Source organism: Diospyros lotus, chromosome 13 (genome assembly GCF_014633365.1).
Source record: "Diospyros lotus cultivar Yz01 chromosome 13, ASM1463336v1, whole genome shotgun sequence".
Taxonomy (NCBI): domain Eukaryota; kingdom Viridiplantae; phylum Streptophyta; class Magnoliopsida; order Ericales; family Ebenaceae; genus Diospyros; species Diospyros lotus.
Window position 1 is genome coordinate 7,004,370 of NC_068350.1, and position 60,948 is coordinate 7,065,317.

The 60,948-nt window shown below is 35.7% G+C and overlaps 6 protein-coding genes across 12 annotated transcripts in view; 5 read left to right on the forward strand and 1 right to left on the reverse strand.

The window, feature by feature from the left end:
- LOC127788872 (protein IQ-DOMAIN 2-like) overlaps positions 1-9,117 on the forward strand; it is a 13,976-nt gene extending 4,859 nt beyond the window's left edge. The window contains exons 4-6 of the mRNA XM_052317525.1: positions 4,130-4,351; positions 4,810-4,929; positions 8,031-9,117. Coding sequence (XP_052173485.1) covers positions 4,130-4,351; positions 4,810-4,929; positions 8,031-8,738 — 1,050 coding nt within the window. The 3' untranslated portion in view covers positions 8,739-9,117. The remainder of the gene's footprint in view (positions 1-4,129; positions 4,352-4,809; positions 4,930-8,030) is intronic.
- A 944-nt stretch (positions 9,118-10,061) lies between these two features.
- LOC127788875 (mitochondrial import inner membrane translocase subunit TIM14-1-like) lies at positions 10,062-17,703 on the forward strand. Its single transcript, XM_052317530.1, has 3 exons — positions 10,062-10,187; positions 11,247-11,419; positions 17,245-17,703. Exons 1-3 carry the CDS (start codon positions 10,185-10,187, stop codon positions 17,399-17,401), a joined length of 333 nt encoding a protein of 110 aa, XP_052173490.1. The 5' UTR covers positions 10,062-10,184; the 3' UTR covers positions 17,402-17,703.
- An 888-nt stretch (positions 17,704-18,591) lies between these two features.
- LOC127788873 (ribonuclease MRP protein subunit POP4) lies at positions 18,592-30,282 on the forward strand. 4 transcript variants are annotated; one of them, XM_052317527.1, is made up of 10 exons: positions 18,592-18,756; positions 22,191-22,458; positions 24,065-24,100; positions 24,226-24,302; positions 24,385-24,686; positions 25,768-25,836; positions 25,963-26,021; positions 26,948-27,049; positions 28,927-29,049; positions 29,757-30,281. In XM_052317527.1, the coding sequence occupies exons 2-9, from the start codon at positions 22,239-22,241 to the stop codon at positions 29,022-29,024; spliced, it is 963 nt and encodes a 320-aa protein (XP_052173487.1). In that variant the 5' UTR covers positions 18,592-18,756; positions 22,191-22,238; the 3' UTR covers positions 29,025-29,049; positions 29,757-30,281. The 4 variants fall into 4 exon arrangements, with proteins under 4 accessions (XP_052173487.1, XP_052173488.1, XP_052173486.1 ...); XM_052317528.1 differs by lacking the exon at positions 18,592-18,756 and adding an exon at positions 19,132-19,633 and having other exon boundaries at positions 25,783-25,836; positions 29,757-30,282; XM_052317526.1 differs by lacking the exon at positions 18,592-18,756 and adding an exon at positions 19,155-19,633.
- A 6,008-nt stretch (positions 30,283-36,290) lies between these two features.
- LOC127788876 (interactor of constitutive active ROPs 2, chloroplastic) lies at positions 36,291-44,844 on the forward strand. 4 transcript variants are annotated; one of them, XM_052317535.1, is made up of 5 exons: positions 36,291-36,563; positions 36,661-36,807; positions 40,153-40,252; positions 41,487-41,667; positions 42,830-44,844. In XM_052317535.1, exons 3-5 carry the CDS (start codon positions 40,233-40,235, stop codon positions 44,486-44,488), a joined length of 1,860 nt encoding a protein of 619 aa, XP_052173495.1. In that variant the 5' UTR covers positions 36,291-36,563; positions 36,661-36,807; positions 40,153-40,232; the 3' UTR covers positions 44,489-44,844. The 4 variants fall into 4 exon arrangements, with proteins under 4 accessions (XP_052173495.1, XP_052173493.1, XP_052173494.1 ...); XM_052317533.1 differs by lacking the exon at positions 36,661-36,807 and having other exon boundaries at positions 36,291-36,517; positions 42,830-44,500; positions 44,579-44,844; XM_052317534.1 differs by lacking the exon at positions 36,661-36,807.
- A 5,510-nt stretch (positions 44,845-50,354) lies between these two features.
- LOC127789219 (40S ribosomal protein S23-like) lies at positions 50,355-52,257 on the forward strand. The gene is made up of 4 exons (XM_052318043.1): positions 50,355-50,499; positions 51,526-51,681; positions 51,782-51,908; positions 51,987-52,257. Exons 1-4 carry the CDS (start codon positions 50,495-50,497, stop codon positions 52,125-52,127), a joined length of 429 nt encoding a protein of 142 aa, XP_052174003.1. The 5' UTR covers positions 50,355-50,494; the 3' UTR covers positions 52,128-52,257.
- A 653-nt stretch (positions 52,258-52,910) lies between these two features.
- Positions 52,911-58,957, reverse strand: LOC127788810 (uncharacterized). The gene is made up of 8 exons (XM_052317439.1): positions 58,843-58,957; positions 57,406-57,606; positions 57,044-57,307; positions 56,131-56,171; positions 55,930-56,031; positions 55,326-55,479; positions 54,596-55,230; positions 52,911-54,355 (listed from the first exon to the last, which is right to left on the reverse strand). Exons 1-8 carry the CDS (start codon positions 58,955-58,957, stop codon positions 53,495-53,497), a joined length of 2,373 nt encoding a protein of 790 aa, XP_052173399.1. The 3' UTR covers positions 52,911-53,494.
- Positions 58,958-60,948: the final 1,991 nt, after the last annotated feature.

Genomic DNA, 60,948 nt, shown 5'->3' on the forward strand with positions numbered 1-60,948 from the left:
TTCGTACTAATCAAAGTAGCAAATCATGAGCTAGTCCATAATCGACTAATTGTAGTCCCCATTCGAAGAAGTCTAAGGACTAGGAATTATTTAATATTCTTGTACCAAAGAATCCTGCTCACATATTCTTAATAACTTAAGAATATGATCTTTAACAAATATCTAGGGTCTCATTTATAAGAACAGGAGAGCATAAATGAAGAAATGACTTTTTTATTAATAATAACAAGAATACATCATATGGCCTTATGATGTCATCTAACTCTGGCATTAGGGCATATCACTAATACTAAAACATTTGAAAAAGACTGCCAAGAAAGTGGATATGGGTTAGCCATCATGGCCAAGGAGTCCATTTTGAGTTCCTCTGAGAGTTTGGAGTTTCCATCTTGGATAAAGCCATTGTTAGATGAATTTCCTGATATCATATCAAATGAGCTCCCTTGTGACCTACCACCTAGGAGGGATATCTAGCATGCCATTGATTTAGTTCCTAGTTCTCAATTACCTAATTTGCCCTATTATAGGATGAACCCAAAAGAGCATGCTGAATTGAATAGGTGAGTGGAAGACCTTTTGACTACAAGATTTGTTCGGCATAACCTTAGCCCTTGTGTCGTGCTTGCCCTTTTAAACCCAAAGAAAGATGAATCTTGGAGAATGCGTGTGGATAGTAGAGCCATTAATACATCATCAAGTATAGATTTCCCTATCTGAGATTGGAAAATATGTTAGATATGTTGGTTGGTTCTAATTAGTTCTTCAAGGACTTGTTTAGTGGATATCATCATATTCGCATTCGACTTGGAGATGAGTGAAAAACTACCTTTAAGACCCAAGATGGACTTTATATGACTGGTTACTTATGTTCTTTAGCCTATCCAATTCTCCTTGGTACCTTCATGGGAGTTATGACACAAGTACTCAAATTCTTGGTTGTCTACTTTGATGACATCTTGATCTTTAGCAAGTCCCAAGATGAACACCTAGGCCACCTCAAACAAGTTTTTCCTAGCTCTTAGGGTTGCCAAATTGTGTGTTAACCTTAAGAAGTGCTCCTTTCTACAACTTCAGGTGCTCTTCTTAGGCTTCATTATATCTACCTAGGGTGTAGTTGTTGGCCATAAGAAAATTCGAGTTATTAGAGAATGGCTTGAACCTAGGATAATGTCAGAGAGTCATAGTTTCCATGGCCTTGCAACTTTTTATAGGAAATTCATAAAGGGATTTAGTACTATCATGGCTCCAATTACAGATTGTTTGAAGAAATGAGAGTTTTGTGGCCTAGTTTAGCCAATAAAGCCTTTAAGGAAATCAAAGAGAGAATGGCCATAGCACCTATCTTATGGCCCAAATTTTATTAAAGTTTTTGAGGTTGCTTGTGATGCATCTAGCATTGGTATTGGAGGTGTTCTTAGCCAAGAGGGTCGCCTAATAGCATTCTCTAGTAAGAAACTCAATGAAGCTAAACAAAAATATTTCACTTATGACAAAGAGTTTTATGCTGTTTTCCAATCTCTTCGCTATTGGGGGCACAATCTATTGCCACAAGAATTTGTTCTATATTCTGATCATTGGGCGTTAAGATACTTATAGTTTCAAAATAAGTTGAACTCTAGGCATGCTAAGTGGGTAAAATTCTTTAGTGAGTACACCTTTGTCCTTAGGCATTGTTCTGGGTAGATAACAAAGTAGCTAATGTCCTTAGCCAGGTAGTTTGTCTTCTTCAGGTGATGAGTATAAAGGTTATTGGTTTTGATAAGGTAAAAGACACTTACCTAATTATCTTGATTTTGGCTCTACTTACCTCGAGGTTAGCCAAGGTAATCGTTGCCTCCTTATTGATTTTGTCATTTATGATGGTTATCTTTTTAAAGGAACTAAGTTGTGCACTCTGCGAACTTCATTTATGGGCTTTCTCATATGAGAAATGCATGTAGGGGGATTAGTTGGTCATTTTGGAAGAGATAAGATTGTTGCACTTGTTGAGGATAGATTTTACTGATCATCTTTGAAAAAGGGATGTCTCTAGGATTGTTTCACAATGTCACACATGTCAATTGGCTAAAACTCGGAAGAATAACATGGGTTTGTAAACTCCTCTTCCTATCATACCCCTTGGCAACATGTGAGTATGGATTTCATTTTAGGTTTTCCCAAGACTATTAGGGGACATGATTCAATTCTAGTAGTAGTGGATAGGTTTTTTGAGATTGCACATTTTCTTCCTTGTAGTAAGACCACAGATGCTTCCTGTATTGCTAAATTGTTCTTTAGAGAAGTTGTTAAGTTGCATGGTTTGCCTTCTTCCATTGTATCTGATAGAGATGTCAAATTTGTTATTATTTTTCAAAGACACTATGAATATTATTTGGGACAAGTTTGAACTTCACTTTTGCCTTTCATCCCCAAATAATGGACAAACTAAAGTTGTGAATTGTAGTTTGGGAGACTTGCTTAGGTGTCTTGTAGGAGAGAAGCCTGATAACTGGGATTTGGTTTTTGCCAGCTGCTAAATTTGCCTATGGCAACTCTGTTATAGATCCACTAATAAAAGCCCTTTTAAGATTACTCATGGTTACTCTCCTCGCACCCCCCATTGTTCTTGTACCCTTACCCTCGGATGCCCAAATTTCTAAGCTTGCTAAAAATTTTGCCCAAGCACATCCATGACCTACATGCTGAGATTAGAGGAAAATTGCAATGAGTAATGTACTAATGTTAACTATGAACTTGCTGCTGATTCACATCATAGGGCTCAAGAATTTAACAAAGGTGACTATGTCATGGTTCATATTCGCCTTGAGTGCTTCCCTAAACATTCCTTCAAGAAACTACATGCTCGAATTAGTAGCCCCTTTCCTATCATTCAAAAACTTGGACTTAATGCTTATTTACTCGACTTACCTAATAATATAAATATTGGTCATGTTTTTAGTATGGAAGATTTAACTCCTTATTGAGGCATATTTTTCCCTCCACTCTTCCCTACTAATGTTCTTGCAGATCACTAGGTTCCTTGTATCCCACGCACACATGTGATTGATGTTGTGCTTGACAATGAGATTGTGGCTTCTTCTCGTGGTGGTGGTTATTGCCGTTTTCTTGTCAAATGGAAAGATCGACTAGATTTAGATAACACTTGGATTATTGAAGAGGATTTTCGAGTTTTAGATCCTTAGCTCTTTGAGTGGTATTTATAGTCCAACTCATTGAAGCCAAGTTCTTTTCTACTAGGGGAGAATGATGAAGATCATAGCGACAAATATTTTGAGAAATAATATTTTAGGCGTAAAAGTGGAAATTAATATTGTTTTATTAGTTTCTTTATTTTAGTTTGTTTTCTAGTTTCTTTTAATTTCTTTTATTTCCTAGAATCCTAATTAGATTGTGATTACCTTTATAATCTTAATTAGATTATATCAAGGAATCCTAATTAGAATAGGTTTTTTATCTATTAGTTGTCTATAAATAATCCTTCAGTGAAGTATTAAAGAACAAACTTTGATGAATAATATTAAATATTTTGGTTTGGGTTATGCATCACACTTGGTTTGTTGGGAGTCTTGAGACTTGAATACATTATTGCTATTGTTCTTGTTAACATTATCACAATCATTTTCATTTTTAGCATTCTCTTAAAGGAGTGGTATGTTTGGTAAAATGCCCACAACCAATTAAAAATTCTTAAAAAAGCTTATAGTTAGTCTTGAGACTTGAAACACTATTACTTTTATTCTTGTTATCATTATCACAATCATTTTCATTTTTAGCACTCTCTTAAAGGAGAGATATGTTTTGTAAAATGCCTACAACCAATTAATAATTCTTTTAAAAAAGCTTATAGCTATTGAAGATAATAAGAACTATTCATGTGATGGTTCTGTTGGATTTCATATACAGGTCCATATATTCATCATAATTTTGTTTGCTACAGTTTTGACTGTTTGAAGATGGAAAACGTTAATTTCTTCTTGATCATATTCACACTTTCCAACTAAAAGATTGTCACTATGTGTTTCAGCATCTCTTTCTAGTTTTCTCGTTATTCTTCCTGTAACTTCTGCATTGGATTAATTATGTGAGAAGATGGATATTGAATCATATGCTGTGTGGTCATTTTCTTCAGGCAAGAAGGGCATCAAAGGCTTTGAGAGGGCTTGTCAGGCTGAAATCGCTGGTACAAGGACCCCCCATAAAACGCCAAACCACAAATGCCTTAAAATGCATGCAAACTCTAGCTCGTGTGCAATCTCAAATCCAATCCCGGAGGATTAGAATGTCAGAGGAGAATCAGGCACTCCAGAAACAGCTCCTACAAAAACGTGCAAAGGAACTTGCAAATTTGCGGGTTAACTTTCTCCTTTAACCCCACTTGTTACTAGTTGTTCTGGTTATCTGGCATCAGATTTTTCATCAAATTTATAATAGGCCATTTTTTAAGATGCAGTAGTCATTCCAAAAATAAATATGATGCCATTGAAATGATTCATGCAAATATTAAGCCAACCACACTACTTGACACCTTTTTACTAGTTTTGCGAGCCAAGTAGTTCCTAGGAAGTCTATTTGGGTTAAATGTGCATGCCACCTTAATGATGGTTCAGATTCTTATGAATTGAAGTTTTGATAGGCTCTCATATTAGAAGTTCAGTTGCCCCGAAGTTTCCTTTTTATGATGTGAAGAGAGGTCCATTCATCTGGGAAACATCAAACTGAAGTGCTCTTAGATTCAGAAACAAATTGTTCTTTTCCTAGCTTTTATTTTGTTTATTTCATCTGAACTCGTTGTTTTGAATGTTGTGACAGATGGGAGAGGAATGGGACGACACTCTACAGTCCAAAGAACGGATTGAAGCAAACTTATTAAGCAAGTTTGAGGCAGCCATGAGAAGAGAGAGAGCACTTGCGTATTCTTTCTCTCATCAGGTACACCTACCGTCATCTCTGTCCCGACACAGGAACAAAAGGAAAAGCACAGGAACTTAGAAGGAAACAGAAGCTTAATAAGAAATAAAATTGAATTTCTTGTTTAGCCTTATGGTTAAGTGAATTGACAAAAAGCTTAATAAGTGGGGGCTTGATCTGTAGCCAGTTGCAACACATATTGTGCTTATGAGGATAGTAGTATACACAAAATCTGCATGACTTTGATAGCCATGTAGACCTGTCAGTCTTAGCATGAATTTTAGGATATAATTAAAATAAGGCTATTCATAATAAAATCAGAATGAGTCTTACTGAAAATAAAATGTGTGAGACACCCAGGGCCCTACCTTCCATGAGGCCCATGAGGCAATTGCCTCAGGGCCCATGGAAATTTCACAATTTAGGGGCCCATAAATTGAAAATGGCCCATGGAAATTTCACAACTAGGGGCCCATGGAAATTTCACAACTCAGGGCCCCATGCTTTTTCCGCCCGCCCACCCCCTTCTCGCGACCCTTCTCCCTCTCTCTTTCGTTTGTTGCCCTAGCCCTACCTCTTTGGCTCCGTTGCGCCTCGCCCTCGCCCCCCTTCTCACGACCCTTCTCCCTCTCTCTCTTTCGCTCGCTGCCCTAGCCCTACCTCTTTGGCTCCATCGTGCCTCGCCCTCGCCCTTGCTCTCGCCCCTCGCTGCTGCTCCGTCGCCGATAGCTCGCTGCCTCTCTCTCTTCTTGTTGCTCCTCGCCCTCACTTTCTCGCCTCTCGTTGCTCGATCAGCGATGGCTCGTCCTCAGCAACTTGCCTCGCCCTCGTGGCCGGTGGCTCGTTGCTCGGGCGCTCGCCCAGCAAGCATCGTCTCTCGCTGCTCTGCTCGGTCGCCGGCTCGCCATCGCCCTCCGTCGCTCGCCCTTGTGGGTTGTGGGCGGTGGCTCGCTACCTCTTGATTGCCAATTGGGTCATCAGATTAGATCTACTTCTCAGATGCTCTAACTCCAGATCTGCTTCAACTTTCAGCGGTTAGTTGCTTCTTCATTTCGTTTTGTTTATAGTAGTATCTTTCGTTTCGTTTCGTTTATGGTAATTTTTAATTGATAATTTAAAAAAAATTAATTTTATTCTAATGGTATAAATATTTATTTATTTTTTATATTTTATTATACAATTCGGGGCCCATTTTCACGTCTTGTCTCAGGGCCCCAAAAACTCAGGTCTGGCACTAGAGACACAATTAAGATAGTTTGATCATGTGAGAAGAAAATCAATAGAATTTGCTGAGAGCAGAGTGGATGGAATGGAAGAAGTCTTTAGCAAAATGGGTAGAGGAGGTCCAAGACAAATTTTGTGGGGAACTCTTACGAGCTGTTTAGTTGTGGAAAATATTTTCCAATTTTCTATAAAATCTCTATTTTGCATTTTCCTCCGAAAATTTTAAGAATGCATTCAAATGTTAGAAGCACAGAGAACTAATATCTAATCTAGAAAATTGGAACATATGATCAAGAGAGATAGTGGTTTTTCTTTTGCATAACTTGTCTTAGAGGAGTGGAGTTGGGAAAATTTTTGTAGAGAACTACATATTCCAAATCTCCGAATTAGTAAGGAAAATTTAGAAAGCTCATTTTAGGAGTTTTCCAAGTTCAATTCAATTTTGGAGAACCATGTTCTCCATATCTCCATTTTCTATTTAGAAATTTTTTGTATCTAAACAAGTTTTTTAGTTTCCCATTTTTTATGGAGTAATTTTCTGAATAACTGGTGCTGATTTCCACATCTAAACAGGCCTTTAGTCTTAGGTATGGTATGAATTATAAGTGTCTTGGGATGATTGGTGAGCTAGGTGGGATTAAGACTTAATATTTTGTTTATCTGCCAGTCTTAGCATGCAAATCTTTTGCTAGCAGGAGATGTTTGACAATTATTACTATCATATAACTTGTTTCTGTGCTTTGTGGACGAACGAGTCTCTTGCTTAGATCAATGCATGTTCCTTGGCACTCTCAATCCCTTTAGGATTAATTAGACTAAGTGCTTTAGATAGAATAGTCATTACAAGTTAAGCTGGTTGAGAAAAAGGCCATTGGCCTATAAGAGATGGACATTGCTTGTCACAGACCCTTGGTAAAGGTGAAATCGTCAAGTGCAAACCTGAAATTTGGAATCTGCATCCTGGAATCATTTTCTCTAAATCTGAAAATCTAGAACATTTGAGCTCATATGTGCTATAAAGATCTAGAACATCACAGGCCCTACTTCTCAGGTGTCAAAGTTGCAGGGGTCAATCAACGCCTCATTTATTCAAAAAGAAAAGGTGGTTAATTGACATTTTTAGTGGACTTCAAATATTGTTGAAAAAGATAGACCAAATTCAGGATATTCTCAAAAAATAAAGAAATATTGCTTAACCTGACATGTGTACTTGATCTAGAACGCTAGTTTGCAGAAATTATGACATTGCAAAACATTTGCAGCCTTTTGATATTTATGATGTAGAAATTTGCATGCTGTTTCTTGGATGGGCTGGTGTTTGTAGGGAAAGAGCAACTACTTTGGTGGCTAGTGCCTAACTGAAGAAACAAAAAGGAAAAAAAAAATGATTCCTATTTCATTCACAACTTATTTAGTTTTTATCTTTTAAAATGCCGAAACTTTCTTAAGACCCTTGGCGAAGCAAAATAAGCATTGCATCGAGTGCGCGAAGCTTTTTATGCATGCAGAGTCACAAAATTCTCTAGTCAGAGTGGTTCTCTTAACACGATGCTATGTATTTGTTTATTGGAAGTGTTCGTCTGAAGTTGAGTTTTTTTTTTCTTTACCTGACAGCCTCTTTGGTCTTCTTTGATTCGAGGTTACTAACATAATACATGAGATAAATACTCGGACAACTTACAAAATTGAATTGTAATTGTGCTAGCGAGCCATCTGCATGCAACGGCCGAATGAAAATATCTGTAATTGTGCGAGTGAGCATATTCGGTCATCTTTGATTTGAGGTTACTAACATGATGTGTGTGTGTGTGTGTGTGTATTTCCTTTCTCAATGCCTCATTACCGACTAGTTTAAAGAATTTCAGCATTCTGATATGGTTTTCTGATTTTGGAAACAGCAAACCTGGAAGAAGTCTACAAGATCTGCGCCTCTAATGTTCATGGACCCAAACAATCCTCAATGGGGTTGGAGTTGGTTAGACCGGTGGATGGCAGCCCGTCCATGGGAGACCCCAAGTTCAACTGAGAAGGAGCTCAACAATGACCAATCATCCACAAAGAGTGCCAGCCTCGATCAATCCGGTGGGGAAATCACCAAGGCCTATGCTCGATATCAACTCGGTTCTGATAAACCTTCGCCAACTACCACCAAAAAGCCTGCCCGTCCTTCTAGCCACCGGTCTCCTTCAACTCCCTCCCCAAAGGGAGCTCCTTCAATGCTAACCAGGAAACTGAAGCCGGCCAGCCCCCGAGGGAGTGCCTTCGGCGCAGACGATGATGCAAAGAGCATGTTAAGCGTGCAGTCAGAGAGGAGCCGGAGGCATAGCATTGCTGGCTCGTCAGTGAGGGATTACGAGAGCCTGGGGAGCTCGCTATCGGTTCCAAGTTACATGGCACCAACCCAGTCAGCGAAAGCTAAACTGCGGATGCAGAGTTCCCTGGGGTTGGAAAATGGGACTCCTGACAAGGAACCGGCGGAGCCTGCAAAGAAACGGCTGTCGTTCTCGGCTTCGCCAAGGCGGCATTCAGGTCCGCCTAAGGTTGACACCAGTACTGTCATTGCGGAGCATACTGCGGCGAATGGATCGGTGTCGGCCGCCACTTAGTTGCTTCTGATCAAGAAGCAGAGAAGAAAATAAGCCACCTGGGTTTCAGAAGAAGAAGATAGATACATACATACACCATTTGGTTGGTGAATTTGCCTCTGGGCTATGTTAAATTATTTTCAGTTCATTCATTGCTTTTAGACTGTTTGGATTGAGGGGTGAAAATCATTCAATCTCTGGGTGAGTCTTTACCATGCGATTGATTGCTTCATATATGTATATCTTTCTTTCTCTGTGTCTCTCTCATTGTTGTATTGTGAATGATGGATTCTATAGGAGAGTGAACACGGTTCTGTTTCTCTTTGTTGCTTTCTTTGCAATGTAATAAAGCCATTCGTTATACCGTCCTCTTTATACTAAATTTTATTTCATTTATTTATTTTGATTATGGTCATGCAATTGCAATGTACAAAATTAATACATAAAGCAAATAATATAGCTCATTCTCTCTCTCTTTTTATTTATTATATTATGGGATATCCGAGCCTCTGACTAATTCTTAAGATCGAGTGATATTTTTTCCTGATATATTCTTTAAATAAATCTAGATGTGAACTCAGCCTATACATATTTGAGTTGGGCATTTGGTTGATCTCTTCCAGCTGCATGGAAACCTCAGGAATCAACCCTCCAATACTTCATAAAAAACCTGCTTGTTTGTTTTATCATTGCGCCATGATCGTGGGGGTAAATCATTCTTTTTTTTTATTATATAAATTATTTTTTTTATTATAAAAATAAAACTTGATAACAACAGTAAACATATACGAGTGATCTATTAATTATATATCAAACTCATATACAATAAAAAAAGATTTAGGGTGATTTTCCAATCATTTAGTTGGAATTTGTTCTAAATTTTAAGAATTAAATCCAAAAAAATAAAAAAAATTACATAATATGTGATTCACTTGACATCACATGAGAAGTTAAAGTTAAAGAAAATGCTATTGGTATACTCATTTTGTACATCTTAGACTACAAAAGAGAGTATTATGACAAAAATACCCCTCATGAGGTGCATAGAGACGCGTGAGGTGCATGTAAGGCGCAGGGTATTTTGGTCATAATACCCCCTTATGTAACCCAAGATGTATAAAATGGGTGTATACCTAGCATGATTCTAAAGTTAAATAGCTATAAAATTTGAAATTAATTAATTATATAATGATACATATCTTACTATTTTTATTTAACATGATATCAATTTTAAAATTTTACAGAAAAATAAATTTAATATAATTGAATTATTATGATTTATTACCAATATATTTTCTCTGCCCATTTTAGTCATTTCCTTACTTTTTTTTTTTATTTTTAAATGTTCAGGGAAAGAGGTGACGGCGGCGGAGATCACCAAATGTCGGCGGCCCAAAATTGTTAAACATAAACATCGAGAAGAGCCTAGCGATTGTCCCATGTTCATCGCTCCCTAACGTAGCAGATATGGTGAGCTCATCGTCCGAATTTAGTCTTTTTATGCTTTTGTGTAGAAAATCTTAGGGTTTCTGAATTGCTATTTCTTGATAACCGAAAGTTTATTCTGCGTTGTTTATCCATTGGGGAATTTAGGAATTCCTGTATGTGTCTTGCGTTTCTTTGTTCTGTGAATTTTCTTTCGGTGCGAAGATTGTGATTTCGAGAAATATCGAATGCCAGTGCAATGGATTTCCGTTGCTGAGCGTGATTTTGTTTTTCTGATTGTAGCTATTACGGATTAGAAGCCGGTGGCGCGCTTTCCAGATACAGTGCTCCTGCTTGAACGAAAGTCGTTTCCTTTTTTCTTAGTTGATAGTCAAGGAAATAGTTTGAGACTGGTTTGATTCTTTGTAGATATGCTGCAAAAAACAGTTAATTAGTTCCTTTCACTAATGTTTATGCTAATGGGTTAAGTTAGTGAAGCATTTAATCAAAGATGCAATATGCATCTACATTTTAAGCGGTTTTAGCTTCGGTTCCTCAATATTGTCCTTTCAGTATTTGCACTTTTTTATGCACATTTTTTACGATAAGTCTCAGGGTCTCATGATAAAAGTTATTCAGAGTAGAGTAGTTACAATATAATTTCAAGATATTAATTATTCATTCCTCATGTTTGCACAGGCATTACCCTTTTTTTGTTTTCATTCATTTTAGTGACTGAGCCATTTGTTCATTTGTTTTTATGTGTTCAATGAACTGTTCCATATGCTTCTCTTGGAACAGAAAATTATGATAATATAAACGACCAAAAAGAAAAGGTCAATTGATATCATCTTTCTATCAGTCAAACTATTTGAGGTGCTATTTTTGGGAGGTGATGAGACCTTCCAACAGTGCTTTCTTTTAATTGCCTAAATATTGCATTTGGAATAATGAAACGGGTTACTGTAGCCATGGAAGTAAATATAGGAAGGAAAGAGGCTGCTCATTTTAACTGATAGTCCACTTATCTCATAGATAGACTTCTTAGTAGATCGATAACTCATTCCTCATACTAAGGATATTCAAACCTGAACTTTGTACCAGACTACACCATTGATAGCAGGACTTGCTGTTGCAGCCGCTGCTTATGCTGGAAGATATAGCATACAGGCTTGGCAGGCATTCAAAGCAAGACCACCTAAAATGCGCAGATTTTATGAAGGGGGTTTCCAGCCTAAAATGACAAGAAGAGAAGCAGCTCTTATCCTTGGCGTCAGGTACCATCTTTACCCTTCTATCAAGTTAGAAATTTACTGTTCCCTTTACACCTTCCCTAGATTTTGGATAATTTTTGTCTTTGTTAGCTGCACCTAATATTATGTTATTTACAATTTCCTCTAATCACATGCATTAATATCTGGTTGAAATAGCATGAATTTTCTATTCCGACCATAGAGACTCCCCTGGATGCAGTTGAGGATTCTGAACATGAAAATAATAAAGATAGAGTTGTAGAGATGATAAGGTTTCTATCAAGTATGTCATCATTAGCCATGTTGTACATGAATGTGTGCCCAATTGCCTAATTCTCTATGTTTGCAAAGTTCAGGTTATGGAATATTAAAGAGAGTGTGGTATTGTCATGAATGAATCTGGCTGTATATGACACTAACTTCAGCACATGGGTGAACTTTATAAAATGGACAAATATGACATTACATCACTTTTAAATTGAACATGAACATGTGTACACTTGGAGGAAGGATTGTGACTTGTTCTTCCATGGAGCCACTATAACATGGTCTTTGGATTATACTGTGGCTCAAAAGACAATCCAAGAAAGGGTTGAATTGGGTTTTAATGCAAAAGATGTGATTTTAAAAACTTTAAACGCTTAAAAACCCAAATTTGCAAGAATGATTTAAGAGTGATTTTGCCTCCCTTTTAGGTAGGAGCAAGAATAAATAAAGCAAGTAAAGGATGGGTGTGCATGGTCAGTTTGGTCCAATTTGGAAGAAATTAGAAACCAAACCATACTATTTTTTTAGTAGTAAAACCAAACCATAAAGTTACAGTTTGTTTTGGTTCACAAGCCACAATTTGAACAATACTATAGTTATATATATATAAATATATATATGATAAACAGCATGTTTTATTCTTAATAACAATCCTATTACAAAGTTTTTTTCTGGAAAATTATTCACTAATTTTATTTATTAATGTGAACAAAACCACCTATATGTATTACAACAAAGTTTATTAACTAGAAATAACCAACCACACAGCCAAACATCAAGATTCATGTAGCGCAAAAGAAAGGGGTGGGTTTCACTGTTGTAGGGTTGATATTTCTTAGGTTTTTTGCTTAGTTAATTAGTTTAGGTTTTCTACTTTTTTTGACTTTCTTCTTTTAGTTAGTAATTAAGTTATGTTGCTTTGTTTAAGTGAGTTTTTTTACATAAATTTTTATGAAAAGTAAAAATAGAAATTAATTGTACAATTTATTTTTATAAAATTTATATGGAAGTTTTTAAACAAAAAGATTGGCTAAACATTTTGTCATTAAAATAGTTTTTTGGTAAAAGATATATTTTTAAGTAAATATAACATATCTAATATATAAAATAGTTGAAAACGATTTATGGTTTGGTTTGTATTTTTATAATACAAACTGAAATCAAGTCGTAAATCGTTTTTCTCAAAATTTTCAGAACAAATAATTTTGTGAAAAAACTTAAACCATAGTTATTAAAGGCGTGCCTAGGCGCAAGGCGCCAGTTTGGCGCCTCGCTTGGGCTGAGGCGAGGCGGTTTCTGCAAGGCGCTCACCTTGTAAGGTGAGGCGCTGAGGCGAGAGGCGCACCTAGGCGCACCTCATGAAACTCGCACCTGCATCCTTTCTTCCTCTCCTCTCCAGCATCCCCTCTTCTCAGTTTCAGCATGTATACATCACTACTTATTTACATTTCTTTAGTTTAATTAAATGTCCACATTTTCTTTTATTTATATTTTACCTTCCATTTACTTTAATACATAAATGTAAATAAGAAAGTACCCTCCATTTGGATTCAATAAAAATATCTAAAAAATCAAAATCCATAACAATAAGAAAATAGAATTTTGATTTTAGTACAAACTCAGGATTTAGCGATTTTACCACCCCCAAAATACATACCTACTATTTCTTGAAAAATTCATTAAAAATCATTTTAACAACAATGAATATTAACTATCAAAATACCGGGAGATAGTTTTTCAAAATGAAAACATTTTCTTATATGTCTCCTTATAATGCCCTAATCTTCCAGATTTAGAAAAAATGCGCTAATTTTCCAAACCTAGAAAATAGCATTTTTCAAAATGAAAGCATTTTCTTGATTGTGGACTTGTAGTGTTTATTGATTGTGGAGAATACTAAAGCTATTCCAAAATGTCCTCCATCAATAAAACAAGAGATTGGAGAGTACATGCAAAAGAAGAAAAATAGCAGGGAATCAGGGATGAGCAAAATATGGCACCGTAAGATGATGATTTTCAATTTGGTGAAGGGTATGATGATGATGATGATGATGATTAAAACTTCTTTATTGATTGTGGACTTGTAGTGTTTATATGTTTGTTTAGAACTTTGCACGATGATTGGTACTTGTTTGAGTTTGAGACTTTAAGTTTGAACTTTGATGATGTTTCTAGTTTAGAAATTGCATGATGAATGAATTAACTTTGATGTTGTTAGTTTAGAATTTGAAGATAATGAAACATTAATGATATGCATGTGTTATTATTGATAATTTGATAGTTTTTTATGATTTTACAAGATTTTGAGTTTTTTTTTTCTAAAAGGTGCGCCTCGCTTCGCAAAGGCGCGCCTCGCCTCGTGCGCCTCGCTCCTCAAGCTCCAGGAGCCTTTGCGCTTCGTTGCGCCTCGCGCCTCAGGCTCCAGGAGCCTTTGCGCTTCGCTGCGCCTCGCGCCTTTCAGAACTATGACTTAAACCAAACCAAACTAACTGGTCTGGTTTGGTTAAAGGGTTAGGCCAAATTATACGCACCCCTTAGTAAAGTGCAATAAAGTAAAGACTAAGGGAGAAGGAAGTAAATCAATTTGTGGAGGTTTGGCTTATCAACAAAGCCGACATCATCTCTCCTGAAATTGCAATTTGAGGTTTTCACTATGGAAACAAAAATATTGATGCATAAAAAAAATAAACAAAAATCATCGCAACACATGATACAATCATTATAGTTTCATGGATACTAGAGAACCTTTCCAGCATTCCCTTTTTGTAGCAAGATTCCTAATTCGCAAGTTGGAACCACTCCCTCACTCTCAAGTGTCTCATAATACAACTTCCCTCACACACAGGGTGATAATAGATACAATGCACAAGAAGGCTTTACACCTCTAAAGATCAATGATGACAAGAAGAATCACTATGCATCAGATCAAATGCAGGGTGCTCTTCTTGCTTGAGCAATCAAAACTAAAAAGTAGATTGAAACACTATCTAGCTCAATGATTTTTGCAATGCTTTTGAAAAGATATCTCAAGATGGTTTTTCAAAAGTCTATTTTTTTTTTAAGGTTCACCAATATGGCTTAAAAGATTTTAAAAGATTTTTTAAAGTGGTAGCTCAAAATTTCATTTCTTAAGGTTTTCTCCAAAAGCTACTTCGTGTAGTTTGAAAAGCTTTGAAGATATATAAAAAAAATTCCTTAAACTAGCCATTGGAAAGCTAGACTAGATTTTAGGTTTTGCAATTTTCAAATGAGAAGATAAGATTAAAAATTTTCCCCCTTCCCAAGTACCAAGACATGCATTTAGGATGGGTTTCATGTCCTTTGAAAGCTTGAAAGGGCCTAGTTTTTGAGAGAGAATTTTTTCAGAATAACATCTTTAAAATTGATTTTGTTTCAAAATCCAAGGAGAATGGGTGAAAAAACCAAATTATAGGAACTTCAGTTGGCTGAGGCTGCTAAGTCAAAATTCTGAGTAGGTCTTTTATTAGTTGAAAACACCCTTCAGTCTCTAGAGGTGTAAAGCCTTCCTGTATCATATTTATTCTTACCTTGTGTGTGAGTGAAATTGTATCATTCTCACTTGTGAATGAGGGAGTTGTTCTAGCTTCTGAGCAAGAGATTTTGCCATGGCAAGGGACTGCTAGAAAGGTTCTCTAGCACCTTTGAATCTAGAAGGATTGTATCATTTGTTGTGTTGGTTTTTGTTTCCATAACAAAACCTTCAAATTGCGATTTTTGAGGAGAGAGAGGACATAGGCTTGGTCGATAAGCTGAACATCTATAAATTGATTCTCCTCCTCCTTCCTTACTGTCAAGTCATTCTTGCAAATTTGGATATTGAGGCCGCCTCCCCCCAGATGGGCACACGGGGGTTGCCAACTGGGCCATAATTTTCTATTTCTTCTATTAAAACCCAATCTTGTGCAATATTAATCTTGGATTAAAGGGAAAGCCTTTTATTTTTCATCGTCCTCTTCTTTTATTTGTCAAGGTATCTACCTCACCTTCAAATCTTTTCCAGTGTTTGGAACCAAGGTAGTCAGGGCCCACACATGCTACAACATTATATTGCCTGAGGCATTAGGCGCCCAAAAATTGCTCACCTGAGTGAAGCGAGGCACGAAATTGAAAAAAAAATAATAATAAATATATTTAATATGAAAAAGGCAATCAGATAATAATAATAATAATAATAATAATAATAATAATAATAATACATCTAAAATATTCTCAAATACAAATTCTTTAAATCTTCAAACTAAACGAACAACTTTTTCTTACCTAAGATGTTTTTCTTTCTGATTTTTCAGTTTCCTCTTTGTTTTACACAGATTTTTTGCTTGCCTCCTCTGCTGATGACCCTTCAGCTTCTTTCTTCTTTTATTTTTCTTGGTTACAGCCTAGGCACCTACAACTCCTGACACCTCATCAGAGGCTCCCGCCTTGCATTAGGCAAGGCACTTCCATGGTGCCTTGCATCACCTGAGTTACCTGGCTTACCTTTGACCACACTGTTTGGAATTTCATTAGCATTGAACTGATGAATTGCCAACAATTTTTCTTCATTTCCAGTGAGCCGCCTTAACATGATCTTTGGTCAATGCAGCACCAAATCTTCACTCTGAATTTTGTCATATAACATTCGCTATTTTTATTCCTCCTCTTATCTTCCTCCTCCCCTTTGATCTACTAGACTTGTGCTATAGACTGTGAGTAGACTGCTTTTGTTGGCCTTACGGCACCCCTACCTCCTTTATCACTGAGCGGTCATTTAGGGGCTGGTGCCAGGAGACGAAGCATTACGAGCTATTCGTAGAAGTGGCACAAATTGCATGAGTTAAACTGGCAACCCTGGGAATGATTTATGCTAAACTTAGATTTTAGGAGCTATAAGGTTATATCGTGTCATTGTGTTTTTGTCAAATCCAACCAAGTCAATTATGACACTGCAATCAATACATTGATGCAGATATCAAGCTAAAGAACAACCATCCAATGACCGGAGCTTGGACCTTTTACATATTAAGGAATATCAACCTGAAAAGGCCAGATAAACCTTGGCTGGAATGACTTGAATTCTAATTTTTAGCTAACCTGTATTGAAGTAATGATTTTAGAACCAATAGTCTACATTTCATCTAGGTATTTTCTATTGTTGTGGATGTTTTTATTCTGAGATGCAGCGTTGTATGGGTTCACTCCCCCTTGATTTGTAAGCCTGGTAACCTATGCTACCTTACCTACCTGATGGTCACTTAAAGATCCTTGAGAGCTGGGGTACTCTCTAATGGAAAATAGACCAGCTTCCTGGACTTTGTCCTTTAAATAGTCAGAAACCCTGTTATGTACCAAGTATTATGAATACCAGTAACTGATTAGGAAGATGTAAACAGATTATGTTCAGTCTAGTCCGCTTTGCTACAAATTTTATCAAACAAGTTGAAATAGTGTTCCTTGGATGGGTTAGGGGGAGACGGGCAAGGGGATGTGCTGTTGAAGCACCTCCACCTCCTCTCTGTATGACATATTAGATTCTATTCACTCTCTTAGCCTGATAGTTTTCGATGGTTTATCTTCCACAGGGAAAGTACTCCAGCTGATAAGGTTAGGGAAGCACACAGAAAGGTAATGGTGGCAAACCATCCAGACGCTGGGGGGAGCCACTACCTTGCTTCTAAGATCAACGAAGCAAAAGACGTGTTGCTGGGAAAGACCAAGGGGAGTGGCTCCGCCTTCTGATCCCGAAGGCCGCTTCAATCAAAATTTTGGTGTTCAAAGAGTGCAAGTCTACCGCAATTAGAAATATATTTTAGACTCTCATCAGCAGAAAATATGTTAATGAATTTCTGAGTGTTGATGATGGGTCTGGTGTCCAATTGATTCTTTACGACCCAACTGACAACTGGTGTACAATACCCAGAAATCCCATGAAGTCCTTGAATGTGAGAAACTTAACGCAGTTTTCAAAATTCTTATGTAAGTTTTGTGGGTGAAAGTTGGACTTTCTTATCAATAGAATCCTTCAAGGAAACAGTTATTCACATTGGTCATTGACATTGGCTGGTGACCTGTGTATCTGCTAGCAAATGTACACTGCTCTATCTGATATGTGCCAAACCAGTTGGCAAAAGCTTGTTCATGTTTATTGTTTAAGATTATCGCCCAGTTGGTTAGGTCAACCGATTAATTTGATTGAAATATTTGATTATTTTATTAAGTTTTAGGTTATTTAGCAACTTGTTGCTATAATGGATCTATGTTGATGTATATCACAATAATTGTGCTCATTAAAATATTCTTAATTCTTATTAAATGTTCTCAGTATTGATTACTTATTTCGATTAATTTTTGGTATTCTGGTTATTTTGATTAATTTCAGTAATAGTATCGATTAATTAGGTTCTTTCGAAATTTGGTACGATTTTGTTTATATAAGCTTGATTATTTCAACTTAATTGCCAAATACTCCATTTTTTACACACAAAGTCTGAAAAAAATAAAAATTTTGAAGCAAAAAAAAAAAAATTGCTCTTTAAAGAGGATAGTATAATGAAAATTATAAGTTGTGTTTCAGAAAAAAATAGTTGTTGTACATCGTTACTTATTATATGTGGATTGATGTTAAAAAAATTAAATTATTTTTATAAATACACGTACATTTTAAAATATTGAAGCACAACAATTGCAAAATAAATAAATTCAGCAACAAATTAAAAAAAATATTAAAATAGTATACACACAAGAAGTTTCCAAATTATTTTAATCAAGAACAAGGTGGGAGAGTGGGTCCGGCCCGCTCGAATCCACTTTATAATATTTATCCAATATTTTATGAGAATAGACTTTTTCGCACCGAATGACCCGACCCGATACACGACCCACGCGAATTGGCATATAAAAAGGCATGTGGGAGTGGGCCAAACTCTCACCAAATCCTAACAGCCGCCGGCGTCTCCGTCTCATCTTCTTCTCCGCCTAGCAGTCGCCGGCCGTCGGCTCACCTTCTCTTCCTCCCATCGGGCAGTACCTTCTCTCTCCTCCGGCCAACTGACTGCTGTCCCAGACGCCTGCGATCGGAGTTTCTCTGATTTAAGGTAAGCACTTTAAAAGTTTTCCGATTTTAATTTTAGTGAGATGTCACCGTTGGATCGTTTTGATTTGTTGGATATGTGGTTTTTGGGTTTTGGTTTTGGTTTTCCTCTCAATTCCCAAACTTATGGTGCTTTCATTGAAAGGGCTTTCTCCTGCTGCTTTTCTGCCGGCTGTCCAATTTATTTTATGGCCGTAATGGAAATTGCGGAAACTACTGTCTGTAATCATGCGTGAGAGAAGATTGTATCCTCGATAGATTATAATAGGAAAAACACACGCTACACTTGCATGCATATCCAAATCAGGTTCATCTCCAGCGCCGGACCTTTCATGAGGCCCATGAGGCCGTTGACTCAGGCCCATGAATATTTGATTATTTGGGAGCCCATAAAATTGGAACCCTCCCTAGGGCCCACTGTCCAGCCGTCCACCCCCTCCCCCTCTGCAAACCTGGCTCGCCCCCTGCCCTTCTCCCCCTCTCGCTTTCGCTCGCTGCCCAGCCTTTCTCTCGCTCCGTCACTCCTCGCCCTCGCTCTCGCCTGCTCCGTCGACGGTCGCTCGCTGCCTCTCTCTCTCCATCGCCCGGTCCGTCGGACGTTCGCCCTCGCCCTCGTGGCCTGTGGGCGGTGGCTCGCTCTCCGTCGCTCGCTGCTTCTCTCTCACTCCATCGCAGTTTCGCACCCTCGCCGGCTCGCCCTCGTGGCCGGTGGCTCTTGCGTCTTGCGTCTTGCGTCTTGCCTCTTGCTCCGTCGCTCGCTGTCGCTGGTCGATCGCTGCCTCTCGATTGCCGATTGGCTTATCACTCATCAGTCATCACTCATCAGATTCAGTCTTTCAGATCTGCTTCAACTTTCTTTCTATCCGACTTCTTAATTAGCGGTTAGTTGCTCCTTCATTTCGTTTCGTCTATGATACATTCGGAGATTTGGCTTGCTTGCCTCTGTTTATTTTATTGATGTTTGCTGAATCTGTAAAAACAAATTTAATTTTATTGATGTTGCTCTATTTTGTTTATGATACATGACATGATGACAACTGTTTTCTTGTTAGAAGTTAGAACTAGAGTCTAGAGATGCCTTGTTTATTTTATTTTTCTTATTATTGTTACAAGAAATTAAGTTTAACATTATTATTATTTAAGTGTGCCTGTAAACATATGTCTGGAGATCCAAAAAAAAAAAACAGAGGGAAAAAGCATTAGTTCAATGTCAAACCGGTAATATGTTAAATAGTTTAATAGCAACAAAATAACATAGAGAGAAGAAATAGTTGAAAACCTGGGTGAAACTTTGGTGGAGGAACAAGAAACTTGTTGACTATAAAAGCCATGGTTAAATATACTGGCTTATGTGTGATTTAATCTTGGTGCTTCTAACTTTTGATTAGATTTCTTTTATAAAAGGGCTTTCGTGTGATTTATTATTGGTTATAGATTCTTTTATTCTTGGTACACAAGCTATTTCCTTCCAAAAAACCCCTTATCCTCCTGAAACATTATGATAAAGAGGAAATTAGACATAGGGTCTCCCTGGCAAGACTCTTAGAGTTGCTAAATAATCCTCTTCTGATCACAATGATGAGAGTAGAAAATTTTGACGGTAGAAAATCTAGAGATACAGAAATCTATCCACTTGCACCACTTTCTACCAAAGCGTATCTTATTTAATAGGAACAAAAGGAATTAAGGAAACTCCAAATGACATGGTCATATGCTTTCTCAATATTGAGTTTATACATAAGAACATCAAAGTCTTTTTCTCAACCTAGCAACTAGACACATGTTAGCTTCCAAAATAGCATCTAGAACAGTGGCAGAGCGTTGTGGGGGCAGGGGGGCCACAGCCCCTCCTGCGCCCACATGCTGTTTAAATTTATATTGTAGATTTTTATATTTTTTTCATATGTAATATGAATTTTCATATGGTATTTATAATTTATTTATAGTTTTTGTAAAGATGACCCCAATATTTGACACTAACGAAAAATAAGTGTAATAACTTTGTAAATGTTGGAAATAAAACAAAGATATCGGGATTATTACCTTTATTTTATTGTATATTAGATGTCTATATTGCTGATATGATGCATATCTTGAAGATAAGTTGTAGATATTTCATTCCTAGGATTAAGGGAGCTGATTTGTAATCTTTGATTTGATGTGGAATCTTTTCTATTATTTCCTTTTGTGGAGAGATTTGTTTCCTCTCCTTTAGTATAAATTAGTTGTAACCTACAGCATTTGATATAGGAGAAATATCAGTTTCTTTTTTCCTCTTCGTGGTATCAGAGCCTTCTTCCTTGAAACCCTATTTTTTCCGCTGCCATCACTAGGAGTGTTTTTTTATTTTTTTTTATTTTGCCTACAGCCTTCATTGCTGTTCAACAGCTACCCTCAATTTTCTGTTTTTTTCAGTCTTCATTGCTGCAGATATTTAGCTGATATTGTCACTACCATGTCTACAGTTTCTGATGCAGTCACTCCAAGTCATTTTGATACAGGAGAAATATCAGTTTCTTTTTTCTCTTCAGTAAGAATAAGAACCAACTCTGATGGTAATTAAAAATAAGTAGATAGATTAAATATTACAATAATATATAGTTGCATTAAAAACTCATCAAAATCAACAAAGTTAAGCATCATTTATTAAAACCCAACCCCCCCCGCCCTGATCTAGAGTCAATGTAGGTCATTTTTTCATACTCAAAGTTATGTTTTCCAACCACAATCTTTACAAGGTACAACTTTGCTAGTCCAATATCTGTATGCACCATAAGATTGCAATTGGCAAAACAACTTCAAACTTGAAGTTTTGAGTAGCAAAGATAACGTTGAGAAAATTTTGAAAATGTGTTTTAAACTTTTAATTTCTTCATGGCTTTTCTAAGACTTTTGTTCTGATATACTTTTCTTTTTGCATTCAAGACTCTTTCTTCTGGGGATGAAAATCCATATATAAAATTTAATACGAACTTCATGAATAATGTTCAACCATGCATACTGAAAAAAGACACCTCATTAACCTTGAAACAGAACTATTTAATTTATGGTTTAACAGACTTCTCTCTGGTTTTCTTATCACTTACCAAATATTTTTTGTTTTGATTATCTTACTGATCTTGTTAGTGGTAATTTTGAGAAAAATTACTCAGGTTTTTGGGCTTTTGTTTGAATCTTTTTGGTATTGCCACTTCAAGGTTAAACCATCTTGTGTAATGTATGGTACACTTTTGACCAAATTGTAAATTCAAGGAATACATGCTATTCTGGTGTATGTGCCTCATATTACCTACTCCTTTCCTCTGGAAAATCTAGTGGTCGTACATTGAACAGGGATGTTGTCTTCTTTTTATTCTCATTATTTGGCTATATGAGCAGGTTAGGTCTGTTGAAGTTTGTAACCAACTGGTTTAGGTTGCTTATCCCCAATTTTTACAGGTTTTTACTCTATTCGTGTTCAAAGCAAAGGGTAATATTCGTCATGCAATGACTACAGACACAATTCTTCAAGATCAAAAGAAACGGGCATTGGATGCATTAGAGAGAAGGTTTGAACTTGCAGAAGCTGAGCTCCGTCTACAACAACAGAAGAACAAAAAGAGACCTCATGAAGAAATTAAGGGAACAACCGTTCATGTGGATTCTTCTTCTGCAGAAATGACTAATGCATTACTCACACCCTCTTCAAACGCCTCATTCAAGAAAGGTTCTCTTTCTTGGATGTACATGCTATAAAATGTGTCATCTCTTAGCTTTGATATTTGGAACACCCTTAGTTCTGTATGTAGCATGCACCTGGACTTCTTAAAATAAAAAAATAATAATAATAAGTATATGCCTTGCGAAATATGATAGGTGAAAAGAGGTCATTTTTTATTTTTATATAAAAGTTATATCCAATATTAATAGTGCCGTATGTTTTGTTTTATGAGGTCCAATCTGTGATTTGACTTTTTTTTTTTTTTAAGAACTGTCTACACGAATTCTATTGGTTGATATATTTACCTTGAGCTTCTTTACCTCTGTATTCCATTTAAGGCAGATTGGTTATAGTTGCCAGTAACTGTGAGGGGAAAGAAAGGGAGGGAGGAAAATCATAGGGACTATTTTATTCCAGAGACAAATATTTGAAATAGGGTTAAGTTTGCTAATGAACTTTGTATTCTGGTTCTCATTCCCATTTCTCTATGTTTTATAATGAGCCTTGTTGGAAGGGAAAACCGGAGGCATAAGAAAACTTGCCTACTTGTTTCTTGGCAAGTGTTATACCTAGTTAAATCATTAAATAGCCCAAGCTCCATCATTCAGATACTTTTTTCTGACTAGTTTTCTTGGGTTAGTGCTTGCATCCTGTTTGAATTGATGTTTTGGAGACAGGGCACATGTTAATTAACCCTTCTGGTTAAATCCTTTATTTGGGATTTACTGCCCTTTCCTTTTTAAATAATCAACTGTGCAAAAGAAAGTCCGTGCTTTTCCTCTTTCTGACTTTATCAATCCAAACAAGGGGAGGGTTTCATTTTCCTATCTTTCTTTTCTCTTTACAAAGACTTATCATTTCCTGCCAACCTTGAAATTCATTGGAGCAAAGATTCTTGAAAGGCATAATCTTGTCCAAGAAATAACCATCTCAAACAGTGATGCAAGCCTTTTGAGCTGTATTTGGGATTAGAGTTGCTACCTCACTTAATACTGTTTTACATTTTAACTTCACTTCTTCCATTTGAAGCTAAATCTTCCCTACCACCGACTTGTCAACTGTTCATCACATGGGTACTTTACTAGCAAAGAAGCTATTTTTCTTCCTTCCTTGTATGTAAAGAGAAGACCTTTAAGAAAATCCCCTGAATTAGTATTGACAAGTACTGAAGGGTTACAGCATGAGAATTTTGTTGGAGGGTTGGAATTTCATAAGCATTATTTTCTGTGTTTTGTGATTGAACTTTTGTAATTGTGTTTGTCAAACATTTGTGAAGGGAATTTGGTCAATTTCTTGTATCGTCTCTATTTCTGTTGAGGTCAATTTGATTTTTCTTACAAGGGGCCTTTATGCTGCAGTAGCACATCATTGCTGTCCCCAATTTACCCCCCCCCCCCCCCCCCCCAACCAAAAAAAAAAAAGCATATGGAAGATGTGTTTCTTGCAGTTTTTACTTATCACATATGCAAAGTGTAGTGCTTCTTGTCTTTGCGGTATTGCAGTGTTTGCTGTGGCAGAACCTTGTGGTCCAATTTTGATATGAAAGCTGACATTTTTATCTTCACTTCAATTTTTCCATGTAATTGATGTTTCTGTGCTGGTGTATTTGCAGGGAACTTTACCTTTTCAGGCTACTCTGGAACACGACGTAGGTTTTTATTTTGTTGCTTACACATGTCAATGCATGCACATTACTTTATTTAATATTTGGATATAGTGTATTTGTATGACTATTTCCTATCAGAGAAGATGAATTTTGTTTGTCACATACAGATGTGGAAACAAATGATCCAACATATTTTCAACTCTCTCATTCAGTACACGAGAATCTGCTGCTAACAAATGCGAAGGTAATTCTTTGTTGTTTTAGGTTATATTAGATCCATGACTTCATTTCACTGGTTAGTGATCACAACAGCATTTTATGAGTAGTGTTATTGTTTGGATCATTTCCTTGGAACTAGGCAGATTACTGATAGAGAAGGAAGCACAGTGAATAAAGTTGTCCACGAACTACTCCAGAGTGGTGATTCAGCTCAGAAGTACATGCAGGGATCCAGAAGCATGAAAATTGACAACTGGATCCTTCTTGATAATCTTGTGCAAGGTCGCACGACATCTCTTGGTTCTCGTGTTAGGGCACTGCAGACTCACTCAAAGCAGCCCAAAAAGCGCATGTCTATGAAGCTACTTAAAAAGTGTGGAGCATTTGATTTGCCTCAAGAGCAGCACAAGTGAGTTGTAGTCTTTGTTACTGAAATTTTCTCTCATAAAACATAAGCTTCTAGTTGTTAGGACGGAACATGAAAAGGCCAACACTTCAAAATGTTTAAAATCAATCTTGCTATCAATGGCCTTCCTCCTTCCTCGTATAAAAATAAATAAATGATTTTTTTTATAAAAAAAAATCTGTCATATGGATCATTGTTCTGAACACAAGACTGAACTGATAGTTCAAGGTCCAAAAAGATGTTTAATTTAAGCTTCGTTTCAAGTTTCAGCTAGAGTTCTTATCTGGTCAACATAGCCCAAAATTGCTTGTTGGGCACTCTAAGTGAACAATTATTACCTGTTACAAACTACAGGCATGTTTTAGGTGTATCAGATTATCTTATTTTGAGGGGTTTGGTGCATTTGATGCTACTTGCATGTTACAAACACTAGGGTATAATTGGTTTTCCAAACTCGCCATCTACTTGCTTCCTACAACCAATATCTGGTATTGGTCCTCGTCTATAAGTTCATATAGTTCTAGAGTGTGGTGTGCCTGTATTTGTTGAAGTTATATATTAGGGTGATATCCAAGAATTTGAATGGTAAATGAAGAGTAAGTTATTCGTCACTTAAAAGGGACATCAACCAGTACCAGTTGCTTTGATCAAGGGTGCTTGAAAAGGGTAAGGACTGGAGATAGAAGAAACTTACAAAGCAATCATTGTCATCATTCATAAAGACAATTGATTTCTAAAATTCACATTGACAATACAAATCCATGTAAAAGAACAATGTGGCAAAATTTTATTCTAAATGCCCTTCCTAACGTAACCCTTCGGTGAGAGAACTATGAGATAAAGTTCCAATACCATCTTCATACATAATAGTTTCATGAGACGATGGTGAATGAAGAAAATTGAGATGGTCATGTTCCTTCACATAAAAAGCAAGGGCCTTGAAATATTAGAATTTTACAAATACTATCTTAGTAGTCACAAGTCTGTGTTTTTGTTTATTTATTTATTCAATTTTCTCTGTCTTTGTCTTCCGCCCCTCCCTCAAGAGGTCAGTCTTAAATTATTAGCTTACATCTTGTTACAGCTTTGATGTTTTCAGGCCAATGCATGAAATGTGGAATGGCTACATTATGCAACTTCTTAAAAATGTTGGGTGAGATTGTTTTTCTTCTTGAGTCTTTGACTTTTCTGATATTACAGATAGGCAATTTCTTGTTTATTATGTTGTTATGCTATTATGGTTGTTTCTATGAACTCATATCTCCATTTGATCTTGCAGGAAAAATCAGTTGGCACAATGTCTCCTCACTGCAGACCTACATGGTGCAATGATTTTAGGTTAGAGTATAAACCACTATTTTATGCACCAATAGCTTGTGAAAAAATTATTGATATGCCCAGGGGAACATCATAAGTTCTCACATATTCAATATTTGTGAAAGCATGAGCAATGGGACAATCATATTTGTACCAACAGTTTTTATTAGTATAACTGTGGTAGCAGTTTTGCATGAACTGCATTGATTGTCACTAGGGACCTGTATTTAGTTCTTGCTCAATGAGAAATAATGGTGCAAATTTTAGTTAAAAAGACTTTTCGATGCTTTGTTGTGACTTTTACTGCAAGACATGTTTGCTGTCGAGAGTAAAAATGATACTATAAAAAGATAAAGTTAATTCTCTATCTAGCAGCTTAACCTTTTAGATGAGGTGATAGTAAATAATTCAACCTGGTATTATAGCAGGCAAAAGTCTTTAAGTTGAAATCTCACTGCTGACTTAATATTTAAATTGTTGCACATATTTGAACCATTTATACAGTGAAGCCTGGCTACATGTGTGGAGACATGTTGAGAGTAAAAATAATAATATAAAAGATAAAAGCTGACTCTCTATCTAACAACTTAAGCTTTTAGATGAGGTGGTGGTTAACAATACAACAATTGTTAATAATTCAGAATTTAGACAGGTTGAATATAACTATTTGACTATTGGTCAGCCAGTCTTAGACATATCTCAGTTAATTTTTCGGTTTTGGATGAATTGACTAGCTAACTTGTCTAGTTGATGTTTACCCAGTGCCAATGAAAATTTTAATAGAACCATCTACCACCTGAATTCTGGACATACTAGTCCATCTGTTTATATCATTGACTTGATTGAGTCACACAGATTATAAAGTATCTTTTAAGCATGGCTTACAAACTGTTTGAACATCTGTTTAATTATAATATACTTTTGCTCATTGTCCTTTTTTTTTTCAGTTGTTCACTGCAAAGTAGCTGCTTTCACCGGAGTGAGTGGTATCATGATCCGGGAAACTGCAGAAACATTTGGAATTATTACCTGTGACAATAAATTTCGAGGTAATTTATTTTCTGAAAGTTTATGAACATTACAAGTGCCAAATATGTATTTAAGGCACCTCTTAGTATGCACAAGATGTTGTATTTTAAGTTTCCTCAATGTAATACTACTTTCTATGTTCTAGAAGTTATGATCTGTATCCATGTACAACCCTTTCTTTTATTTTTAAATTTAAAGCTTTATTTCAACTTGCTTGAGTTCCTTTTCTTGTGTTATTTGTTTATTCATATTGTTTCATTTGATTTCCTTATATTGTAGTGTGTAGTTTGGCTTAATATGACTCGGGGGTTATTCTGTTAATTGTTCATTCTGTGGGTGTTGAAATTTGCATATGGCCAGTATTAGTTATTTCCGTGCCACTTCCTGTGCTGAAGATTCTTATTTTATCATCAGAAATAATTATTCATTAAAGTTACTCACATTTCCTGACATTAGAATCACACTTCTTTGAGGCAATCCAACTCTTATCTGTTTTAATGTCCACATCACTTCTCAACAACCCCACACCAGATCCATTATTTCTGTAAAAATGATTTATCCTTCATGCAGTTGACAAAAGACTGTTATGCAGGCTTCCCAGTGTTCCCAGTTGATAAGACCTTTAGCTCATTAGAGTTGGGATGTTGGTGCTTAAATCTTTTGCTGTGTGTCCTTACCTTTCCTAGTCATGGAATAACAAGAAAGGGATCTAGTTGGACCTGTCCCTGTGTTTGTGGATGCTCTTCTGGGCCAAGGGAGTTCCAGAGACCTAGTTGCCTGGAAAACATTTGTGAGAACAACAATTGTGGCATGTCCTCAAGATGTTGGGAATATGAATTGTATCTGTAGCTTCATTATGGTTATAAACCAGGGATTTAATTGTTGTTTGTTGTTATTGCCTGTTAAAATTAGTTAAGCAGGACTAAGCTATGCATGTTTATTCTATTTGAGTTGTTGTCAGTTTCTTATATGCTTAATTTTACTCGGTTGGCGTACAAATGCCCCTTAACCAGTACTGATTCATGTGTTTTAAGTAGGCTTTCTCTATTAGAACAAACATATTGCAAGTGCCTTTCTCTTTATCTCAATTGCAAGACTTGGGTTTTTTCTTCTTAACATTGAAAAGAACTTAAAATGGATAGCATAGTAGTTCATTTCATAATAGCTCCCTACTGGCTGTTTATTTCATAGTAGTTCATTTTCCTAAGTAACACCTTGGAGAAGGGGAAGTCCTTCATCGTATTATTCCATCTGCAATGATTACAATTAGAAGTTTGAATCCACTAGGTAGGGTGGCATTATTCAATATGTGAAGATTAAAACTGTACAAACTCTGGGACATTTAAGAAAGAACAGTTAATTGTACACAGCAGCTCTACCCCTCCCAGTCTCCCACTACCCTAACCCTACCCTACTCTCTGGAAGGCAGGATCTTGTCTGCTATTTTCCATGTCAAGAGACCTTTGGAACCAATATGAAAGACTAAGGTACCTAGCACCTTTTAGTTTGAAAGACAAGTCCATCGTGCATGATTAATCTCATGCATGAAAAGAAGTTTTAAGCCCTCTAGGCTATGACCGCTGTTATTTTTCTTGAATCTCAGTTTGAGGTGCAAGCATTATAGGCCTTTCATTTAGATGTTTTTTGGTTTGTAAATGAATGAATGCTGAACATATTTCTCTGTCAAGCCCCCACCAAAAAAAAAACTTTCTTTCTGCTATTACTTTTGGGGGTTACTTATCTAAAATGTTGGTTCCTTAACACACACACACACACCCCTCACCCCTCACCCCTCACCCCTCACCCCCCAAACCCCCCCCCCCCCCCCCCCCCCCCCCAAAAAAAAAAAAAAAAAAAAATCTTTTGTGCTATTAAAAACCATCTCATCCTTTTGCAGTTGTACCAAAAAAGCTATCTGTTTTTGTATTCCAAGTTGACTGCTGGAAAATTACATTGCTTGGGGACAAACTTGCCTCAAGGAATATGGGATCATGAGTTTGACGTTGGCAGTTCCATCCTGGTAAGTTTTTTTTTATCTTCTTTGGGTTATGCTCCTTCTGGGTATTATTAAGCAGTCATGAAAAAAGACCAAGTCCTATAGATTTAGCATGTCTTTATCATTATATTCATTTTGTTATGGCAACCTGCATGGAAAAATAAGACACAATTTAATTTGCAGGGTTGTTAAAGGCATTAATAATAAAGTATATAAGTTGATTATCTTTTTACATCGATTGGTTACTAAGTAATAAAATTTTATCATCCTAGACCTGGCAAACTTGAGCTTCATTCTGTGAGAGAATCATATCTTGGGGATTATTATATTGATGACTGGGGAAAGGCGTCTAGGAAGTGATTCTAGACAACTTATTACAAGTCGGGTTTCAATGCATATAGATTGACAGTATCATGTGCAACTGTAATTGTGTTCCTTGGAAATGGTGAGGAGCTGCCTTGTTTCTAAATTTTTGGAAATTGCTTTCGGCAAAAAAGGCTTCCTCTTTCTGTCTTTTCTTTCTCCCCCTCCCCCCCCCCCCCCCAACATGCCTCGGCTAATATAACATGTTTATTCACCGAGGCCCACATAAGAGATCTCACCGAGTTTATCCATTTGCAGTCCGCCCATCTTGACTAGTCAGTTGAGGGGTTCTGTTAAGAAGTGATAAACTATATCAACTGAAGTTCTTTGTCAAGTTAACTGTTTTGCTATAAACTCTTTGTTATTAGGTCTAGTGTGCGGGATAGAACCGAGTGATATTGTTGCATCCGTTGGTGCTTCTTACACACGGAGACATTCAAAATTACTTTGGTTGTTGGGAGTATGCGTTCCTAATAGCATATCACAAAGCCGACTATATCTCATATTTTACACAAAGCATGGATGCCTCCCGGATGGAGGTTGATGTGTGGCATGCGTTGAGGCATTGGTTGGCAAGGCAACCCGGTCGACGGCCTGAACTGATGCGGATGATTGTCTGATTTGCGTTCCACAGTCCTTCGAGGTAACATGCCGAAACACACTATATAGCAATTGTGGTAGAAGTCATCATTTATGCATTCAGTTTGATGCCTGGCAGTGGCTTCTTATGTTCAATTTTGGAAGATCCGGAACTGCAATTTTGATGAGAATATAATTATTTATTTAATAGGTTTTGTATGAATTTTGAAATTTAGATTTTATGACTTTTATTTATTTAAAAAATACTTCACAAGCACAAAATATATTTTTCTACGAGAAGATGTTTAGGTTGTTCTCTTTCCTATTTCAGTTTTAAGTTTTGAATTTATTTTTAATTTTTTATTTTGAGCGTCTATTTTGATATTGCTTAAAATACGTTCTTTTTGTCTGTAACATTTTCTGTATTTTAGAAATTGAGTATATTTGCGATGAAAACACGCAAAAACGAATTTTTGTTATTTTGAATTTTTTTTATTTTTAAAAATATTTTAAAAAATATGAAAGTAAATATGTTTTAATTATTTTAAAAAATTAAAAACGACCTAAAAAGGGCGTTAGGCTTTGGTAGGTTGCTTGAAAATGCATTTTGGGCTAAAAGTTTTAAAAATTTAGTGGGGGAGGAGGGCAGCTTGACTAAAATTAATAAGTTATAATACCGTATAAATAAAGATTCTAAAACAAACTGTTACGATAATAATGAGATAGATTGGGGTAGGTTATACTATCCTATCCTGCCCAAATTAATTGATAAAAAATAAACCTAAAATTAAAGAAATTAGTATTGTGTATGTACATGGCAACTCAAGAAGGCCAAAAAAAAAAAAATGTTATTTTATTATATTTGAACTTGTGACATAGTTATAAAGAGTAATTTTATTATATCTGTACCTAATTTTTATTGAAAATGAAATCATTGTAAAAGTTACTATGTAAAGAGTAAGTCTATATGTGTTTTCTATTAAATTCAAGTCCTTATTCATGGTAGAATAATGCTTAGAGGGGATCGTATTAAACTTGTTATTGGGAGAAGCAAGTAGCTTTGGGAAGTCGCTCCTCTTGAGACCCAATAAATTCTTTTTATGTAGAGTAATTTTTTATTCATATCCATTTTCCTAGTTACTTAATCTGCGCGCATCCCTTAAAAAAAGGAAGAGGTGTTTGTAACAGAGGCCAGCAGGCAGCCGTGCGGCACATGAGCTTCCAGAGTCCCCAAGAGCAAGATGAACTTGTATATTTTTTATTAGGGCAAATAGCGCCAAAAAAACAAAAACAAAAACATTTTTTTTTATAAATTTATAACTCTATTTCATTATTTTAGTTTTGATAATCATATCTCAATTAGTTTAATTTTGTACAATTTTATCCTGAAATCGATTTAAAAAAACGTGTATCAATGTTAATATAGTATATCATGTGTTATTTAATAATAATATTTTTAAAATTTATATATATGCATAAATAAAAAAATAATGTGAATGACTGAGGTAACTAATTATCGTTCGCCACTTCATTGCTTGTGCCATTAACAATCATCCGAGCTTCTCACAGTCATCGTTGACTGTTCACATTATCTGATCGTCAATTCACTCATCGCAACCAAATATTAGCCCCTACAATTGATCCATCATTGCCAACGATTCCTCTATTTTCTACTTCTCTCCTATCATCTATAATAGTCTTTTGTCAATTGACTTTTGCCATTTTCACTTTCCACCCTTATCTCTCATTTTTATTTATTTTTCCTTTCTTCTATCCTTTTTTGTATCATCGCTTGTTGGGAAGAAATCCCATTGCACACCATTCAATGTGCGTGTGTGCGTGCGTGTGTTATGAGTTCAATTTGAACTTAGATTCATCTAAGTTTGAATTAAATCTGGGTTGTCGACATATCTCTAGATAATAGTAGATGTTGATCAACAAAGATTGAATCTATGGGATTTCTTATCATTGAAGAAAATGAACTGTCAATGAAAGAAATGAAAAGATAAACTCATAACAATATTTAAAAAGTTCTATTATCATCTCCCTCTCCCAATGTGCAGAATAGTATTTTCTTGCAGTAATGAAAAACAAACAGCTTATTGCCGAGCAAAAAGATAAACATAACAACCTTTGAATTTCATATTTCACTCCAACTTCACTCTGGGACAGTTCAATAGTAGCGAGGGAGAGGATAATTGCAACAATTTTTTGGCGGGGGAAAACAACAACATCACTTCTTTTCAAGAGAACTTCAATCAGGGCGAGGGGAATAACAATTTCAATTTGTTATTACAGTGTGTGGATCCATCGTCGTGTTGTTCACCACCATTTGCGCCAGTGTTTTCTGATTTGAACCCAACTGAAGTCTCAAGTCCTATATACTTTTGGGAAATGTGTGATAAGAAAAAAGAGAAAGGAAATAAAATTTTGAAACTTGAAATGGGTTTCAAGTTTCAAACATCCAATTATATCATTCAGTAAATTCGTCGAACAGGTAATGTCAAATACAGATGCCCCCATTTATCACAAAATCATCAACCACAAAAAAACACATACACTAAAATATTTTCATATCCCATTTCCCAAATAGAGCATGGTAAAATCCTACAAACAAAGTTGGGCACAAAGATATTGCAAAAAATAAAAAAGAAATTTGAAATCAATTCAAATCGTGAGAAGGAACGATCGGAACTGAGGGAGCACCGAAGCGAGAGGCCCGAGAAGGACTAGAAGCAGACGACGATGAAGGCGATCGAACTGGAAGCAATCACTGAAAGAAGAAGAAGAAGAAAATAGACTAAAAAAAAAGGGGAAATGAAGGAGACAGAGCTTTGGATCGAGATTCGTGTCTCTGTTGGGCAACAATCGCCCAAGTTTTTTTAATTTCAAAACGACCCGCAATTTTTTGAAAATTATACAAACGGCTCAAAAAAGGTTTTGATAATTTTTCCCCTTTTTCGTGCTTCACGAACGAGTATGTGTGTGTGTTGTGGGGAAATGAGGGAGTGTAATGTTGTATTAGTTATTTTGGCATTGTTGAGGTAGGGGTGGGAAGGGAGTAGAATTGGCAAATGGGCCTGGTGGCATGCGCCCGTCCGGCTCCCTTCCTAGCCCAGTCCAGCCCGGCCTCGTATTGTAGCAAGCGACCTTGGTTAGGCTAGTGCTTTGTGGCCCACAACTTAGTTTGACCCACCAAAATAGCTTAGCTTGACCAGTTTATTAACAGCCATAGAATTGTGTCAGACCCATTTTCTATTATTCGGCCTAATCCACCTCCCTTGTGAGTCAAATTCAACCTAATCCACAAAATAAGTGGGTTATGTAGGAGGCCGGCCGTCCCAGCCTGCCCATTTTCCATCTGGAGGGCGTTGTTTAAGTTCGGGGGAGTACAAGGAATGAGTGAGTGAGGAATTTGATGGGTAATGGGCCCAATGACATGACTTGATGGGCAATGGGCCCAATGACATGAGCATCTCCTTATTGAACCTTCTTCAAGGCCACCCACTACCGATAAATGGCTTTGTAATATCGGCCACGATTTTGGATGCTGCCGGTCCTAATTTCAAACCTGCTCACTGCAATAAATTTTAAATTTAATGGATGGAATGGACCCACCCATCATTAGTCACAACAAAACATAACTATAATCGCCCTCAGGTAGTGTGTTAGTGGAGTGTGAGTGTGATCTTCGACTGCACAGATAAGTAAAATTTCATATTTATAATTTATTTTTTTTATTATAATTGAGATTACGAATATCAAAAATCACATAAACACCATCATCTCAAAATATAACAAATTCAAATTAAACCAGATATGGTCGATTTTGTCTAAACCTGAATTTGAACTTTCAAATCAAAATGGTTTCTTCATTCTGTTGAGATTTGGATTGAAATTGAACCCATCAACATCTTCTTCTTCTTCTTCTTCTTCCTAAAGCTTCCCTCACACACTCTCTTGGTTCTTCTAGAGAGAACCCATAGCAGGTGGGTTGGTTATCAAATCACTGACAAAAAGTTTTTTGTCAAACTACACAACAGTTTAAAATCATAATGAATTACTTTCCAAAAAAAAAATCTTAATAAATTTAACTTTTGGGTTGAAATTATTATGCTTATCCCTTAGTTGCCCAAGTGATATTGTAGTGGGGGAGAAATAAACCAAAAAGTAAAAGAAAAAGAAAAGGCCACTGGCATGATGATGCATCACTAGCTGCTTGCTTCCATTGTACTCAAAGCAAAGGCTTTTGGCTTTTGTGGTTGCTTGAAGCCATCACTTCTCCCTCTCTCATTTTGGCTTTTCCTCGTTTTATTCATGAAAAAGTTCATCTTAAAAGTTATACAACATATCTTTATTAAACAGGAAAGGAAATGGTTCACTCACATCACAACTAAAGTCTCATTCTCATGTCGTAATTTATTGGGAATGTTTATTTTTATGTTACTTAATTTAATCGACTTAAAAGTTATTTTCTATTAATATTTTAAAATGATAATATAAGTGGTATCAAAATTATTCTAAAATTGTAATTGTCAAGATTTCCATATTGAGTTGGAATGGAGGTAAGTGAGGTAGTATAATAAGATATGTGGGAGTAGGTAGTGAGTATCGTAATTGGGGTCATGATACATTTTGAATATTAACTAGTATTGATTTTAAATTTACACTAGTTAATAAAATTAATGTATTTTATAATTTTTAATATTTTTCTTAATATTTTAAAATAATCTTACTATTTTTGTCCTATTTTTCAATGCTGAGACATTCACTTCTTCAACGTATTAGTTAATATTAATTTGGTGTACATGTAGTAATAATTGAAAAATAGCAAAAGAGATAGTAAGAATCGTAAAAGAAGAAATAAATAAATTGTAAACAAAAAAAAGAAAGTCATTAAAAAACAAAATATTAATGCATTGAAAAATAAAACTTTTAATTTGCAAACCCTCTACTTTTACTTACCTAAAATATGAAAGAATGTATAACCCTAATTTATTTATAGTCGAGAAATTACAAAAGATTGCAAGAATAACAACATAATAATAATTACCAGAGGTTAGTCACCTACCTCTAGCAACAATACTGGTGACAACATGTCGTAAGAGATCAAGTTCACGTACCTGCTGCACACATGACTTATTTATTGACATGTGATGCAACATATTGGGCTATGGAACTTCCAGACATCATTGACAAGCTTGTCTTTTTTTGGTTCATGTAAGTACCATTTTATTGATAAAAAAAAAAAAAAAAAAGACCTCCTTTAATGACAAATCATGTTAAAATCTCAAAATATTTCAAAAACCAATCTAAAAATCTAGTTTGCCATTTTTGGTGACCTGGGTTGCCTTCAACTTGGGAATTAATATGATTATTTTTTTTTAATTTTGTTTGATGGGTTTAGTTTTGTTACATGTAAATCCAATTAATTAAATGATAATAAACTAAATTAATCAAACATACACACCACTAATTACCCACCATGAGTAATAAGACTAAATAGAGATAGTCTCCAAGATATAGATTGAATGGTCAGATGAGTAATATGTCAGTATTAATTCAATAAATTATAAATTTAATTTTTGTTTGATTAAAAATTTAATTTATAATTTATTTTTTTAATATAATTAAGAATACAAACATCGAGAATTACACCAAAAACGGTCAAAGTAGGGGTAGTGTGGTGGACTACTCACTAGTAATCAGTATTAATCTGATTCATGAAATTGTCCTGTTCCCATCATTTAATGTGGTGCAACTGAAAACAAGCATAGCATTTATCCTGGTGGCCTCGTTTGTTTGTTTGTTCCACCCATTAATAAATGTCTGTGACACGGTATCTTTAGCTTCAGTTTTGGTGGTCCACCGGACAAGCCCTTCACTCTTGTCCCTAATAATCAATAACCTGTCATTTTTTAAATTTACTATTAAATAAATAAGTTTTCTAATTTAAATTTAATTTTTAACTTTATAATATTAATTGACAAATATCAAAAAAATATTTTATATATTTTTTTAAAATATAATAACTTATAAAATTAAAATTAAAAAATAATTTTTAAAACTAAAAAGGAGTTAAAATTTTCAAACCCAAATTTATTATACAATTACCATTTTGTCGACGACAACTATGTTAATTAAGATTATTGTGAGGGTAAAAATAGTCATTTTGACTCTTTTGTGAGGATAAAATAATCATATTATTTTGGAAAGAAAATTTAAAATATATTTGTTTTATTTATTTTTATTTTTAATAAAAATAATCACGCCAAAATCGGTGCATGAAAGGGCGCGTGGGCAGAGTAACCCTACGCAGTAGAGTATAGTCTGTGTGTGTGTCTCTGGTACTCTCTCAAACCACAGAGGCCAGAGCAAGGCAAAACTGAGAAAGAGAGAGAGAGAGCGCTTCGGAAACTGCGCTCTGAAGCAGCTACTTGAGTCCCGATGGCCCCAGCTTTCTGCAGCTCCTTCGTCCGCCAAAACTAGGGTTTCTTTTTCTCCTCTTCTCCTTCATCAGTTTCTGCACTCATTATCTACAGATCTTCAGGTAAAGAACTGGCACTGTCAGCCTCTCATTTCAGAATCATCAAACGGTACATTACAACAATCGTTTCCATTTGCATTTCCCTGGTTTCGGTTTTAAGTCCATTTACATTGATTTCTCTTTTGAGTTTTTTGTTTGTTTTCCAGGAAATCTCATTTTCTTGGGGAATATCTGGTGTGGTCAATGCTACATTGCTCTGAATCTTCCATTATAGTTTGTGGTGTTTGTAGCTCTTAAGTTTTGAGAAAATATGAAGATTGGATGACGCATTCGGATGCTAGAACTAGCTATAAGTATAGTCTCTGTTTTCCTTCCAGCGATGACTAGAGAGAATAGTTAAAAGTTCAGGAAAACATACCGGTCTGATTCTGTCGATATAATATTGTAAACTATGACGAAGGCTACCTTCTAAGTTTGGAACTAGGATTTGTGGTGGCAAAGATAAGCGCATGAAAAAGACAGGGAAAGGAAATCAAGGACTCGTTTCTATATATTTTTTTTTTTAACCTTCTTTTTTGCTATCTACAATTATTTATTTGCTTTTGATTGTTTAGAAAATGAGAAGGAAATGAATACAAATCTTTCTTTCCTTTGACTTTACTTAAAAACCATATGCATACATAGCAAATCCTTGTTAAATAACAACATAGAAGCGACGAGCTGCTGGATAAAGAAATCTATACTCTCTCTCTCTCTCTCTCTACAATACTGATTTAGTATTTTTTTCTTCTATTTTAGTTTTGAAAATTGCAAGAAGGAAGCTTATGTGATTTGCTAATTTAATGGGTACCTTATCTTGCATTTATGTCTATAACTATATTTTGTTATTGTACGTTGATTTGTAAATAAACTCATTTAGGAAGAGTTGCCTTGGTGTATGGTATTTGCTGATGACATTGTTTTGATAGATAGGACAAAGGAAGATGTGAATATTAAATTTGATATGGAAAGCCGCTTTAGACTATAAAGGTTTTAATAAAAACTGTTTCTATGAAATGTAAATATAACTTTGGATAATGTTGTTGTGAAACTTGAAGATAAGTCACTCCCAAGAAAAGATCAATTTAGATATCTTGGATTAATCATCCAAAAATTTGGAGAGATTAATAAGGTTGTTACCCATAGAACTTAGGAGGATGGTCAAAATAGAGATGTGCTTCCAGCATTTTTTGTGATAGTAAAATTTCACTAGAGCTAAAAGAAAATTTTTATAGGCAACTACAAGACTAGCTTTATTGTATGACATGGAATGTTGGGCAGTAAGTACCATGTTCAAAATATGAGTGGATGAGAATGTTTGAATGGATGTAGTGTTCTAAAATGCAATAGGCGCTAGTCGGGCGCCAGACTAGGGCCTAGCGCCTAGGAAAACTGTTTTTTTTTTTTTAATTTTTTGCTATAAGTTATGAAAGAAGCTTCAAACCTAGGAAGAGCTGAAATCGAAGTTTCTTGGGCTTCGTTTGGCTAGGCTTTTTTCTTTGGAGCTTTTAAGCTGAGTAGTGTTTAAGCTGTTTAAAGTGTTTAAGTTGGGTAGTGTTTAACCTGATAACATGTTTGGATAAATGTGCTTTTAAGCTATTAATTAATAGTTATGTGTTTGGTTTGAAAGAGCTAATAAGCTATCAGAATGTGATAAAAAGACGAAAATAGATATATTATTGAATTATACAAAAAAATGCATCAAATACTCATTTTTACTTTTATTTAATTATAAATTGTTGTTATATATATGTTAAAATTAATTTAAAAAATATATTAATACAATATATGTATATATATGTTAATATTGCTGTTATATATATATATATACTCACACACACATACACTGTTTTATATATATATATACACACACACATACACTGTTTTATATATATATATATATACACACGCACACATAGGCACAATGACAGAGGAGATGAACGGCAATGGGGAGCGGCCGATGGGGGTGATGGACGGACAGCGATGAGAACTGAGAACGTGGCTAAGAAGGACAATTGGTGAAAGCGACAAGAGAGAAAAATCGATGAGTCCACCAGAGACGGGAGAGAGAAATCGATGAGAGGATATAAAAGCAAAAGGGGAAATCCAAACAGGTGTCCCCCCCTGGCGGCTAGTCGTTGCTTGGGCCGTTGAGGCGCCGATGGGGCCCGATTAATCGTGCCCGACACCTAGGGATGCTGATTTGCAGGAAATCATGGCGGCTGCCTAGGCTGCATTTTAGAACACTAAATGGATGTGCAGCTATACAAGAGAAGATATATTAAAAATGAGGCTATTTATAATAAGATTATGATGGCTCTTATTGAAGTTAAGATGTGTGAGACATAATGTTGTTAAAATGATTTTGTTGTGTGAGAAGAAGACCAAGAGAGACTTCTGTGAGAATAGTGGACGGAATGGAATAAGTCTTTAGCAAGAAAAAAGGTAAGAGTAAGATCAACTAAAACTTAGTGGTAAACTCTTATGTGTAATATGAGTTGTAAGGGCCTAACAGAAGAAATGTCTATAAATAGTTACAATTGGTGATCTAGAATTCATGTAGCTTACCCCATTTAGTATGATTAAAGCTTGATATGTTGTTAATTCTGTGAGTATCTTGCTGTAGCGTGATGGGACTGTGTTAGTCAAGCCTAAGGACTAATTTTGGTTGTTAAGTGTGGCCAAGTGATGGCTCTGAAAATTTTAGAAATCGATTGTTACAAGTGGTAGTTTGGTAACTCTAGTTCTCAACAATTTGAAGAAAAAGTACTAATGAGTTCAAGTTACCTCAACTAGAATAATCTTAGGAAATGGACTCAAGCACCACTTTGAGGTGACTTTTGGTGTGACGCAATCTGTTGGCCTAGCTTTGCTCGATGAGAAATTTATTTGGCTGTGATTATATTTATCCCCTAAGCTATTGCCCTATTAGTATGTTGGGATCTTTATGCTATGAAGTTTTGAATTGTTGCTTGCTACACAATTATATAGAAAATCTGCAAAAAAAATAAATACACGAGAAATCTTGTTTTACTATTTTATTAGTTAAAATCATTGTAAATTATCTATTACAATTTACAAGGCTTACTGTTCACTGAGCTATGAGTTCACTGCTCAATTTTATTATTTTCATGTGAATAGAAGAAATATCATAGACAGACTTTGGCATGGGGACCTTCCTGTCATGGCCTAATAGGACTTTATGGTGGCATTGTGTATCTTTATAGTTGTTAAGTAGATCCTTAGTTCAGTTGGCTGATATTTATACATGTATAGGGGTTTTTTTTAAGGTTTATGTTTTTCAAGATTTGGTATATTGGGTCATTATGGATTATTTATACAATTTGTCTTGAGGTGCTTTCATGGAAAAAGAATTGCATTTATGAGTTAGGCTTACATGCCTCTTGGGCTAAAACTCAAGATTTACTGCTGGTTTCAACCCAAAGTGGGATTTGACCAGTTTGGTTGGTGGAAGTGGAGGTAGTTGCTTTGGAGTTTCTTTGAAGAAATTGTATTGTATTTTTCTTTGTTTGGTTTGGCTTCAATAGTGGATATTAGTTACACATTGGTTAATTTCCTTCATAAACCAAGTTATTATCTGCTTTATGCATATATCAGATGGTTCTATTTCAGCCAACAATTCTTCTGAATTACTGCAGGTTTTGTGGGTCAGGTGGGGTTCCAGAATTGAGTGCATTTTGGTTTAGTCTCTTTCCTTCAAGTAGAGAGAAAATTAAATATGCAGACACCAAAAACAAGGTATATTTATGTTTCACATACATGATACACGTATTATTTAATTTTAAAAGCTGCTTGCCTAACAATTCCTATGCAATTGAACCTTACATGTGAGAATCAAGTGGTTTGCTAGGAATGTTCTATAGAGACTATTGTCCAAATTTATTGGCAGGCTTATGTTCTTCCTGTTGTTTTTCCCTTTTTGGGGGAAGAGGGGGGGGGGGGGTTGGTAAGACTGAAGACGACTCCTGTTTGAGTAAGACACCCGCTTCATGCTTCTTTGGATAGTTCTAATTCCTTACCAGCTTTCAATGTTATCATATGGCTGTTGTCACTTTTCTTTTACTTCATTGGTTATCCTATTTCTAACTTTCGGAGTACACACCTTATCAATTGCCAAGTACTTGCAATATGCCCCCAAAAGTCATTCAATATGAAAATAATTCTAAAGAAGAACAATATGGACCATAGAAGTTGAAGTTTCCAGGCTGTGCTATGATCTGGAAATGAACTTGATGGTCTGTGACATTTTGAACTGTAACATGGATATAATTAATCAAATACCATTTTAGAAGTTTTTTAAACTACTATTGAATGGTAATACCTTGGTTTGAAGGTTATAGCTCTTTTCTCTTAATATTGTCATATTACTTGATAAAATTGCCTGAACCTTTGTTCTGAGAAATTATTAATGAAAGTTGATATTGCAGTCATGTAATTTGAGTAATAATTTCAAAATAAACGGTAAATTTTTCACAAAATCTATGTACATAAAGTTGATGTCTGCATGTCTTGGTCAAAGCATGAATATGCATAGTGTTTATGATATATATTTATATTACTTGTTCCCTCAAGAATACTTCCAATCTTCTGAAACATTTGTGATAAGATTTACAATTTGAAGGGGAATATTGCTGAGACTGAATATAGTCGCCGTTAGTACATTAATAATCTGTCTTGTGTTGGGCGTGTATCATCTTTTCTTTGGCCACAAATGCTGGCAGTATTAGTGTAATTGAAGTATCTTGGTGTGTAAAAAATCTTTAATGGGAAAATTTAGGTGACCTATCTTGAGGTTAGGTTTAAGATAGCAGTTGGTCGCGATGTTTCAGAAGCAGGTAGTGACCCACCATTGCTTATGCTGAAGTCTGTCTTTACTACCTGTCTCTTTCTAACTCATTGATATTTCACTGCATTGTTTGAATTACACTTTTTGTTGTCCATATATGATCTCATTCCTTACTTTTGAGAGCAGAACTGGCTCTTTGGAGGTTCCTAAAAGGATATCACCAGTGACACCTCCAACTGCTCGAAAGTTGAAGACACCAGGATCAGATTCTGACTCAATCCCTTCTCCAAATCCTGCAAGCAGGACACCCAAAGACAGAAGCCCAAAAGTTGTTGAGCGCAGATCACCTCGAAGTCCTGTGTCTGAGGTACTTTACAATAAGTTACTGCAAGATCTGCTTCACTTTTACTACTTTGGTTATGACCTGCAGATCATTAAACTCGTTGGTGCCGCTCATCCATGACCTTACAGGGCTTCTAGTATCAAACCCTTTCAAATGCTTTAATGTTGTTAACAACAAGAATTGAAACCACTTATTTCCTAGCTGCATCAACAAGTCAACATTGAGATTTTGCTTATCTATGATCAACCTTGCAGAGCTTCTAGGATCAAACCACCTTTTCCAAATATTTTAATATCATGAACAATAAGCATTGGAAACAACTTATTTCCTAGCTTCATGAAGAAATTGTCATTGAGATGCCTGGGAGGTCAATAAGCTGGCTTGCTTAGTCTCTTGGAAACTTGCATTTTCAATTTTCAGTTTTTGTTTTTAAAATTTTAAAATGAAAATAGAAAATGGTGTTTGGTTATTTGTCTTTGCTTAAGGAAATGGATTTTGGTTATTATGGAAAAGTAATGGTGTTTCTATAATTTCTATTTCGTTTCATTTCCATCTCCACCCCTGCCCTCCCACAACCAGCCACCCAATCTCTGTGGGAAATTTCACCTGCAACACTTATCCTGTGGATTCTTCCCTCTCTCTCTTTCCCCCTCCCTCCCTCCGTTATGTTAAGTTGTTCTTTTGTTTCCAAATGCTAGTAGATCATTTTTTGGTAATTTAATGGTGTTTGGATCAGATATAAAGGTTTAAGAGTATGTTGGGTGGTCTTCAAGTTGATATAATCTCAAAACTGTCTGAGGCAACATTCCAACAGTTAGGTGCAGTGCAGCTTGTTCTTCTTGTTATTATGTTTTGGCAAGTGCAGTGCAGCTTTTTGGCCCTTCTCATGCACGGCTCAATCTTTTGGATTGATGCAGCAAGAGGTTTATTCTATATATGTTTAATACGTGCATGTGTCTGTCATTTACAATATCCAATCATACTGCATCTCAGTTCTTTCCCTTGGATACATTAAACATTTGTATTTGTGTGCATCTCCCTTTTTTTGTCCTTGAAGCTTTACTTGTACATATTGTTGCAACAATTCTTTGCACTGACTAGTTATGTATTCAGTATTATTGTTTATGGTCCTTTAGTGAGCTACCTCCCCATTTTAATATCCCAACCCCTTTTTTGTGACCTTTAGAAGAAGCGCCCAAGCAAAGTGTCTGAATTGGAATCTCGGCTTGCTCAGCTCCAGGAGGAACTGAAGAAGGCAAAGGATGAGCTGAGCTCATCCGAGTCATGGAAGAAGCTGGTTCAGCAAGAAGCTGAAGAGACCAAGAAGCAATTGGCAGCCATGTCAGAAAAGCTTGAGGAGTCGCAGCAGCAGCTAGCAGAGCATTCTGACTCTGAGCAAGCTCGTATCCAAGAGCTGCGGATGATCTCTCAGGAACGAGATCGAGCATGGCAGTCTGAACTCGAGGCTGTCCAGAAGCACCATGCAATGGATTCTGTTGCCTTGTCTTCTGCTACGAATGAGATTCAGAAGCTCAATGCCCAGCTGGAAAGGGTGGCTGAATCTGAAGCTGCTCAGGCTAGGCATGCAGAATTAGCTCATATTGAGATACAGAACTTAAGAATGGAACTTACAAAAACTCTCTCCCTAGTTGAAAAACTGAAAATCGACCTTAGTGATTCCAAACAATCTGAAGCTCGAGCCTTAGAAATTTCCAGTAAAACTCAAATGCAATTGGAAATGGCAAAGACAGCTGAGGATGTGCTCAGATCTGAAAGTCTTAAAGCCATGGAAGCATACAAATCCTTGACCACGGAGTTGGAGAAGTCAAAAGCTCAAGCAAATCTTTTGGAGGAACTTGTTAGGAAACTCCAGGCTGATCTATCTAAAATTTGCAACAAAAGTTCAGTAAACCCTTCATGTGTTCAGGAAAATGGAGAACATGAGGATTCAAGCCAGCTGACAGCAGAGCTTAATCAAGTGAAATTTGAAGTTGATCAGCTAAGATCTGCACTAGCGGTGGCTGAGAAAAGGCACGAAGAGGAATGTATTCAGAGCAAAACCAAAATTAGAAGTGCTTATGAACTATTAGAGCGCACAAAATCAGAGTTATGCTTGAGAGAGGCTGAATTGGAGTCAAAATTGAAGGCTGCTAAAGCAGAGATTGAAGATTTGAAGGCCAACCTAATGGCTAAAGAGGTTAAATTGCAGAGTATCTCTGAGGACAATGAGGTGCTGAATCAAAAGATCAAGGAAAATCAGTTGACAGAGGGAGAATCTACACTAGAGATGGAGATGAAAAGGTTTGAGGCAGAGCTGGCTGATTTAAAATCGAGTTTGTTGGACAAAGAAAGCAAAGTACAGAGTGTAACTGAGGAAAATGAGAGGCTGAAGTTGGAAATCAAGAATAGGGAGACAGAGAGTGAGAAAGTGAATGGCGAGGCCCTTGCATTAGTAGAAGCAGCTAGAGCTGCTGAGCGAGAAGCTCTAATGAAGTTAGGTTATTTGACTGAGGAAGCAGATAAAAGTAGCAGGAAAGCTGCTCGAGTGACTGAACAGCTGGATGCTGCCCAAGCTGCAAATTCAGAGATGGAAGCAGAGTTAAGGAGGTTAAAGGTGCAGTCCGACCAGTGGAGGAAGGCAGCCGAGGCAGCTGCTGCGATGCTTTCAGGGGGGAACAACGGTAAATATGTGGAGAGAACAGGATCCCTTGACAGCAACTACAATACCATTGGTGGAAAGCTTGGTTCTCCTTTCTCAGAAGACATGGATGATGAATCGCCAAAGAAAAAGAACAGTAGCATGTTCAAGAAGCTCGGTGTCCTGTTGAAGAAGGGCTCCAAGTAGATGCATTGTTTGGTAGGTTCCAAACTCTCTTTCACTAGCTTCTATCGCACATTTTTCGGGTATACTCACTGGAAAATCCCTTTTGAACAGGCTACTGGTGACTATGGAAGTTTAAACTTATGGACTTTACTACTAAGAAAATTTTCCAGGAAAGACCCTATTTAAGACTTTGTATAGTTGTTCCCTGGAAATGGATAAACTCCTACTATTGTATCTCATTTACCTGCCATTTGTGCTGGACACTGAATTATTGAAACCTTCTGCTGCTGTGGCTATCTGTTTATGGTAAAAGTAGTTGGCCTTCATTCTCATCATGGGAAATTAATCTATTGCAGTGCAGTTCTTGATTGCTGTTATCTCTCTCTTACCATTAATTTATCATACAATGGAAGTTTTTTTCTTTTCTTTTAACTAGAAGATAGAATTATGAAAATACTCTATTTAAAAAAAATGGGTAAAAGGAAAAGAGGAAGGTTGCATGTGAATATTGGCTCTCTCGGAGTCATGTAAAGGTGGGGGGTGATGACGCTCTTTATTCTACTGTAATGATAAGGTGCGCGATCACCACTTTATGTAGATCTTGCAAGGGTGTGATAGCACGGTTTTGAATTTGGGAGTAGTCAATATGAACCAAAACAATTAGGGTTGGGTCTGTCTCAATTACATTGCAGGATGGGATTTAGTTCAGTGATAAACAGCAAAATGTAATGTGTCATTGGAAAATTAAGCAATTCCAACCATGGGAAATTGTTGTAGTGTGTCTATGAACTGGACTCAGACAATTAGGGATTGGTTTAGCTCTGGATCTTGCTAAGGTCGAGGATTTATTTTTGGGTCTAAAAAGAAGCCTGCTATGGACCTGATTAAGGGCTGCATTGACCGAGAGGTCTTTTATTCATCTATTTTCAAATATGTTTTTTAAGATGCCTATATCATCACTCTCTAACAACCTAAGGAATTTATTACTCCAACGAATCATCAGTCAAAATATGTGCACAATATCTCAAGAGGCTTTGAAGCTAGATTTGGGCTGTATTAACTCACGCCTCTCCCTGCTAAGAAACAGAGTAGCATAGGGCAGCAGAAGTGAAATTAACTAAAAGGAAGAGTGATTTGTCGTCCTTATTTGACTCGAATGTTCTAATTAAATATGTTAAATTGTAGGTGTTAATAATAATGGGACACGTCCTCCATGCATAGTGGCTTCACCCTTGAGTCATTCCCCCACGCCATTGTAAACTTGTCCCAAGCAGCACCTATCCTTGTCAAGCTTCCTAGCCATGGTCAAATGGAGCCATGCTAGCTTAACCTGCTCACTATGAACCTAGCCCGCCCACTCCCTTCCCCACCTAACTTGGCCACACCCTTGTTGCTGTCCTCTTCCTTGACGTGCACCGTTAGCCTCTTGATAGCCACAACGTCGCGCATCTCCTATCTAGGCTTCCCTGCTAGCAAGCACTAGCATCTCCATGGTGGCACCCCCAGTTCCTATCAACAAAGTTAGTCTCACACAAGGGTGCCTTATCTAATGTAACTCGCTTCACATGTCTTGACCCTAAATGTTGCTTGGCATCACTCTTTGAGATTCGTATAGCTTGGATAGCACCACTCTTTACTCTCACTAGGGATCAGATCCTTATCTTTAAACACAACGTTGCCAAGCATACTCTCCCAGTGCTAAATTGTCAATCTTGAAGCTTGCCCATACATGCACTCTCGTCGTCTAACTGAATCAATCTTGAAGCTTGACCTCTTCTTCTTGTCCACGTGGCTAGCTCCTAGTCATTATTTCATCCACTCTTTCCCACACCTTGAAGCTTGACCTCTTTTTCTTGCCCACGTTCCTAGCTCTTAGTTATTATTTCATCCACTCTTTCCCACAACAAACTCTTTTCATGCCAAGGTCACACCTCGACCATTATAGGGTTATTCAAGATTGTTTGTATGAGTGTAGTACTCATAATCATGTACAGACATTTATTTAGAGCAATTCTTAGTACTTGAGATATTATGAAATAAACAATGGTGTCAAGAGTCTATATCATATAAGGCATTGTAGGGAGTTTCATATTTGCATGAATGACGAGTAAATTTTGACTAGGTGATGTGGACCAAAATAAGGTTCATATTTTTCTTTTAAGGGTAAAGAATTCGAGAAAATAATGGGAGTATCATTTTGATTTAATAATCTAAATTTAAATGGATTAATTAGAAACATGTTGCTTATTATCTTTATATTTTTTTAGATTATCATATGGCCCTGATTAACCTACCAGAAAAATGTCTTGGATAAAACTGCCTGGTGGGCGCAATTTTATTGGTGGCTCAAACTTTTGATGATGACATTGATTTTTGAGAAAATTGTCTCTATCTTATATGCTCATGTTTTGGAAGGTTCCATTAAAGAAAGCTTGCCACTTGGGTGAATGAATTGAATGATGTATGACATGAAAGTAAAATGTTATATGCATATTTGGGAAAAATAGGTCATTTTTTGTTTTTTTGAGAAAAATAAGTCATTTCCCTAACTCTTCACCATTTAACAATTATATGAGAGGATCATCCAGTCTTATCTAACACACAAATAAGATACCAAAAATAGAAGAAGAAGAAAAAATAAAGACAAAAAGACAACGAATAACAACAATTTTCGTCGCTCGATGATTGTGTTAGACGGTGGCAGTGGTGATTGAAGGCTTGTTGGCCGCAAGTAGTTTGCCGAAGAAGAATGGGTGAGGTGGGTGGAATTTTTTAAAACTAGGGGGTGTAGGTGTAATTATGCATATGACCTCTATTTTTGCTAAAATTTCACTAGAACCTTGAAATTTATATTTTATTGCATATGAGACTATTTATTTGGTATAAATTGCACTACTTTCTTGAAATTTATGCAATGTGAAATTTATATTTATTACACTTAAATCTAATTTTTCTTTTACATGCATATATGGCCCTATCATTGTCCATTATGATTTGGCAAATAAATAAGAAAGTAGATTGTGTTATCAAGAGGTAATTGGCATTTTGTCACTAACTAAATGACATTAGTTTACTTGATAAATAATAAGTGGCCATTATCACCATGTTTGTCATAATTAGGTTAGGTAATAATCATATATAGAAAACTTTTTTTAGGTGTCACTAAAGAAACAAGATAAGATGGAATCGGAAGATAGTTTTTCTTTTCTAATTTCATAGTTAAAGTATTCATTGATATAAAATTTAGTTTCATTAATTTATCTGAATATTAGAATACAAGATGTGATGACTTAGATTATTAATTCAAAGTTTAATTTTTTGATATTACATCTCACCAAGACTCAATTTAAACCACGCTCCATACAAAACTCGAATTAGTTGTCTTAATTATAATTAAGAGACTAAAAAAGAAAATTCATGAAATAATGAAAATTCAAATTTAAAAAAAAATCTTGAATTTTTCAAAACAATAATGTGCCTAGAAGAATGGGGTGCTAGGGTTTAAGGTGTTACAGTGTCTTTTCCTTAGTTGTATGTAATTATCTGTTTATCTTAGTTGTATTGTAGAACAACACACATATATATATATATATCTAATTGTTAATAAAATATTCAATACTTGTCTTTTACTCAAGACAAAGATAATAGGTGTATTTCACACATGAAAAGTTTCACATAATGGTTATATAATATTTTTTTGTGTATGCAATAATTTGTTACATCATTTGTATTATATAAAATACTAATTTTCACAGACACCTTAAAATTATTTGAAAGTTATTCTTAGAATAATGATATTAATATTGAAATTCTTATTCTCTTTGTAGTCTAAGTAAAAATGATTCAAATGATGAAGTGTGATCAAATTGACTATGAAAATAGTCTCGGCTAGCTATTCATATGTTTGTTAGGCTCTTAAGGTAGTATTTGTTAAAATAAGTAATATAAGTTTACATCAAAATAACATATTTATAAAATTTAAGATAATTTATTCGGAGGGAGGGAGAAATAAATTTATCTAAAAAGTCCAAAATAAAAAGTCACATAATTAGGAGACAAGCTAGAATTTTTTATTTGGATGAGTAAAAATTAAATAGCAAAAAATTTTACAATAATATAATTGTTCTCGAGTTGTTTTCATATTATGATAACGTCGTATAATGATATCATAATTAATTTCATTAAATATATCATTTTCAATATACACAACTAGACTGTCATTCAATCATTAATCTTTAATTCAATTGAACAATTAGGTCTTGACATGACAGAAAATACTCTTTCTACTATAACAATAGCAATAAGAAAAATTAATGCTAGTGTCACAAATCTGTAAAGTAATGAATACACATCATTTTTTTTTCGTCACTACTAATTTTTGTACAAGATTATTAAGTCCTGTAATCTTTCAAAAATACTTTTGATTTAAATTTCATCTATCCAAATACAGAGATTACATAAATAAACTATGAGCAATAAGACCTAGATAAGTAGAAATGAAAAACACTTTTAATCCACAATCCACATCATTCATTAACAAATTAAAATTAGAAAAATAAGATAAATCACTTTTAATATACTTTAAAGACATCAAAATGTCAAAAAAAAAAAATGAATTACTAAGGAGATTTTGCATGTAGTGAGTGTTCAAAAAAGCCAACAAACCGCGAAAATCGATCGCACCACACCACAAGATTTTTTGGGCGGAGCGATTCGGCACAATTTGAGAAATCTATAAATGCTACGATTTACAATTTGAGAATTTCTCAGTTCGATTAAAAACTGAACAGCCTGAGCAATGTACTTAAGAAAATTGAAAACCCATCTTCAATACTCCTTAAACTTGTTAACAAAATTTGATAAATAAAAAAATGAAAAATAAATTTGAGAAATAAAAAGAAGCTAAAATGCAAACCCAAAAAAATAAATATGGATGAAGGGTTAAAGAATGTGAGAATAATGAGAAATCATATTTAGGATGAATTAAAATTATAACTAAAATTACCATAATAACCTAAGCCTTCAAAATTTTTTGAACCACAAGATTAGTTGGGGGCAAAAACATAAATTCAAAATAAATTTAATAATTGTTTGAGTATGGGGGCAGCCGACCCCTTGCCCCCACAATGGATCTATCTCTATATGTGACTTATTTACAAATAAATTTAATAAATATAATAAAAAATATTTTTACTTGAAATATTTTATATATCTCATTTTTTTTATATATTGATTAACAAATATCATCTAAATAAAATTATAGTTATACTTGTGATCCTAAGCAATAAATGTGTAAACAAATCAGATGTTTCTTATATAGTATTTGAGACGTTAGCCAAACTATTCATGCGCTTATCATATTTTTAAATATATTATAGTTTTATTTGTGATCATCCTAATTAAAAGAGAGACAAATAAATTGAATATTTATTGTTCAATATTTGAATAAAACAACATATCTAGCCTTTATCCTACTTACTATATGAAGATTGTTCAATATTTGAATATGAAACTAATATCATAACTAAGTTTGTCCCCTTGTGCATATCATAAGAGAAGAGTTGTTATATATATACTTATCTTTTGACAATCATGCAATTATGAATCAATTTGCATTTTGGAAGTGAGTTTTTAATAGTTATACTTATTCTATCAAGTGCTAAAACCAAAGGAAAATCTAATGTTGCTATAACAAAAAGTAAAATTTCAGCCTTTTTTTCAAAAAAAAAAAAGAGTTGGGAAGCACTTTTTTTTTAATTAAAAAATTAGTGGGCCAACTTTGGCCCGTTCAATTTATTCAAGCCCAACCCATATACACTACAGACGGCCCAACTGTAATAAATCGGGTGGGCCGTAACTTCGTCAACCTCGGCCCATCCAGCTTGCTCAAGCCCAACGTCTCTATATATACGTTGATCGCTCTCCTGATCCGAAAACCCTAGGTTTTCCTCTTTACGGCTGTTCTCGTCGTGCGTCGTCTTTCCCAGCAACCCTAGTTTCAGTTGAAGAACTTCTCTTTCCACAGCCATGGGGTACTATTTCTAACTCTCATGCTTCCTTATTTCGTGTAGATATGTAAATAATGTATCTTTGTACATCTGCTTCTTAGTTGTTGATTTTTCTCCATCTTATCATGCTTTTTCGTTTCGGTTTTGGTATCTGGGAACTTAAGTTTGATTGCTTAAAAAAATTCACGAGAAAAGGATGGAAAATCGCTTAGTTTATTGATGTTGGGTTCGTTGTAGCTTTTGTTTGAGAAAAGTGGATGTTTTGCCTCAACCATACGGGAGTACTTATTTGAGTGTAAAGGTGGATTACACGAACAATTTAGTGACGGTTTCTTGCCACCTCGAAATAGCGATGAAGCGGAGTGATAGATTATATCCAGAAAAATCTGGGGTTTTTATGAGACCTTAGTTTTTGGTTGTTGGAAGTTAATGTGGTGAGATCTAACATATATCACGCTGTATTCGGAAGCTTGCAGAAGGTGTTTGGAAACAGCATGCAGAGTATTTTCTGATCTGTCACTTGCTTTGCACGCACAATTTCTATCACTTTGTTGGGATTTTATTTTATAAAATAAAAGTATAGTTAACTATGAAGATGCACGAACCCCCTTGCTTAATATGTTGGATTGTTCAATTATCTCTGATAAGTTTTAAGGCAATAAAGAGTCAAAATTGCTATCTTTTGGATCTATTGAAGAATGGCATTAAGTTTATTGCAGGATAGCATTATTTCAAAGGCCAAACAATCTTAAGTTTATCATGCAAAATTAATGGCATCGAATTGGTGAAAGGATATATATCAAGGATGCTTGTTCTAGCACAAAATAAACTTATTTCTGTTTGTCTTTACTCAGGTTTTCTGGCATTGCCAACGTTTCTGGCATAAAGATATTAAATTGATCAAATTTAAATGGCTGATCATGTTTTTAAAGATGGTTGTATTGAATAACTTATGAACAATCAAACATAGAACAATAACTTATTTTATCTGCATTTTAACATCCTCTCTAGTTGAATGGCATTATGACTTGTAGCTTTTGCAAATGGCAGGAAGACACGTGGTATGGGAGCTGGACGCAAACTGAAGTCCCACAGGGTGAGGCAAAGGTGGGCAGACAAGGCATACAAGAAGTCCCACCTTGGCAATGAATGGAAGAAGCCATTTGCTGGGTCTTCCCATGCTAAAGGCATTGTCCTAGAGAAGATGTAAGCCTCTTCTGTTATTTGTTTTTTTGCTTCTGCTGAAAATTCCTATGTAGTTACCTTGCCTAGTATTATATCTTAAACAGCTCAATGATATGTGCAGAGGAATTGAAGCTAAGCAGCCAAACTCTGCCATCCGTAAATGTGCTAGGGTTCAACTGATTAAAAATGGAAAGAAGATTGCTGCATTCGTCCCTAATGATGGTTGCTTGAACTACATTGAGGAGAATGTAAGTATCCTTTTAGCGGCCCCTTATGGTCATTTTGCAGCTCTTGATGATTTAATCCTTAAATGTTTCTTGTTGTAGGATGAGGTGTTGATTGCTGGATTTGGACGTAAGGGCCACGCCGTGGGAGATATCCCTGGTGTCAGATTTAAGGTTGTTAAGGTGTCCGGTGTCTCTCTTCTGGCTCTCTTCAAGGAGAAAAAGGAGAAGCCAAGGTCTTAGTTTAATGTGAGCGGCTTAAATTTTTATTTCCATAGTTTTGTTTTGAAGCATTGGAACGCTACTCTAGACCGATTGAGGATTTTGTTCACCATTTGCGTTATCAACTTTCCAGTTATGGTATTGCAGTTTATGTTTTTTTTTTTTCACCTTATAATTTCCCTTAAAAATCTTTGAGTTATATACTAATACCTCCAGTAAATGATGCCTAGCCTTAAATGTGCCAATTAGATTCATGCGGTCGGTTGTATAAATTAAGGCATGTATCAAAACTTAGGTTTGAATGACTGATGGCTTGGCTAGTATTGCAGGGGAAGCTGAATATTGCTGTTGATAATACTGTTTTAAAAATTTTTAAATATAAAAAGTTGTTGTGTATTAAGATCATTAAATGTGTAAATAAATATTTGCATTGACAAATACTTAATTCTTTAAAAAAAAAATGGGTAGAGTGTCCTGCATGCGTGCCAAAAGTTGAGTTGACGAAGGTGAAGGCTAGTTTAGTCAAATGCAAATGAAGACAGTCTTGGTATTTTCTCTTTTTTTAGGTTTAAATAAAAACTGGATTAACCACTTCTGTAAGCAAGAACAGTGATTTGTTTTTGTTTTTAAGGACAATGATAAATTATGCAAAAATAAGAGTGCGAGCCTCAATGGATCATTCTATTTGCATATCTCCTCTTTACACAGCTTCAATCTCAAGTACAAAGCCTTAATTGTAATGTAGAAGCTTTAATCTTTCAAATCAATGGTATGTAACTCCTATAAAATTCGTGGGCAACTTGATTGACCAAACAAATCGTTCACTTCAAAAGAACCTACAATCTTCCAACAATACAAAATTCACGTAAACAAAGGTAGAAGAATACCAACACATTCATCACCAATAACCTTGACCTTTCACAATTTTGGGCTTAAAAACCTTTTTCCTTTTCTCCCCACAGCCAGTGTGTCCTTGTACTAGCACACAAATACGGGGGAAATCCTTGTACAAGACTTCAATTCTTCAATTCAGCTCCCATGTCTGTCAGGATACTGATATTAGGTGGCAATTTTCTGTCCAAGAAAGCTTCTACCGAAGTAGAATTTGGGTGCACGGACAGTAAGCAACAACTTTTATGAGGAAAGTCAACCTCCTAACATCACATTTAAAGGCAATTGAAGTCGAGAAATGGGCCGTGTTCCAAATGAAACTAATCAAGTCAGTTGTGTTTGACAGGAACCCAGTAGGAGTCCATGGATGTACTTAAAGCAAAATTTCAAGTGTGGTATTCTGTTAATCTGTTCTCCGTCTGAATGTTGTCCAAACTAGGGAAGGATGTTGTCTTCTCTACTACCCCGATGCTCGATCTGGCTGAATGAGCAAGCCCCTAATTGCACAAAGAATTTTTAACGGTGAAAGGAGGCCTTGTACTGGCTGTAGTTCCTGACTTCATTGGAGAAGGATATATAATTGTGGTCACTGATAGATTGCTTTCTGACTCCTCTTCCTGGCCAGAGTATGGGTGGCAGAAATCATTTTGAGTAATAGAATTGCCAACAAAAGCTTTCTGCAGCCCCTGTTTTGAGTTCCCAGCTCCCGCATTTATACAAACCAAGCCATCATCTTGGTCTACAAAATGGGCATTCTCATTGTTTTCATAAAGTGAATGCAAATCATTCCTGCGATGAGAGTTGCTGCTTGCATCTTCATCCCCGTCTTCAGATGGCTTTGTATGGTCAGCTTTGCATTGAGATCTTGAAGCATTGATGTCAATAGAAGCAACCTTCTCATCCTTTAAAGTGGTATTTCTCTGATTTTCCAAGTTCATTTCACTCTTCAAGATACCTAGACTTCGAGTCATTTCAGCATCCAATCCAGTATGTGGAACATTTTTAGCTTCATCAGGCCTTCCGGGTCCTACATCCACATCTTTCAAGCAACTTTCTCCATCAATTTCGCCCTGGACTTCAGGTGAAACATCAACAAAGTTTGTTAGACCCCCTGAAGCACTAGGAACCTGTGAGGAAGCACTTGATAGTTTCTGGGATAGTACAGGCGAAGCATGTTTCGGAGAATCAAGCTTCACATTCCCATTTGCTGGCAATACTCTCACGGGTTGAAGCTTTGAATGCTTTGCCTTGTTCGAGCCTCCACTTAGGTTACAGATACCAGGTCCAAATTTGGGACCAGCCGGTATACCAGAATAAGCTTGCACACTTCCTTTAGGGGTTCGAAGTACAGGTTTTACCTGCAGTACATATGAATCCACACAGATAAATACTTAACTAACAAAGCAATTAAAATTTTGCAACAGCATGTCAGTTGATTGTCATAGTAAATGTTCTTCCATAGACAAAGAACAATAACCACCTTGGTGAGGAATTTTATATGCATGCCCCATATTTTCATTCATTGGGACAGAATCACGTCAGCAAAATTAGTTTACTTTAAGAAATTTCAAATAAGAACAAAAGAGAGTAGGACTAACCCCATCAAAAAATCCAATCTTTGGTGATGGCATTCGCAGACCTGAGGGTTTTGCCGTAGCTGGTTGAGAATGTCCACCAAGCTGCCCTGAAGCTGCTTTTACGGTTTCACTACGTGGTAGAGTCGCCTTATTATGTTCATCTGAGATATGATCATTGGATTGGTTACAGCAATCTGAGGGAGGGATATCATTACCTAGGAATCTACAAGGAGACCCAATATCAAAGCAAGTCCTTGAAGCATTTGGCATCGCCGATGAAGATGATTCAGACGACCATTCACTGGAAGAACTAGCAGGAGATACATTAGAAGAGAGATCAGATGATGCTAAACGAGCCAAGGTATTAGACCGTCTTTTATTTTTCTGTGCCACCTTTGATGGTGTTTTTAGGATCAATCTGTCGGAAGTTGGATCAAGAGTCTGGCTACCAAACCTTCTTCTAGTAGATTTCACAGAAGAAGCACCAATATTGGAAGGTGAAGGACTGCCAGAACTAGCATACGAGGAAGATGACTTTGATAGCTCTTTCTTGGTTGCTGTTGAAGGAGTTGGAGAGAAGGATTTTGAAGATACTGCAGGCCTAGGCACAGCCCTACTGGGACCAAGCTTTGACACAAGATCCACTTTACCATAAACTATCACAATCATTTTTAAGGGTACAGTCAGTACTGGTGCGAAAGTTTCTGCTGCTGGTAATAAAACAACTCTAATTAACTGCAGTTCTACTTACCAGAGGCACTTCTTGCTTTATCATTACCCATTTTGATTTGGTTAGCACCCAAAGAAGCCCTCTTCTGTGGTGCCGACGAAATAGGGGCAGACCTGGTAATTTCCTTTGAAGCCTTCCTAAGGGATGAAGTCAAGCCTCCAATTCTTGGAACGGGCTTTATTAGACAATTTACAAGTGTCAGTTAAACTATATTGCTAAATAGGATTTGTCCTTGTAATAACAACTGATGAAAGTCAGCTTTTCTTCTCTCTCTCTCTCTCTCTCTCTCTCTCTCTCTCTCTCTCTCTGTGCTTGGCAAACAATTAATGTGCAATGTTTCTTTATTCAAAACAAAAACTTCCCATGCATTACACTGAAATTCTCCAAATCAAAAACTTCCAACAAGCAAAAAAGAAATATCATAAACCAGTCAAATGGTCCAGGGATCATCCTTATTTAATATGAAAAATAACCATGAAAAGTAGCGATGCAAATAATTGTAGCATATGCTTTCCAATTGATTGACCCGTAATTCACATAGTTTATAATTTGCCGTTGGACTGCATAATGTTGCATGGAAACTAGAAACAAAAGTACGCATATTGCATTAGATGTATAACATAACCTGTGTGCCCTGTGACTCTGAATAACCAGCTCTCTGCTTGATCAATTTCTCTGGTCCTTGCATTCCAGCCCCTTGGTTCTTGGCAGCAGAGTTTGGCTTCACCTAAAAAATTTTAGAAGTATGTTTCAGACTTCAGTAAACATTTCCAGAAGCTACCACATGGTCCACGTCCAAGAGCCACTATCTATTCAGTGGACTTACCATTACTGCATTCCTGGAAGCAGAGCCCACCTTCCCTGAAGCTGAAAAGCAAATGACGCACTACTTAATAATCGACAAGAATATATAGCCTCAATAATTATTCATAATTTGGAACCAACTTGTATCTTAGGAGACATATAAAAGCATTCTGCTAATCCTTGATTTCTTAGAAAAAGAAAAACAGGAAGCCCATTCCCAGACTATTTTTTTTTTTCCAACATTCCGATGCTGTATTATTGCCACTGAATGGATGCAGTCTATTACTTATAAATGAGTAGATGATGTTCCACTTAAGCACAAACAAGCTAGCATCCACAAAAATCCATGCATACCCAATTTGAGCATTGGATCACCTTGTGGGAGCCCAATATACATTAAGAGTCTACAACCATGTTTAAGGAAATAGAATAGATGCCAAGGTCATAAAATAAACTCTATTAGATGTGAGAACATCATGTACTCACCAGAGCCATAACTATGTTGTCCTATGAACAGACTGGTGTTTGGTAATTGATGGTGGCTAACTGATTCAAGTGATCAGGCAGGTCAAGATTGAAAGATTGGAAGTGTTACAACAACTGGTGATTTAGATGCTATAAAAGTTTTGTGAACAGGTATGGAACTGCAAGTAGAGGTGGTCATGCAGGCAGAAGCGGGCCTGTGCAGTAGAGGTTCCGATTAAAGGAATGAGAAGGCAGAGAACTGGAACTGTAGATAACGGTGGAGATCGTAGCTGGAAAATAGGCACGTCACATGTAGACAAGATGGTACCGTGCCAACTTTGATGGTGGCAAAGAATTGGTGATCCAGTGGTAACATACAAGGAGGCATGAAGGCAATCTCTAGCAGATAGAACAATAAGAAATAACTAATTCTGAGCCATGGTCCTATAGGCTAAGGGTACTTTACTTACAACAGACAACTTGGTTTTCTCTCTCTTCGGGTGCAGTTTTACCAGAAATTGTCATGTGATATGCTTTACTGGATTTCTGAATTGAAGCTCTGATGTCTTCAAACAGATCAGCTTCCAGACTTTCTATTGTCAAACTCTCACTTTCTAATGTAGAGATTGAATCATTAGATCTACGTATATCCTCTGCAATTCCTGGTAAAAAATGTTTTCCACCATTATCAGCTCCTTTGATCATGCAAGACAACTCCTCAGGTTCTAGAACACCTGACATGTCAAAGAAATTTTTTGTAACTATGAGCTTAAACTTGCACATAATTAAGTAATTTGTGCCAACAGATACATTGTTTCAAACTAGAGCCTACCAGCGTTAGTGAAGAAGGCTGTATCCCAAGCTAAACTTTTGCGCAAATTGTACGTCCCATTTTTTCTTGTGTTTTCCTGGTCTAGCAGCTCAGAAGGTTGAGTTGGTTCTTCCATAAGTGGACTGATGTTGGTTTTCTCCACTGCTTTTTCAGCATCAAATGCAACCAGAAATTCAAAGTTTATACCGTTATTCTGATTTTCTGGAAACAAAAAATAAATAAATAAATTCAACTTGGAATCTGAGATAGTAATCATAAGAAACTTAAAAAAAAATACGAATTGGATGCTGCTCTCATGCATATAAACTACATGCACTGCAACATTATAAAGAAAGCCGCATCATTTACTGGATTTACTCGATAAAGAGAATGCTTGAACAGAAAATTATATATATTTAATTTAGCACACGCTGTGTCACATGAAATTCATCACAGAAGCCATGGCAGCTTTTCCCCGATTTGTGACTCATACAAAGATGATTACCGAACCAAAAGATAGAAGGCAGCTGATAATAGACCTTAAATTATCTTTCAAGTGCACGAGTAGACATACTAAAAATTAGTCAGCAAGCTAAATAAAGGTTCAATCGGCGAACTTATATTCGCAGTAAATTTTGCCTCGGCTCATCAAGTATCAAATGGAGTATTAACTTCAAGAACGACTGTAGCTAAAACTACTGCTCAAGTTGTTACCCTCTCACCAAAAGACCCCTATCTGGGCCAACAGCAAGGAATTTCCAATAAAAAATAATAAGAAATAAGAGTTTAAATTTGGATAACTGGAATATTGAATTTCTCTGAGACCCACAAAATAAAAAGAAAATGAAAGGCAATTAAAGTTTTAATTAACATGAAAAAGTTTTGGAAGTAATCTAAATATCCTGGTTCATCGCCTACCAAAGATTCAATTTCTTTAGTTTGAGATATGGGATATACAAACCCCTTAACATTCACAAGATTGATGTTTCTCGTGCACAAGTAACACGAATAAATAAACATTTGGAACCAGTGAGATAAAAATATTTAAAATCCGGAATTGCCAAAATAAGGTATTATTTATTCATAATTGTCCAAAATAAACGAATGCCCTTAACCATCCATCCAAGAACCATCTTCTCAACAATTCGTCAGGAAATTGGCTTCATTCTTAAATCGCTGTCTGTTGCATCTCTTTTCTCATACTTTCATAGAGACTAACTAGTCAAGATAGTGAGAGAAAAATAAATGAACTCAAAAGAACGGAAAGCCATTGACCAGTAACCCTAATTCAACTGATAAGCGAAATACTTCAGAAAATGTAGGCTCGTTGGGCTAAAAAGCAAGAGTAAGCCTCAGAAGCATTCATCGTTCTTCAATTCACGTCAACAGAGCCCAACAAACACAAGTCCTCTGCTCAATTTAGATAAATATAAATTCAAGAATTCAAAAATTACTAGCCTGTGGATTGTTTATCAAGGAGACCACCGGTGGATAAAGACAAATCAGAAATGAGATCTTCGTTTTCACAATAGACATCGGAGTGTCTGAGCCCTTTGAAGTCGGTCTCATCCATTGCAATTATTAGCGGATACGGATCGAAATCAAAGCCGATCGCGAAAAAACACGGATTGATGCAAATCAAATGGTAATCGAATCAAAGACGAACGGAGAAGATTAGAGAGAGAGAGAGAGAGAGAGAGAGAGCGTGTGTGTGTGTGTTAAAACAGGAGGGAATATATAATAACATTTGAACTTGCACGGAGGCGGTTTCGAATTGAATTAAATGAAAATTTAAAGTAATGGAAAGGTTGAGGATGTTATTTTGAGGAAATTATACTCTGGCCCCTCCCTCCTGTGCCACAGACACTGTGATTATTCAAACTAATATGTAAGCGAGATTGATTATTTTCTCTGAAGAAACTTTTCTGTTGCCCTTGTTGTGCAAGATATGATTTGTCCCCACACTAAACAAATTAAAAGGGGCGCGGGTCCCGACGTCTACTCCTCACTCGTATCGAACAATATAACACGGGCAATATAATGATATTATTACTAATTAGTGCGTTAATTCGATTTAAGCTTTATTTTCATATTATTATTTTTTTTATTTTCTAATATCGTGATAAGTACATCTGATTAAAAGTATTCTTATAAATATCACTTTCAAGTAAAATCAATTTAATACCAAATAACTGCCATTCATGTATTTTGATAGTAATTTAAAAGGTTATTTTTATTATTAAAATTAACAAGAGTAAAAAGCATTTTTGGTTTTAATATTCTTAATTTTAAAATTTGATTGAGATAATTTTATTATGTTTTTTTTTTCATGCTTAAATATTTTCACATATTCATATATATAGGAATATTTATATATGTGTATATAGATGTTATATATAATATAGATGTACAATGTTTATATTATATCTATGTATATTTATTATTTATAAAGGGTGATGACATAAATGTACTTTTTAATTTACTAAAAAAATACCGTGACACCATCAATTAATTACATATACTTCAAAAAATATAACTATTAAATACTTTAACAAAGTAAGTGAGAACACACGGAAAGAGCGCAAAACATGGCCATTGTTATAAGAATCATGCTAAATGTACACTCATTTTGTACATCTTGAGCTATATAAAGGGGTATTATGACCAAAATACCCTGCGCCTCACGCGCTTCTATGCGCCTGATGAGGGGTATTTTTATCATAATACTCCCTTATGTAGCCTAAGATGTACAAAGTGGGTGTACCAATAGCATTTTCCTTGTTATAATAGATTTATATATATGTATAGGTATGTGTATATATAATTAATCAATTAGAATAACAGAATATTTAATTGATCGGATAAACAATTGATTTTTATGATTAATTTGAGCAATGGTGAGTTTATATATATATATATATAATCAATCAACTGCAACAGAAAATGGTTATAGAGAATAACGAAGGGAATCGAATGACCACGGGCTCGAACAGTTCAGCAATAGACTAGACGGATTTTTACATTTTAGTACAGGATCGATTATTGTGGAAAATGACGAGAAAGAATAACGAGTTGGACCGTTTGCAGGATGCAAGAAAAATAAAAAAAAGCATAAAACCGTCGCGGCGCATTTTTGTCATGCTCTTTGTCCTTAATTATTATTTATTGATGTACTTAATAGTTTATTTTTTTAAAAGTATATATGTCTAATTAGATATTTTAAAAATTTAGAGTGACACAATATATTTTTGGATAAAATATAAAAATATATTTATACCTTCACCTTTATTTATATATAGATACTTAATATATGTGTACAATATGTAATTATTAATTGAATCTTTTACTCTAATGACACTTTTTTGAAATCAATTAAAGTCTACTAATTTTTGGGATGTGTGATTTGAAATCTTCGATTTCAAATTCAAATCACTTTCAAACAGAACCTAAAATATTTATATTTTAAATTATAATTTCTGACGTCCAAATTTAAAAGCAAGTCTCGATTGAAATTACATATATTTATGTATAATGAATAAAAACAAAGTCATTTAGAATTTTAAA

Coding starts and splice junctions, on each gene's coding strand:
- LOC127788875 (XM_052317530.1), top strand. Junction 11,420..17,244: donor GCTCTTATCCTTGGCGTCAG/GTACCATCTTTA, acceptor TATCTTCCACAG/GGAAAGTACTCCAGCTGATA.
- LOC127788873 (XM_052317527.1), top strand. CDS start 22,239: ATGACTACAGACACAATTCTTCAAGATCAAAAGAAACGGGCATTGGAT. Junction 24,687..25,767: donor TTGCCTCAAGAGCAGCACAA/GTGAGTTGTAGT, acceptor ATCTTGTTACAG/CTTTGATGTTTTCAGGCCAA. Junction 27,050..28,926: donor CTGTGACAATAAATTTCGAG/GTAATTTATTTT, acceptor ATCCTTTTGCAG/TTGTACCAAAAAAGCTATCT.
- LOC127788876 (XM_052317535.1), top strand. CDS start 40,233: ATGCAGACACCAAAAACAAG. Junction 40,253..41,486: donor ATGCAGACACCAAAAACAAG/GTATATTTATGT, acceptor TTTTGAGAGCAG/AACTGGCTCTTTGGAGGTTC. Junction 41,668..42,829: donor CTCGAAGTCCTGTGTCTGAG/GTACTTTACAAT, acceptor TGTGACCTTTAG/AAGAAGCGCCCAAGCAAAGT.
- LOC127789219 (XM_052318043.1), top strand. Junction 51,682..51,781: donor GGCATTGTCCTAGAGAAGAT/GTAAGCCTCTTC, acceptor TGATATGTGCAG/AGGAATTGAAGCTAAGCAGC. Junction 51,909..51,986: donor TGAACTACATTGAGGAGAAT/GTAAGTATCCTT, acceptor TTCTTGTTGTAG/GATGAGGTGTTGATTGCTGG.
- LOC127788810 (XM_052317439.1), bottom strand. CDS start 58,957: ATGGATGAGACCGACTTCAAAGGGCTCAGACACTCCGATGTCTATTGT. Junction 57,607..58,842: donor CCTTGATAAACAATCCACAG/GCTAGTAATTTT, acceptor TTTTGTTTCCAG/AAAATCAGAATAACGGTATA. Junction 55,480..55,929: donor CAGAGTCACAGGGCACACAG/GTTATGTTATAC, acceptor TGTCTAATAAAG/CCCGTTCCAAGAATTGGAGG.